Source organism: Oncorhynchus kisutch, linkage group LG14 (genome assembly GCF_002021735.2).
Source record: "Oncorhynchus kisutch isolate 150728-3 linkage group LG14, Okis_V2, whole genome shotgun sequence".
NCBI lineage: Eukaryota > Metazoa > Chordata > Actinopteri > Salmoniformes > Salmonidae > Oncorhynchus > Oncorhynchus kisutch.
In genome coordinates, this window is record NC_034187.2 from 41,246,105 (window position 1) to 41,317,821 (window position 71,717).

The 71,717-nt window shown below is 44.4% G+C and overlaps 4 protein-coding genes and 1 long non-coding RNA gene across 7 annotated transcripts in view; 1 reads left to right on the plus strand and 4 right to left on the minus strand.

Moving 5' to 3' along the window:
• The first annotated feature begins 7,643 nt into the window (after positions 1 to 7,643).
• LOC116353379 (uncharacterized) lies at positions 7,644 to 16,495 on the plus strand. The gene is made up of 2 exons (XR_004202795.1): positions 7,644 to 8,707; positions 15,332 to 16,495. It is a non-coding gene; the product is annotated as an uncharacterized LOC116353379 (long non-coding RNA).
• Positions 16,496 to 16,923: 428 nt separating this feature from the next.
• LOC116353381 (protein transport protein Sec16A-like) lies at positions 16,924 to 31,477 on the minus strand. 2 transcript variants are annotated; one of them, XM_031788414.1, is made up of 4 exons: positions 30,725 to 31,477; positions 30,562 to 30,618; positions 30,358 to 30,457; positions 16,924 to 17,229 (listed from the first exon to the last, which is right to left on the minus strand). In XM_031788414.1, the coding sequence occupies exons 1-4, from the start codon at positions 30,908 to 30,910 to the stop codon at positions 17,057 to 17,059; spliced, it is 516 nt and encodes a 171-aa protein (XP_031644274.1). In that variant the 5' UTR covers positions 30,911 to 31,477; the 3' UTR covers positions 16,924 to 17,056. The 2 variants fall into 2 exon arrangements, with proteins under 2 accessions (XP_031644274.1, XP_031644275.1); XM_031788415.1 differs by lacking the exons at positions 30,358 to 30,457; positions 30,562 to 30,618; positions 30,725 to 31,477 and adding exons at positions 17,326 to 17,425; positions 17,500 to 17,556; positions 17,663 to 18,052.
• Positions 18,477 to 21,371, minus strand: LOC116353380 (uncharacterized protein KIAA0754-like). 2 transcript variants are annotated; one of them, XM_031788412.1, is made up of 4 exons: positions 21,220 to 21,369; positions 20,968 to 21,037; positions 20,690 to 20,801; positions 18,477 to 19,663 (listed from the first exon to the last, which is right to left on the minus strand). In XM_031788412.1, exons 3-4 carry the CDS (start codon positions 20,750 to 20,752, stop codon positions 18,620 to 18,622), a joined length of 1,107 nt encoding a protein of 368 aa, XP_031644272.1. In that variant the 5' UTR covers positions 20,753 to 20,801; positions 20,968 to 21,037; positions 21,220 to 21,369; the 3' UTR covers positions 18,477 to 18,619. The 2 variants fall into 2 exon arrangements, with proteins under 2 accessions (XP_031644272.1, XP_031644273.1); XM_031788413.1 differs by lacking the exon at positions 20,690 to 20,801 and having other exon boundaries at positions 21,220 to 21,371.
• A 28,538-nt stretch (positions 31,478 to 60,015) lies between the features above and the next one.
• Positions 60,016 to 63,573, minus strand: LOC116353451 (uncharacterized protein KIAA0754-like). The gene is made up of 5 exons (XM_031789213.1): positions 63,491 to 63,573; positions 62,993 to 63,105; positions 62,775 to 62,853; positions 62,523 to 62,592; positions 60,016 to 61,218 (listed from the first exon to the last, which is right to left on the minus strand). Exon 5 carries the CDS (start codon positions 61,213 to 61,215, stop codon positions 60,016 to 60,018), a length of 1,200 nt encoding a protein of 399 aa, XP_031645073.1. The 5' UTR covers positions 61,216 to 61,218; positions 62,523 to 62,592; positions 62,775 to 62,853; positions 62,993 to 63,105; positions 63,491 to 63,573.
• Positions 63,574 to 70,430: 6,857 nt separating this feature from the next.
• LOC116353452 (protein transport protein Sec16A-like) overlaps positions 70,431 to 71,717 on the minus strand; it is a 1,356-nt gene continuing 69 nt past the window's right edge. Inside the window, exons 1-4 of the mRNA XM_031789214.1 lie at positions 71,070 to 71,717; positions 70,907 to 70,963; positions 70,703 to 70,802; positions 70,431 to 70,603 (exon numbers count right to left, since the gene is read on the minus strand). The exon at positions 71,070 to 71,717 is cut by the window's right edge and continues 69 nt beyond it. Coding sequence (XP_031645074.1) covers positions 70,431 to 70,603; positions 70,703 to 70,802; positions 70,907 to 70,963; positions 71,070 to 71,255 — 516 coding nt within the window. The 5' untranslated portion in view covers positions 71,256 to 71,717. The remainder of the gene's footprint in view (positions 70,604 to 70,702; positions 70,803 to 70,906; positions 70,964 to 71,069) is intronic.

Consider the following 71,717-nt stretch of genomic DNA (forward strand, 5'->3'; position numbering starts at 1 on the left):
GGTAATCTGTTTGTTGACTTGGCTTTCGAAGACCTTAGGAAGGCAGGGTAGGATAGATATAGGTCTGTAGCAGTTTGGGTCAAGAGTGTCCCCCCCTTTGATGAGGGGGATGACCGCAGCTGCTTTCCAATCTTGGGGAATCTCAGACGACACGAAAGAGAGGTTGAACAGGCTAGTAATAGGGGTGGCAACAATTTTGGCAGATCATTTTAGAAAGAAAGGGTCCAGATCGTCTAGCCCGGCTGATTTGTAGGGTTCCAGATTTTGCCGCTCTTTCAGAACATCAGCTGACTGGATTTGGGAGAAGGAGAAATGGGGAAGGCTTGGGCGAGATGCTGTGGGGGGTGCACTGCTGTTGTCCGGGGTAGGGGTAGCCAGGTGGAAAGCATGGCCAGCCGTAGAAAAATGCTTATTGAAATTCTCAATTATTGTGGATTTATCAGTGGTGATAGTTTTTGTGTAATCTGACCATGCAGTAATATCTAAGTAATATAACCTAACAATTTCACAACAACTACCTTATACACACAAGTGTAAAGGAAGGAATACGAATATGTACATAAAAATATATAAATGAGTGATGGACAAACGGCTTAGGCAAGATGCAGTAGATGTTATAGATTACAGTATATACATATGAGATGAGTAATGTTGGGTATGAAAACATTATATGAAGTGGCATTGTTTAAGTCGCAAGTGATACATTACATCAAGATGCAGTAGATGGTATAGAGTACAGTATATACATATGAGATGAGTAATGTAGGGTATGAGAACATTATATAAAGTGGCATTGTTTTTAATGGCTAGTGCTAAGTTCAACACTCTTTCTGTTCCTAGATGGGCCATTTCAGTTTGTATGTACTTGGAAATCAGTGTTCTATACTGGCTTGGTACCACACCTTGTGTCCTTTTTGCTGTTTTCCTTTGTAATAATCCATCTGGTGAGGGATGGAGCCTGTTCCACTCTTGCAGTAACTGTTTGACTTTGTATGACCCTTGTTGACATTCCGTTGGTTTAGGCTTAGTCCTTTGACTTTTCAGTTCCAAGATTCTCGATACAGCCGTATCCTTTAACTGAGCCTGCATGATATCGTGTGGAGACAGTCGGTCTGTAACTGTTCGCCCCCACCATGACAGCTCATCTTGCACTGATGGCCTTAGTGTGACCGTGGATATCCACGTTACACAGTCATTCTGTTGTATCTGAACATCATTGAGTGTTGCTTTTACTATTCCAAGTGAGTGTTTCTCTGTGCATTCCTCCATGTAATGTTCAGCATGCAAAGGAGAGTGTGACAGAAAGTCTGAGTCAGTGTTTATCTTTCCAGGACGATACTTCAGTGTGAGATTAAAGTCAGACAGCTCTGCCACCCAGCGATGACCAGTGGCATTCAGTCTTGCTGTAGTTAGTACATATGTCAAGGGGTTATTATCACTGTACACTGTCACAGAGGGAGCATAAAAATAGGACATCTCGGAATCGCTCAGTCACTGCCCATTTGGGGGCCAAGAATTCCAGTTTCCCTGAGTGAAGGTGATTGTTTCTCTCTGCTTGAGTCAGGGTGCGGGAGCCATATCCAATGACTCTCAGTTTGCCAATTTGTCATTGGTATAACACCCCTCACAATCCCTCTCCGGAGGCATGAACATGCAGGATAAAAGGGTCCTTGAAATCTGGGTAAGCATGCACAGGTGGATTAGTCAACACACTCACCAAGTGTTCTAATGCTCTCTGGTGAGCATCCTCCCATATAACTTTATGGTGGGGGAGAGCCTGTCCCGACTGCACAGCTACCTTGGTCCTTCGCTTCCCAGAAGCTGGGGTCTCCAACTTCACTGCTAGTAAGTCATAGAGACATTTAGCATGTTGTGAAAAGTTCTGTACAAAACCCCTATAGTACCCTAGAAACCCCAGTAGTTTCCTCGACTCTCTCCCATTTGTTGGTAGCCTGTTTACCAGTTCTTGCACTGCTACAATTTCTTTAACATCCATTCTGTAACCCTCAGCAGAAATTATTTTTCCTAAATAACAGACCTCATTCTTGAATAGGTCACACTTATCAGCCCTGATGTAATTGGTGCGTGTTGGTGGCAGGGAAGTCTGGCGCAGGAGAGTGAACTTGAACAGAGAGGTTTAATAAATGCACAAAAAAAATCGGCACCAAAATATACACAAATAATAATAAAGGGTACAAAACCCGTTGCACACCAGACACATGACTTGCACTAACATACAACAAACAATCACCGACAAAGACATGAGGGGAAAACAGAGGGTTAAATACACAACATGTAATTGATGGGATTGAAACCAGGTGTGATGTAAGACAAGACAAAACCAATGGAAAATTAAAAATGGATCAGCGATGGCTAGAATGTCGGTGACGTCGACCGCCAAACACCGCCCGAACAAGGAGAGGGACCAACATCAGCGGAAGTCGTGACAGTACCCCTCCCAGCTGCGCGTCGACACCGACCTCGGTGACAACCCGGAGGGCGAGGCGTAGGGCGATCCGGATGGAGACGTTGGAACTCTCGCAGCATAGAAGGATCCAACACGTCCTCCACCGGAACCCAGCATCTCTTCTCTGGACCATACCCCTCCCAGTCCACAAGGTACTGAAGGCCCCTCGCCAGATGTCTCCAATCCAGTATGGAATGAACAGAGTACGCTGGGGCCCCCTTGATGTCCAGAGAGGGTGGAGGAACTTCCCGCACCTCAGACTCCTGGAGCAGGCCAGCCACCCCCGGCCTGAGGAGAGACACATGGAACGAGGGGTTAATGCGGTAATCGGGGGGAAGCTGTAACCTATAACATAACTCGTTCACTCTCCTCAGGACTTTAAATGGCCCCACAAACCGCAGACCCAGCATCCGACAGGGCAGGCGGAGGAGCAGGTTTTGAGGCGAGAGCCAGACCCGGTCCCCCAGTGCGAACACCGGGGCCTCACTGCGGTGACGGTCTGCGCCAACTTTTTGGTGCAGCACGGCCTACTGAAGGTGGACATGGGCGGCGTCCTATGTTTCTTCCGCGCTTCGGAACCAGTCATCCACCTCAGGAGCCTCGGTCTGACTCTGATGCCAAGGAGCCAGAACCGGCTGATAGCCCAATACACACTGGAAGGGAGAGAGGTTAGTGGAGGAGAGGCGGAGCGAGTTCTGGGCAAAGGGAGGAGACGACAGGACTTAGAAAAAAGAACCACAACGACCAGGATCGTGGTGTTACCCTGTGAAGGTCGGTTGTGAAATCCACTGACAGGTGCGACCACGACCATTGTGGAACGGGTAAGGGTTGTAAATTACCTCTGGGTAGGTGCCTAGGAGCCTTTCACTGGGTGCACACCGAACAGGAGGAAACATAAACCCTCACATCCTTAGCCAAAGTGGGGCACCAGTACTTCCCACTAAGACCGGCCGATCCCAGGATGAACAAAGGAGGGTGACGTGTGGGCCCAATAGATCAGCCGGTTGCGGACAGCAGACAGAACGTACAGACGCCCAGCTGGACACTAGAGGGGAGCGGGCTCTGCATGTGACGCCCGCTCAATGTCCGCTTCCAGCTCCCACACTACCGGCGCCACCAAGCAAGAGGCGGGGAGTATGGGAGTGGGATCCATGGGCCGCTCCTCTATGTCATACAGCCGGGACAATGCGTCTGCCTTAACGTTCTGAGAGCCTGGTCTGTAGGACAGGGTAAACACAAAACGGGTAAAGAACATGGCCCACCTTGCCTGACGAGGATTCAATCTCCTAGCTGCCCGGATGTACTCCAGGTTGCGGTGGTCAGTCAAGAAGAGGAAAGGGTGTTTAGCCCCCTCAAGCCAATGCCTCCACGCCTTCAAAGCCTTAACCACAGCCAACAGCTCCCGGTCCCCCACATTGTTATTCCGCTCCGCCGGGCTGAGCTTCTTGGAGAAGAAAGCACAGGGGCGGAGCTTCGGTGGCGTGCCCGAGCGCTAAGAGAGCACGGCTCCGATCCCAGCCTCTTACGCTCACAGCCTCTCCACTATGAATACCAAAGAAGGATCCGGATGGGCCAGCACGGGAGCCGAGGTAAACAGAGCTCTCAGCTGCCCAAAAGCCCTGTCTGCCTCAACAGACCACTGCAGACGTACAGGACCCCTCTTCAGGAGTGAGGTAATGGGAGCAGCCACCTGGCCAAAACCCCGGATATATCTCCGGTAGTAATTGGCAAACCCTAAAAATCGCTGCACCTCCTTTACAGTGGTGGGAGTCAGCCAATTACGGACAGCTGCTATGCGGTGACTCTCCTTCTCCACCCCTGATGTGGAAATGCGATACCCTAGGAAGGAGACGGACTGTTGAAAGAACAGGCATTTCTCAGCCTTGACGTACAGGTCATGTTCCAACAGTCGTCCAAGTACCTTGCGCAGCAAGGACACATGCTCGGCGCATGTAGCGGAGTATATCAGAATGTTATCAATACACACCACCACACCCTGCCCGTGCAGGTCCCTGAAAATCTCGTCCACAAAGGATTGGAAGACTGATGGAGCATTCATCAACCCGTACGGCATGTTGAAGTACTCATAATGCTCTGAGGTGGTACTCAACGCCGTCTTCCGCTCATCTCCCTCTCGGATACGAACCAGATTGTATGCACTCCTGAGATCCCGTTTAGTGAAGAAGCGCGCCCCGTGCATTAACTCAATCGCCGTGGCGATAAGAGGTAGCGGGTAACTGTACCTCACTGTGATTTCATTGAGACCTCTATAATCAATGCACGGGTGCAGACCTCCATCCTTCTTCTTCACAATAAAGAAACTCGAGGAGGCGGGTGAAGTGGAGGGCCGAATGTACCCGACGCAGGGATTCGGAGACATATGTCTCCATACCCACCGTCTCCGCTTGCGACAGGGGATACATGTGACTCCTGGGAAGTGCAGTGTCTACCAGGAGATTTATCGCACAATCTCCCCGTCGATGGAGTGGTAATTGATTCACCTTCTTCTTACAGAAGGCTAGAGCCAAATCGGCATATTCTGGGGGAATGCGCACGGTGGACACCTGGTCTGGATTTTCCACCGTGGTAGCGCAAATGGAAACCTCTACACACCTCCCCGAGCACTCTCGCTACCACCCCGTGAGAGCCCTCTATTTCCAGGAAATGGTGGGGTTATGACGAGCCAACCAGGGAAGGCCTAGTACCACGGGAAACGCAGGAGAATGAGAAAGAGACTGATTTTCTCATCGTGAACCCACTGCGTCTCCATGGCCAGGGAGATGGTGGCCTCTCTGATTAGCCCGGACCCTAATGGTCGACTTTCCAGAGCGTGAACCGGAAAAGGTCTATCCATGGGAATAATGGGGATTCCTAAACTATGTGCTAACTCTCTGTCAATAAAATTCCCAGCTGCGCCTGAATCGACGAGCGCCTTATGCTGGGAATGCGGGGAGAACTCAGGGAAACAAACAAGTACAAACAGGTGAACAACAGAGGACTCTGGATGAGTGTGGTGCATACTCACCTGAGGTGTCGCCAGAGTGCCCTGCCTGCTGCCTCGACTCCCAGAGGGACCAACCCGGCACCGACCGGCAGTGTGCCCTCTGCGGCCACAGATGGTACACGTGAATGCCTCTCCCCCAGCCTCCCTACACGCAGCCCCTCCCAACTCCATGGGCACCGGAGCGGGAGCACTGGGAGATGGAACCGATAGAGCCCCCTCAGGATGTCCACAGATGACCAGCAGGTTATCCAACCGGATGGACATATCCGCCAGTTGGTCAAAGGTGGTGGTGGCATCCCTGCAAGCCAACTCCCGTCGGACGTCCTCACGAAAGCTGCATCGATAGTGGTCGATGAGGGCCCTGTCGTTCCATTCGTCTCTGGCGGCCAAGGTCCAGGAACTCCAGCGCGAAATCCTGTGCGCCCCTCATCCCCTGCCTCAGATGGAAAAGTAATTCACCCGCTGCTCTACTTTCGGGCAGATGGTCAAAGACAGCCCGGAAACGGCGGGTAAACTCCTCGAAGTGGTCCAATGCCGCGTCTTCCTCTCCCCACACGGTGTTTGCCCACTCCAGAGCTCTCCCTGAGAGGCAGGAGACGAGGGCGGAGACTCTCTCCCTTCCTGAGGGAGCTGGGTGAATAGTGGCCAGGTAAACTTCCAGTTGCAAAAGGAACCCCTGGCACTGTGCGGCCGTCCCATCATACTCCCTGGGAAGGGAGAGACAAATTCAACTGGAGCTGGATCCGGACAGGACCGGTAGAGATAACCCTGGTTGAGCTGGTCAAGGCGCTAGAGAGACAGGTCCACGGTCTGGAAAAAGCGATCCATCATTGCACCCAGATGATGTAGCATAGCCGCGTGTTCCTGGACGTGTTCCTCGACTCCTCTGACCGGGGTACCTGCTCCTGCTGACTCATGGTAGGTATCGGATACTGTTATGAGTGTGTATCGGAGGCAAAGTCAGGTGCAGGAGAGCAGAGTGTAGTGAACAGGCGCAATTTATTCTGGTTTAGAAAACAGCACAAACTAACAACAAATGTGCCTAAAAACACGGAACATAGACAAAAATAAATGCCCGTAAAAAAATCCACAATATCCAAATACACGTAACACGAAACTATCCTACACAAAGACATGATGGGGAACAGAGGAATAAATACATATGAATTGATTGGGGAATGAAAAACAGGTGTGCAGGGAACACGACAAAACAAATGGATACATGAAAAATGAAGTGGCGATGGCTAGAAAGCCAGTGACGTCGACCGCCCTAACAAGGAGAGGAGCCGACTTCGGCGGAAGTCGTGACAGTGTCCCTCTGCCCTCCAGTTTGACATGCTGCGCTCACTATCCACCACGCAACCCACAGTTAACCACCACGCAACCCACAGTTAACATGGAGGTCTTGTTCAAGGTCAGGAAGTTCACAGAGGACTTAGAGCAGGAGGGTTGAGAGGTCCTGATTGGCAGGGGCTTTACTACTTATTCAGTCTTTCCTATCAAGACCCAACTCCAGTCAAATAGTAGCTACAGTATTACAACAGTATTACAACACTATGATCCTGCATTGGCAAGAATGATGGAGCATTTTAACTTACACACAGTTGTGCAATGGAATTGTGGTATTTTTGCAAATCCCAACACCCCCTGAGACACCCACAAGTGCCTTGCTCAAGAGCACAGCGACATCATTTTGTGTTCTCCTACTTTGTCGGCTCTGGTATTCGAGCCAGCAAACTTTCGGTAACGGACCCAATAACAGGCCCAAACCTTGAGGCTACGTGCCGCCCCTTTTGAATGTAGGATGACTTCCATAGTGGGTCCTGAACCCAGGTCAGCAGCACTACATTGCTGTGTGTCTGTATAGTTGAGGGTATATTGGGTTAGTAAAACATCAATTCAGTTCTGGTCCCCGAGGGGATCTCGATGTTGTTACACGTAGCCATGATCACCAAGCTACCCTGACTTAATAAAACCTGAATTAAAAAAGAACAAGATGTGCTTGTCATTATTTTATTTGAACTTGTATTATAGTATGCCCACATTTCTGTCCACAACTTTTGAATCAGGTAGCAATTAAATGTAAGTGGCAGTCTCTACAGTTCTAGCCAATAGGGGGTACTCTGGTGAAGCCCATTGGAAATAAAGTGAATTGGGAAGAGTAAGAATGAAAGACTAAAAATACTGTAAACGGCTGTTACCTGTGCTGACACGATTAAAAGTGAAATAAACCGTTCTTTTCGCGTTGTCGTTTATATGATAAACTCATTGGAAGGGTAACAAATTTGGAGGCACCGCTGAGATGTATTTTCATGTGAGCACCGGCCCATATTCCTGGAACGGACAACGAGTGAGAGACATTGGGAGAGTAGCTAGCTAGCTAACGTTAGCAGGCTAACCACCTAACGGAGTGTAGTTATCTTGCCATTGCCTGCATTGTCGTTGTTGGTACGTGAATAGGACAATATGAGTCGAGAGTGGGAAACGTTGTTGGATGAAATCGAAGAGTTTATGGACTTTAACTGAGGACAATTTACAGCACTTGTGTGTAGTTGTGGAATAGGAGGTGTAGATGACTGAAGTAAAAGGAAAGATTGATAGAAGATTACTGTGAGAAGGAGTATTTAATGGAATCAGAGGATGAGGGAATGTCTTGGCTGCTTCAACTGAAAGACGAAATCAAAGGAATATCGGACTCTGAGGATACTGTGAAAAGTCTGCCAACAAGTCCCATCCAGTCGGCGCCAACGAGGCAAGTGGACAGCAATATGGAACGCCGTTTGAGTCTTTGGTGTCAAAAAGATACACGTCAAATAACACTATTTGAAGTGTCAAATAACACTCTTTGACACTTCAAATAAGCTTCTTTACCAATCAGGACCAGGTCTCCACGACACATCATAATTTAACACGTTCGTTAATTTTGTACGTAGTTATTACACATGGATTACACTCTCACTCGTATTTCATATGTCACAACGATTCACCGGTACGTATGCTTTGAGTCATAGATTTTGTCACTGTTGATCACATTTACCTAAAGGTCGTTTGGACTCCGCCCAAGTCTCATGTACTGAGGAAAGAGGTTCACTCAACTTCTGTTTTTCCGATGTAAAATTAGCTAGCTTGTTAACAATAGCAGCCCAATTTCTCAAAAACTGTAAATCTACCATCTCTGATTGCACCAGACTGCTGCTCACGGACAGAAGAGATGGACTTCAACGACCAATATCCAGGTAACGTTAACTTAATGTTAGCTAACGTTAGCTATCTAACGTAGGTGTTGAGAGTGAGTGGTGTAACGGCTGCAAAAAAAGTAACTTCATAATATAACACTGACGTTACCAAACCTCCAACGGCGTTAGCTAGCTAACGTTAGATCTGCCTGCCATTGATATTTAACTGTACTCAAGATAGCTAGCCAAAGTTAATTGTTCATAATCTAACGTTATTTTTGGAATCTATAAACCGTTAACTAGTTACTGCTGTACAGTAACGTTAGCTAGTTAGCGATGTTGAAAGAAGATACTTTTTTTTAGCTAGTTTGTAGCTAAAGTACGTTAGTTAAAACTGCATCGCCTGTCAATGAACGGTTGTCTTCATGGGTCGGAGGCTCAGAGTTGGCACAGCTCGTGCCCAATCAAGACTGAAATATGGCACAGTTAGTCAAGAGTCAATGCCTGCAGGCAATTGTTACAGGATTAACACATGATAACGTCAGGGCAGAGATGAGAGTACATCTCCAGAATATTAACACCAGTGATGAACTGTTACTTGAGAAAATGCTAATTGCCCGGGGCAATGAAAGCGAACGCATGCAAAAGGCCAGGATTTCCCGTAAATTCACACCCACACGAGTGAACGCAGTACAGAGTGAGATTAACGGGGATAGCAGAGAGGGATGTGCACAGGGCAGAGCCCTCACAGACCACAGTCCGAAAACAAAATAAGTATAATCCTCTCCTGAGTGAAATTGATGCGAGCCATGAAGCAACCAAAGAACTGACCTGTCAGGTTGCCTCATTAGTACAGTCAGTGCAGGGCCAGGGTGACCGTTCAGTTAGGAATCACTCCAACAGAAAACCAAGTCCAAACAACAGGGAGAAAAGAAAATGCAAAAGTTGTTATGAGACTGGTCAACAGACTGCCATCATTGCTACAAATGTGGCAGTGATAGCCACTGGGCAGTAGGATGTAGGATCAGGGGCAACGCACATCCATCGGGAAACGCCTGGGGGTCATAACCATGGAACCGGGAGTGACCTCAGATACATCTAGTTCCATCCAGTGTTGCAGTGGCTGCAGTGCAAAGGTAGAGAGAATGTCAGAGTTGAAGTTGTGTTCATTGTGTCATAAAGCTGCCTATTGTTCCAAAGTGTGCCAACAGGATCATTGGAAACACCACCAACCTACATGTAAGATTGCCCGCAAGACTGACCACAACTCCCCTTGTCCCATGACACAGAGAGAGTGGGGGCCAACTACCCCAGGACATTGTCATATATCATAGCTCATTCGTGAAAAAGTGTCGAGTGTGGTGTTATATGGAGGGTGTAAAGACACAGGGGCTCAGGTATCCATCATTACTGAGGAATGGAGAAAACTTTATTTATTTGAACCGAACGTGAGAGTGATCTGGGGCCTGGACCTACAAAGTCAGGTCGTGAAAACATCAAAACGGCCATCTTTGAAAAGTTGACATTACAGTAGAGAATACTACCAACATGACATCACCTTACCAAGACAAACAGTGATAGGGACTTTACAGAGATTAGTAGCGTGTCACCTGGTTCCTGTGCCCAGTGGAGAAAAGGTTACTGTAGCACAGGTTCAGGACAGATCCCCACCGGAACCTGGCCCTGACAACGGTCAAATAGAGTGGTGGGACCCACCTGTAGAGGTTCAGCACTTGAGCCAAGACCAACAAGAATTAGTCAAACAGATGCTCAGAGAGGAATCAGCTGTTTTCGCCAAAGATGACAATGACATAGGGTGTATTGAAAATCTCAGAATGGAGATGTGCCACGCCCCTTGTATGCTGAGGTGAAAAGCCACCTTCAGGGGCTGCTGAACCAAAACTTCATCAGGAAGTCAACTTCCTCATACGTATCACCTTTGGTCTGCGTACAGAGAAAATATGGGATTTTAAGACTTTGTGTTGATTACAGAGGATTGGACAAGACGACTGTTCCGGACAGGCATCCCATACCCTGTATACAGGAAATAGTTGATGGTTTGGGAGAAAAACTGTAAACCATGAGTTTAGATCAAGGAAAGGCATACCACCAAGGCTTCGTGGGAGAGGAGTCCAGAAAATACACTGCCTTCAGCACCCCTTGGGCCTTATATGAAAGGAAAATAATTCCCTTTGGCTTATCAAACAGTCCCTCTGCCTTCCAACGAAGCATGGAGGAAAGTTTAGAGGGGATAAGAGGTAGAATCTGTATAGCATATTTGGATGACGTTCTTATTTTTAGTCAGTCATTTAAACAACATGGGGAAGATGTCCGTCAGGTACTAAGGCAGCAAAATAAATGGGGCATTAAACTCAAATCAAATCAAATGTATTTGTCACATACACATGGTTAGCAGATGTAAATGCGAGTGTAGCGAAATGCTTGTGCTTCTAGTTCCGACAATGCAGTAATAACAAACGAGTAATCTAACCTAACAATTCCAAAAAGGGATAAAGAATATGTACATAAAGATATGAATGAGTGATGGTACAGAACGGCATAGGCAAGATGCAGTAGATGGTATCGAGTACAGTATATACATATGAGATGAGTAATGTAGGGTATGTAAACAAAGTGGCATAGTTTAAAGTGGCTAGTGATACATGTATTACATAAAGATGCAGTAGATGATATAGAGTACAGTATATACATATACATATGAGATGAATAATGTAGGGTATGTAAACATTATATTAAGTAGCATTGTTTAAAGTGACTAGTGATATATTTTACATCAATTCCCATCAATTCCCATTATTAAAGTGGCTGGAGTTGAGTCAGTGTGTTGGCAGCAGCCACTCAATGTTAGTGGTGGCTGTTTAACAGTCTGATGGCCTTGAGATAGAAGCTGTTTTTCAGTCTCTCTGTCCCTGCTTTGATGCACCTGTACTGACCTCGCCTTCTGGATGATAGTGGGGTGAACAGACAGTGGCTCGGGTGGTTGTTGTCCTTGATGATCTTTATGGCCTTCCTGTGACATCGGGTGGTATAGGTGTCCTGGAGGGCAGGTAGTTTGCCCCCGGTGATGCGTTGTGCAGACCTCACTACCCTGATACAGCCCGACAGGATGCTCTCGATTGTGCATCTGTAGAAGTTTGTGAGTGATTTTGGTGACAAGCCGAATTTCTTCAGCCTCCTGAGGCGCTGCTGCGCCTTCTTCACCATGCTGTCTGTGTGGGTGGACCAATTCAGTTTGTCTGTGATGTGTACGCCGAGGAACTTAAAACTTACTACCCTCTCCACTACTGTCCCTTCGATGTGGATAGGGGAGTGCTCCCTCTGCTGTTCCTGAAGTCCACAATCATCTCCTTTGTTTTGTTGACGTTGAGTGTGAGGTTACTTTCCTGACACCACACTCCGAGGACCCTCACCTCCTCCCTGTAGGCCGTCTCGTCGTTGTTGGTAATCAAGCCTACCACTGTAGTGTCGTCCGCAAACTTGATGATTGAGTTGGAGGCGTGCATGGCCACGCAGTCATGGGTGAACAGGGAGTAGAGAGCAGGAGAGGGCTCAGAACGCACCCTTGTGGGGCCCCAGTTTTGAGGATCAGCGGGGTGGAGATGTTGTTACCTACCCTCACCACCTGGGGGCGGGCCGTCAGGAAGTCCAGTACCCAGTTGCACAGGGCGGGGTCGAGACCCAGGGTCTCGAGCTTGATGAAAAGATTGGAGGGTACTATGGTGTTATATGCTGAGCTGTAGTCGATGAACAGCATTCTCACATAGGTATTCCTCTTATCCAGATGGGTTAGGGCAGTGTGCAGTGTGGTTGAGATGACATCGTCTGTGGACCTATTTGGGCGGTAAGCAAATTGGAGTGGGTCTAGGGTGTCAGGTAGGGTGGAGGTGATATGGTCCTTGACTAGTCTCTCAAAGCACTTCATGATGACAGAAGTGAGTGCTACGGGGCGGTAGTCGTTTAGCTCAGTTGCCTTAGCTTTCTTGGGAACAGGGACAATGGTGGCCCTCTTGAAGCATGTGGGAACAGCAGACTGGGATAAGGATTGATTGAATATGTCCGTAAACACACCAGCCAGATGGTCTGCACATGTTCTGAGGGCGCGGCTGGGGATGCCGTCTGGGCCTGCAGCCTTGCGAGGGTTAACACGTTTAAATGTTTTACTCACGTCGGCTGCAGTGAAGGAGAGTCCGCATGTTTTGGTTGCGTGCTGTGTCAGTGGCACTGTATTGTCCTCAAAGCGGGCAAAAAAGTTATTTAGTCTGCCTGAGTGCAAGACACTATAGGGTACTATAGGGGTTATGTACAGAACTTTTCACAACATGCTAAATGTCTCTATGACTTACTAGCAGTGAAGTCGGAGACCCCGGCATCCGGGAAGCAAAGGACCAAGGTAGCTATGCAGTCGGGACAGGCTCTGCCCCACCAGAAAGTTATATGGGAGGATGCTCACCAGAGAGCATTAGAACACTTGGTGAGTGTGTTGACTAATCCACCTGTGCATGCTTACCCAGATTTCAAGAACCCTTTTATCCTGCATGTTCATGCCTGCAAAGAGGGATTGGGAGGGGTGTTATACCAACGACAAAGTGGCAAACTGAGAGTCATTGGATATGGCTCCCGCATCCTGACTCAATCAGAGAGAAACTATCACCTTCACTCAGGGAAACGGAATTCTTGGCCCTCAAATGGGCAGTGACTGAGCGATTCCGAGATGACCTATTTTATGCTCCCTCTGTGACAGTGTACAGTGATAATAACCCCTTGACATATGTACTAACTACAGCAAGACTGAATGCCACTGGTCATCGCTGGGTGGCAGAGCTGTCTGACTTTAATCTCACACTGAAGTATCGTCCTGGAAAGGTAAACACTGACGCAGACTTTCTGTCACACTCTCCTTTGCATGCTGAACATTACATGGAAGAATGCACAGAGAAACACTCACTTCGGAATGTCAACAAGAGTCATACAAAGTCAAACAGTTACTGCAAGAGTGGAACAGGCTCCATCCCTCACCAGATGGATTATTACAAAGGAAAACAGCAAAAAGAGGCCTCCCGGGTGGCGCAGTGGTTAAGGGCGCTGTACTGCAGCGCCAGCTGCGCCATCAGAGACTCTCTCTGTCGTAACCGGCCGCGACCGAGAGGTCCGTGGGGTGACGCACAATTGGCCTAGTGTCGTCCGGGTTAGGGAGGGCTTGGCCGGTAGGGATGTCCTTGTCTCATCGCGCACCAGCGACTCCTGTGGCGGGCCGGGCGCAGTGCGCGCTAACCAAGGTTGCCAGGTGCACAGTGTTTCCTCCGACAAATTGGTGCGGCTGGCTTCCGGGTTGGATGCGCGTTGGTTGGGTTGTGTATCGGAAGACGCATGACTTTCAACCTTCGTCTCTCCCGAACCCATACGGGAGTTGTAGCGATGAGACAAGATAGTAGCTACTAAAAAACAATTGGATACCACGAAATTGGGGAGAAAAAGGCGTAAAGAAAACAGCAAAAAGGACACAAGGTGTGGTACCAAGTCAGTATAGAACACTGATTTCCAAGTACTTACACACTGAAATGGCCATCTAGGAACAGAAAGAGTGTTGAACTTAGTACTAGCCATTTAAAACAATGCCACTTTATATAATGTTCTCATACCCTACATTACTCATCTCATATGTATATACTGTACTCTATACCATCTACTGCATCTTGCCATCTTGATGTAATGTATCACTTGCCACTTTAAACAATGCCACTTCATATAATGTTTTCATACCCTACATTACTCATCTCATATGTATATACTGTAATCTATACCATCTACTGCATCTTGCCTAAGCCGTTCGGCCATCACTCATTTATATATTTTTTTGTACATATTCGTATTCATTCCTTTACACTTGTGTGTATAAGGTAGTTGTTGTGAAATTGTTAGGTTAAATTACTTGTTAGATATTACTGCGTGGTCGGAACTAGAAGCACAAGCATTTCGCTACACTTGCATTAACATCTGCTAAACATGTGTATGTGACAAATACATTTGATTTGATTTGACGAGGATGCTTTTATTGGCCGCACATGCAACATGACATTGAACACTTTATCACCAAAGTGTGTAAGTGTATCAAACAAAAGAAACCCAGTGTATTAACTAGGGCCTCAATGCAACATGTACGAGCTACAGCTCCTTTCCAGATGATTTCAATTGACTATGTGCATTTGGAGAAAAGCAGAGGGGGCTACGAGTACATTTGAGTTATTTTAGATAACTTTACAAAATTTGCACAAGCCTACCCCACCAGAAATAAGTCAGGGAAAACTGCAGCAAAAAATGCTTTTCGATGATTTTTTCCCAAAGTTTTGCTTTGTTTCAGAAATCCATCATGATCAGGGAAGAGAGTTTGAAAATCAGTTATTCATAGCCTTGCAGAACTGTATGGGAATAGCCAATTCCAGTACCTCTCCATATCATCCACAGGGGAATCTGAGATTTAACCGTACACTGTTGTCAATGTTGCACACACTAGATGAAGAGAAAATGGCCAACTGGGGAAATGATCTGAACAAGGTCATTCATGCATATAATTGTACCACCAGTGATGCTACTGTGTTCTCACCGTATTTCCTGCTATTTGGAAGGGCTCCACTGCTACCTGTTGACCTTGTCTTTGGGTTACAGATAAAGGAACAGGAGAAATCATACCAGGATTATGCTAAGGAGTGGCAGCCACAGATGGCTGAAGCCTTTGACATCGCCAGTAGAAACATGGAGAAATCAACAGCAAAGGGAAAAGCCTACTACGATCGGAAGAAAATGAGTTGGGTTCTGGTCTCAGGGGATCGTGTACCGGTGAGGAACATGTCAGAACGTGGGGGGCCGGGAAAGCTAAGATCACACTGGGAGGACCAAATACATGTGGTGGTAACCAGGAAATGTGATGACAGCCCTGTCTATGAGTTCAAACCCAAGAGGGGTACAGGCAGGGCCCGGGTTCTGCATCGCATTATGCTCATGTCATGTAATTCCCTACCATTTGAGGAACCTGTTGAAACACCCAGTAGAGGTCTGTGGAGAAGGGAACCACCCCAGCAAAATCAGCAAAATGGGGAGAGCGCTGAGTCAGAGCTCAGATGAGGATTCTTATCCAGTATTCATCAATAGGCCACGTAGGGATGAAGAGAGCAGACAGAGTAGCACACAACTAGTATCAGATAATAGTGAGGAACGGGGTCAGACTGATAGAAACTTCACTGTGAAGGAGTGCCAGCCAGTCCTCAGAGAGAGCCTGGAGAGGACCGGGGTAAATATGGAAACAGCTAAGGGCTCAGAGACTCAGTCATCTCATGATGAAGTGGACACTGATTCATTGGGGTCACCCATGACCTTGCCCCGCCGTTCGGCCCGGCAGAGGAGGCCCAGAGACATTCTAACCTATAACACTTTAGGGCTGCCAAGCTATTATCAGGATACCAACTAGAGATGTTCTGATGTGTATATATTTTCTCGTTTACCTTTACTAATCACAGTGTGATAATGTTTAGTGGGGGTTTCGTCTTTGCACATAAAGGCAGACTGGACATGTCTAGATAGTTATGTGGCTGTTAGGCCAGTTTTCTCCGTTGTTCTCATGACCAGTACTTACATCTTCTGTTTGTTTTGAAGCCAGTGAAATGTTTGGGGGTGTTGTAAGGGGCTTAGTACATATGTATTTCAGCCACTAGGGGGTACTCTGGTGAAGAAATATAGTTTAAGTGAATTGGGAAGAGTAAGAATGAAAAACTAAAGAAAGACTGTAAATGGCTGTTACCTTTGCTGACATGATTAAAAGTGCAGTAAACCGTACTTTTCGCGGTGTAGTTTATATGATAAGCTCATTGGAAGAGTAACGTAAACAGGATGTACATAAATGTGCATAAACACGTGACACAGAAAATAAAAGAATTGACATTTAGGAATTCAAAATGCATCTAAATATATTCCGTTCTGTCTATGGAATACATTAAAAAAGTTTATTTTTCTATTTGATTTGTTTTACATATGTGTATAAAATATGTACAGTAAGCAAATGTAGGAAATCCAAAATGCACATTACAATGTTTTTGTAATGTCTAAAATAAAATATATGTGTATAATATATACTTGTCAGTAAAGTAAAGCAATGCAGAAGCAATAAGCATTGTAAATGATGATAGAACACATGAAAGTAATGTGAACATGAGGACACAAAGTAGAGATTTAATTAAAATATCATCTTTTAATAGATTCACACTCTGGGCAATTGGCCTGTTGGACAAAACAACAAATAGTTAACATTCTTGCTACCTCAGCCAATTGCTATGTTCAAGTAAAATCTCAGTTAATGATGAATGGATACAATTTGGAAGGATTTTCCAGAGTCATACCTCAGTAGGGTAGAGTGTCAGGTGGCACAACCATTGGTGCCATGAGGTCAAAGTGTGAAGGAGGGAGCAAGCCAGAGAGCTGTCTAGTAAGCAGTCCAGGCCCATGGCTTGGAGGCTTTGAGTTGGTCCCATCATTGAAATGCATTGTAGGGTATCTGCTGCCCCATAGACCTGCTGGTAGTGAGAAAGGTGTTAGCAGATCACCAGGGACATCTATAATTGGCTGACACAGTCTTGGTTAAACCACATGTATTCTAAAGCAATATTCACCTGCTTTCATAGAGTAAGGATTCACTCCTTTGGGGACACTGCCAGTGTTCCCCTGATATCCATATGTCCCCATCGGTGGAGGTGGTGGTACACACTTGTTCTGTAAAACACATCAACAAGTTGAAACACAATGGTTGTTCACTGTTTTTAAATTCATTGAATTTAAGTGTGTACCTCAGCCGTGGGCTCAGTTTTGTTAACCCATCTGTGCAGAGTTGGATCCCAGACAATCTGAGGAAGAAGATATGAGCAATGTGTCGCAAGCCACAATTTTTTAAAAACAAAATCCACTCAATTGTCTCTACATAGAATATAGTGTTAGGAACCAGTTCCTAACAGATCTGTCTTTGTCCTCAGGTAGATGAACCTCCTTCTTATTAGCTCTTCCACTCCCAAAGACCCAGCTGAGCCAGCCTCCACTGTTATTGTGAAGAGCAGGGGTCTCGGGCTCAGCCACCGGCCGGGTGCCAGTCTGGAACTGAGGGTTGGCATCGGAGTGTTCCGGCTTGGTGATGGACATCATAGCAGGATGCTCAACATATCCAAGTCGGACATCTGTAATAAGTCTGAGAAGTCAGGCCACTCTGCTCATGTCACCATACAGAACAATTACTAGCTGACAGATAGGAACATCTCGCTCTGATACTCTGTTACAACCCAATCTTAACCTACATGCAGTCACAGGGATTACTGGGAGGTTACTCCAGGACTCTGCGATCGCATTGTTTTGGTTGCAAAATCAACAATTCTTTGCATATTATGTGAGGGCTTACAAATTTGACCAATCGCCAAACTATTTCTGCATAAAATAGTCACATCATCACAATATTATCATCGCATAGAACTGAACCATTACCAGAGTACAAAAAGAGGGCTCGCAATTTCAACCAATCACCACACATTTACTGCATAATATGGTTTAATCAAGACACACGTCAACACCGTCTTTTCCCTTGTCAGCTCATTTTTGCAACAAATTGGACGAAACAATTGCATATTGCTATGCAAAATGTCATAATTGTCGCTGCAAAATCTAGCATATTTATCTGCAAATATCAAAAAAATCCATGCGAATCCTGGAGAGATTTACGGGAGTATGAAAATGTATACACTCACTACTGTAAGTCACTCTGGATAAGAGCATCTGCTAAATGACTAAAATGTAAAAGTAAAATGTAGCTAAACCTGTTTTATGTAGAAAATGCATGAAAGTATTACAGATATACACTCACATGAGCCGTACATTTAACCTATCACAACTTATTCCCACGCTATCACAATGGTCATTTCTTTACTAATTAGGTAAGGTTAAGTGACCTCTTCTCTTGGAATAGAAATCCACAGGTGGAGTACACGCTCCACCATCCCATTTCCACAGTGGTGCCACCATGGGGATGATGGGAGGTGGTTGTGGGTGATTGTTTTCATTCTTCACAGGGACACTGGCTGTGAGGAGGATCTCCTCCCTCTCTGCAGGGACACTAGCCTTTGGGACGATCCACTCCCTGTGCGCAGGGACGCTGGCCTTTGGGAGGATTCCCTTTCTCTGCGCAGTGACACTGGTCATATGGAGGATCAACTCCCTTTGTGCAGGGGTGAGTTGTGATGCTCTGAGGATCTTATTCTTCTGCGCAGTGATAGAAGCTGCTGGAAGGATCCCCTCCCTCTTTGTAGGGATGAGGACTGGTGCTCGGAGGATCCCCTTCCTATGTGCAGGGATGAGGCCTGATGCTCTGAGGATCTCCTCCCTCTGCGCAGTGATGCTAGCTGCTCGGAGAATCCCCTCCCTCTGTGCAGGGACAGTGGCTGTTTGGAGGATCCCCTTCCTCTGTGCAGGGATGAGGCATGATGCTCGGAGGATCTCCTCCCTCTGCGCAGTGATGCTAGCTGCTCGGAGAATCCCCTCCCTCGGTGCAGGGACAATGGCTGTTTGGTGAATCCCCTCCCTCTGTGCAGGGACACTGGCTGTTTGGAGGATCCCCTTCCTCTGAGCAGGGATGAGGCCTGATGCTCGGAGGATCACCCCCCTCTCAGCAGGGACACTAGCCTTTGGGACAATCCCCTCCCTGTGCGCAGGGGCGTTGGCCATTGGGACGATTTCCTCCCTCTGCGCAGTGACACTGGCTGTTTGGAGGATCCCCTCCCTCCGTGCAGGGATGAGGCCTGATGATTGGAGGATCTCCTCCCTCTGTGCATTGATGCTGGCGGCTGAGAGAATCCCCTCCCTCTGTGAAGTGACACTGGCTGTTTGAAGGATACCCTTCCTCTGTGACGGGATGAGGCTTGATGCTCGGACGTTCTCCTCCCTCTGCACAGCAACTTCGGTTACTGTCATGATCTGAAGGTATAATATAGAGCATATTGTCATTCCCTAAAAAATCTACTCAATAGGAAGGTGTTCTTAATGTTTTGGTCACTGAGTGTAGATGAATCCCTAGCATATACTTTCATTTGTATGTGTACTGATACTGCAAATACACAAATTATATTAATGTTATCTACAATATATTATAATACCATAAGCCTCCCTGCTGCAGGGGCATTTCCTACTACAATTTTCAACATATTTTCTTCACTTTTATTTTGTATCATTATCTTCGTTAATTTTCACATTTATCGTGTTTGGAATGGCACTGTTACTACATCATTTGATGTATGTATGTAGGACAATTACCCATAATGCTCACTGACTGAACATTCAAAATGACCATGGCAATTATTGACGCATTCACATGCCATCGGAAACTTGGAACCTCAGAGTTAAAATGAATGTAAGTTATTAGCGTAGAGCTTCCTACTGGTTGATTCTGATACTTCACAAGTGGGAAACTTGAAATCATCATTCCATAATGAGTTAGCGAGTCAGAAATGTCAGAATTTCCTAGTTTCGACTTGAAGGTTCTTCTATGATGTAGGACAGGTCAGTAACCAAATTATTTTACTGTGCCCAGTGCCCACACAGACTTTTATGGTCACACAAGTTGCCACCGGTGGATTCAAAATGAGTAGCCTAACAATTATTTACGGTGGCCCCAGTTACATTTACAACCAAATTGTTTTTCTGCGAGAAATCAATAATAGTTACACAAATAGGGGAACCGTGAGCAATTGGCATGTGAGCAATGAGCAAGATAACCATTGACGGGAAGTTGACAATAGCTTATTATTAGTGTAAATAAATTGTATTTCTATGGTTGCAGTCCTCAAAGATTGGTTTGCGTTGAATTGAATTAATCAGATCCAATGATTTACCGCCCGTAGGGTGGGGTAAAGCTAGTCATTATTATTAGAATCACCATCTCAATCATTATCACCATACCATCATAGACTTATTCTTCTGTATCTGAGACTCATCTGACACTACCTTAGACATGGCAGTCTGCAACTCAATACACTGCCCCTGCATGGTGTTCAGCGTCCCCTGCATGTGGTTAATCGACTGCTTAACATCGTTCAGCAGGATCTGAATCTCAAGCCTGCAGGAAATCAGGTGGTTCAACATACTGAGATGACGAGAGGCTTCAGACCATGCCCATTGGACCATCTTTAGGATTCTTTCCCACTTAACACCAATCTTATTAGGAATGTAACTTTGTGCAGAAGATGTTACTATAGTGTTATTTAGAAGGAAAAAAAGTGTACTTTGTCAGGCGCCAAAAGGATGATGGGATGTCTCCCTGCTCCAGTGAGCTCTGCTGGCAGGTCTTGCTCACTGTTGGGAGGAACGGGAGCCAAATTAGAGGAAAAATATCTATGGTTGTTCAGCAATGAAACATTCATGGCATAATGGGATTTGTCCTTCCTCGTGAAAAGAATAACAGCAGCTGGGGTTTACTTTCTCACTTTTAGATAATGTAATACAATCTTTAAACCCATCAGAAGTGTAGCGCTTACCTCCATGAAAATATTCAGCCCTGTTATTTTGGGCTGCATTGTCCCAATGTTGACCACTAGTTCCAACTTGTGATGAGAGGGTCTTGATGAAATGATCAAGTCAACATTTTGTTAGACATTTCAGAGATAGCATTAACAATTGTACATGAGACAGTGCTTCCAGATATTGAGGTATCTTCCTGCTGAGGTATGTAAAAAAAATATCTGGTGTGTGAATACTCACGTGAAAGGTATCCATGATTCTTGATTAAGCCAATCATGTATGTGATTACCATCCTATGGGTCAGGAGCAGGAATTATTGCTACACAGCTTTCAGCCAACTTTATGTCTTGGGCCTAGATGAATAATTGAAATACAAGAAGTATTGTGAATTTGTGATGCATAATTGCATTGTAATTTGGAATATTCCATCAAAGTTGTTTGTTTTGACAGTCAAAACAACTAACTAACTCTTACGATAAATCACTTGACGTGAGTAACTTGAATTGCCGGAAAAAGCTATTATATATTCTGACCTAGACACTGACTTGTGCAATGCCTAATGCATAATCTATGCATGTTATTCGCTCATCATAGTATATAGCAAAGGGTCTCAGAGTCCAAAAACAGCATTGGCCATTGGACTGCTCAGTCAAAACAACAAACTTTTACGATGAATCACTTGACTGGAGTAACTTGAGTTCGGAACTAAAACATTAAAAGTAGGCTATAGCTTGACTCATATCCTTACCTTGGACAAGCGTATCTAAAAGGCCTATCCAGTCGTGCGTGAAGATACCTTTAGGCTGATAAAAGGTCGGTACGGTTTGAGACAAACTCGGTATTGTGAACCTGTCACACTGATATAAAAGCACGTTTTCATTTATAATTTACACTGTAGAATGACCTGCAGGCCAATCAGAATCGAGTTTTAAACAATACCGTGGGTTCCATGGAACGTCACAAACATATTCGGCCACTTGCGTCACAGATTGCATTCACTGAACATGGGTTTAATAGCTATATTGGCTATATGTACATTATATGCACATCGTATTGTATTGAGATTACATTTACTGCCCCACTGAAACTATTTAGCCTAATCCTATGAGGATCATATGTCAAATGTCAGAATCATGGCACATGAAAACATAATGAAATTGACTGCAGATTATAAAATTCACTGTGACACAATAAACCCACTGGGCATCAATGTTGTTTCCATGTAATTTCAATGAAATTACGTTGAACCAACGTGGAATAAAAATTGAATTGATGTATGTGCCCATTGGGAAGTGATCCATTCGAAATTATTGAATACATACAGTATTATAAAGAAAGACGTAAAAAATTGCATCGGAAAAACCTTTGAAAAAGTCTCATTTTACATAGGCAAAATGTATGTACGCATTACTGTAAATCGTTTTGGATGAAAACGTCTGCTTTCAAATCTGACTCTCACACATATTTACAATCTCGCGATGTTTATTTCTGGCGCTTTCACGTTTGCGGGATTCTGTTTAGTAAATGATGCGTTGGAGAGCCGATCCCACCACCAGGGTTGTGGGTTCGATTCCCGTGGCAACCCATAGGTAAAATGTATGCGCAAATGACTAAGTCGCTTTGGATGAAAGCATCTGCTAAATGGCATATATTATGATTATTTTGTTTTAACAACAGACCTACAATGTGAAAGTCTATTGCTTTTTCAAACTTGTATTTTTATTTTTTACCTTTATTTAACTAGGCAAGTCAGTTAAGAACAAATTCTTATTTTCAATGACGGCCTAGGAACAGTGGGTTAACTGCCTGTTCAGGGGCAGAACGACAGATTTGTACCTTGTCAGCTCGGGGATTTGAATTTGCGCTAGTCCAATGCTCTAACCACTAGGCTCCCCTGCCGCCCCATGAATATTTGTGTTGGAACTTGACATCAGTTGGAACGGCAGCACATGTATCTGTTTATGTTTCCCTTCCAATGAGCTTATCATATAAACTACAACGCGAAAAGTACGGTTTACTTCACTTTTAATCATGTCAGCACAGGTAACAGCCGTTTACAGTCTTTCTTTAGTTTTTCATTCTTACTCTTCCCAATTCACTTAATCTACATTTCCTTATTTCCCATGGGCTTCACCAGAGTACCCCCTAGTGGCTGGAACTGTATTAAGCCCCTTACATTTAATTGCTACCTGATTCGAAAGTAGTAGACAGAAATGTGGGCATACTATAATACAAGTTAAAATAAAATAATGACAACAACATCTTGTTCTTTTTGAATTCAGGTTTTATTAATTCAGGGTAGCTTGGTGATTCTGGCTAAGTGTAACAGCATTGATGTCCCCTCTGGTACCAGAACTGAATTGAGTATTACTAAACCAATATACCCTCAACTATACAGACACACAGCAATGTAGTGCTGCTGACCTGGGTTCAGGACCCACTAGGGGAGTCACCCTACATTCTAAGGGGCGGCAGGTAGCCTCAAGATTAGATCATTGGGCCACTTACCGAAAGGTTGCTGGCTCGAATACCAGGTCAATTCTATGGCAGCCGGGTCACCTGGCGAGCACGGGGTCAGAAGGTGATCGACCATCAATTGACTGGTGGCACAGGATGGCCCTTGCACCTAGAGTACCATCACAAACAACAAAATATCTTAAAATCTCCTAAATTGTAGAGAAAGAGATACACCTTTAGTGTGCTGTACAAGAGTGGACTTCAATAGAGTTACCATACAGTATTAGTAGAAACGTTTTAAATAAATCACAAATGACTGAAATTACAGTATAGACAGAGAGATAGTCCTATGTGTTCATCTTATTATATTTCTACAATGCCAAAACAGTGTGTATTATTTGCAACGAAACTGAACCTGTTTGCAAATAATTAACTCTGAGACGTCAATAGGGATCTGAGCATGGTACTTTCAAGTTAGGCCTACCTTTCCACCCCAGACCGAGTAGGCCTACTGATGCAGAAAAATGTAAGCTTCAACTGCTGGCTAATCTTCTTCCTTGGCTTAACCCAACGAGAGGTCACAAGTGTTTCCCTAAAAGCTGTCTGGGTTTAAATGTATTTTATTGTACAGAATGTGAATAGCTTAATCAATTGATGGTGACAGAATTAGATTATTTCCAAATGAAACAACAATATCCCCATATGCATCAGAGTCACGTCTTTCCCAGTTATTCCTATTTTACATCTTGTAGTATCGCGGACCAAAGTGTTGTTATAGATAACTGTATATAATCACATCTGTTTAATTTTCTTCAAAATCTTAAACTAACAGTGTATTTTTTGTCCTTTTCTTTAAGAAAAGGTAGGCCTATGGCATACCCTCTCATACGAACTAACTTCAAGTCTTAACAGACACTGAGGTGGGCTATTTAAAGAGTGATGGCGGGTGGAGGAATTGACTAACATACCTATGGATATAGCAGCCTATAGCCTAATTTCATCTGTCAAACAGGTAGGCCTACCTCTTATTTCTTAAATAGGAAGATATGGGCTCCAACACATATCCCTAATTAAAATGACGACGTTTAAAATGAATAATGTTTACTCCAATTTGCATACTTTCAGCACCATGAGCTGTCCATTTCCGATTGATTGTGCCGTGGCTGCTGCTTCAAGTTTCAGCACCACAATGTAAGTTACTCCTTGTGAGGTTGATAACTCTGATAAACCTTTTTTGATATCCTCAGAGGACCGTTATTAGCATGTTTTAACCACTCCTTCATTATTACTGAAACACGATTCAAAGTGGTAAATATAAAGATCCAGTCCCCCCAAAAATTGGAGGCCCCTTACACTTCAGTGTTGTGATACAAAAATGCTAGCAAAATGTATAGCGCATAGAATTAAAAATGTATTGTCGGACATTATTAATTCTAATCAGACAGGCTTTTTACATTGACAATATATTGGAGATAATTTTTGAGGCCCATGTTGACAAGATGTTGGGGAATCACTGGAGGGGAATATTGACCAACTGAGCATCTCCGTGTACATCTCAATAAACACAATAGGTGTTTTCTGCCCCTCCCAAAAGATATAATTTGTAGATAATTGGCCCTCTTTCTGGGACTCACCCACAAACAGAACCAAGCCTGACCTGCTGAGGAGTGACGGACTCCATCCTAGCTGGAGGGGTGCTCTCATCTTATCTACCAACATAGACAGGGCTCTAACTCCTCTAGCTCCACAATGAAATAGGGTGCAGGCCAGGCAGCAGGCTGTTAGCCAGCCTGCCAGCATAGTGGAGTCTGCCACTAGCACAGTCAGTGTAGTCAGCTCAGCTATCACCATTGAGACCGTGTCTGTGCCTTGACCTAGGTTGGGCAAAACTAAACATGGCGGTGTTCGCCTTAGCAATCTCACTAGGATAAAGACCACCTCCATTCCTGTCATTATTGAAAGAGATCATGATACCTCACATCTCAAAATAGGGCTACTTAATGTTAGATCCCTTACTTCAAAGGCAATTATAGTCAATGAACTAATCACTGACCATAATCTTGATGTGATTGGCCTGACTGAAACATGGCTTAAGCCTGATGAATTTACTGTGTTAAATGAGGCCTCACCTCCTGGCTACACTAGTGAACATATCCCACGTGCATCCCGCAAAGGCAGAGGTGTTGCTAACATCTACGATAGCAAATTTTAATTTACAAAAAAAAAAAAGACGTTTTCGTCTTTTGAGCTTCTAGTCATGAAATCTATGCAGCCTACTCAATCACTTTTTATAGCTACTGTTTACAGGCCTCCTGGGCCATATACAGTGTTCCTCACCGAGTTCCCTGAATTCCTATCGGACCTTGTAGTCATAGCAGATAATATTCTAATCTTTGGTGACTTTAATATTCACATGGAAAAGTCCACAGACCCAGTCCAAAAGGCTTCCGGAGCCATCATCGACTCAGTGGGTTTTGTCCAACATGTCTCTGGACCCACTCACTGTCACAGTCATACGCTGGACCTAGTTTTGTCCCATGGAATAAGTGTTGTGGATCTTAATGTTTTTCCTCATAATCCTGGACTATCGGACCACTATTTTATTACGTTTGCAATTGCAACAAATAATCTGCTCAGACCCCAACCAAGGAATATCAAAAGTCGTGCTATAAATTCACAGACAACACAAAGATTCCTTGATGTCCTTCCAGATTCCCTCTGTCTACCCAAGGACGCCAGAGGACAAAAATCAGTTAACCACCTAACTGAGGAACTCAATTTAACCTTGCGCAATACCCTAGATGCAGTTGCACCCCTAAAAACTAAAAACATTTCTCATAAGAAGCTAGCTCCCTGGTACACAGAAAATACCCGAGCTCTGAAGCAAGCTTCCAGAAAATTGGAACGGAAATGGCGCCACACCAAACTGGAAGTCTTCCGACTAGCTTGGAAAGACAGTACCGTGCAGTACCGTAGAGCCCTTACTGCTGCTCGATCATCCTATTTTTCTAACTTAATTGAGGAAAATAAGAACAATCCGAAACTGGACCCTATTCCAACTAAACTACTGAAAGAGCTGCTTCCTGTGCTTGGCCCTCCTATGTTGAACATAATAAATGGCTCTCTATCCACCGGATGTGTACCAAACTCACTAAAAGTGGCAGTAATAAAGCCTCTCTTGAAAAAGCCAAACCTTGACCCAGAAAATATAAAAAACTATCGGCCTATATCGAATCTTCCATTCCTCTCAACATTTTTAGAAAAGGCTGTTGCGCAGCAACTTACTGCCTTCCTGAAGACAAACAATGTATACGAAATGCTTCAGTCTGGTTTTAGACCCCATCATAGCACTGAGACGGCACTTGTGAAGGTGGTAAATGACATTTTAATGGCATCGGACCGAGGCTCTGCATCTGTCCTCGTGCTCCTAGACCTTAGTGCTGCTTTTGATACCATCGATCACCACATTCTTTTGGAGAGATTGGAAACCCAAATTGGTCTACACGGACAAGTTCTAGCCTGGTATAGATCTTATCTGTCGGAAAGATATCAGTTTGTCTCTGTGAATGGTTTGTCCTCTGACAAATCAACTGTAAATTTCGGTGTTCCTCAAGGTTCCGTTTTGGGACCACTATTGTTTTCACTATATATTTTACCCCTTGGGGATGTTATTCGAAAACATAATGTTAACTTTCACTGCTATGCGGATGACACACAGCTGTACATTTCAATGAAACATGGTGAAGCCCCAAAATTGCCCTTGCTAGAAGCATGTGTTTCAGACATAAGGAAGTGGATGGCTGCAAACTTTCTACTTTTAAACTCAGACAAAACAGAGATGCTTGTTCTAGGTCCCAAGAAACAAAGAGATCTTCTGTTGAATCTGACAATTAACCTTAATGGTTGTACAGTCGTCTCATATAAAACTGTGAAGGACCTCGGTGTTACTCTGTACCCTGATCTCTCTTTTGAAGAACATATCAAGACCATTTCAAGGACAGCTTTTTTCCATCTACGTAACATTGCAAAAATCAGAAACTTTCTGTCCAAAAATGATGCAGAAATTTTAATCCATGCTTTTGTCACTTCTAGGTTAGACTACTGCAATGCTCTACTTTTCGGCTACCCGGATAAAGCACTAAATAAACTTCAGTTGGTGCTAAATACGGCTGCTAGAATCCTGACTAGAACCAAAAAATTTGATCATATTACTCCAGTGCTAGCCTCTCTACACTGGCTTCCTGTCAAAGCAAGGGCTGATTTCAAGGTTTTACTGCTAACCTACAAAGCATTACATGGGCTTGCTCCTACCTATCTCTCTGATTTGGTCCTGCCGTACATACCTACACGTACGCTACGGTCACAAGACGCAGGCCTCCTAATTGTCCCTAGAATTTCTAAGCAAACAGCTGGAGGCAGGGCTTTCTCCTATAGAGCTCCATTTTTATGGAACGGTCTGCCTACCCATGTCAGAGACGCAAACTCGGTCTCAACCTTTAAGTCTTTACTGAAGACTCATCTCTTCAGTGGGTCATATGATTGAGTGTAGTCTGGCCCAGGAGTGGGAAGGTGAACGGAAAGGTTCTGGAGCAACGAACCGCCCTTGCTGTCTCTGCCTGGCCGGTTCCCCTCTTTCCACTGGGATTCTCTGCCTCTAACCCTATTACAGGGGCTGAGTCAATGGCTTACTGGGGCTCTCTCATGCCGTCCCTGGAAGGGGTGCGTCACCTGAGTGGGTTGATTCACCGATGTGGTCATCCTGTCTGGGTTGGCGCCCCCCCTTGGGTTGTGCCATGGCGGAGATCTTTGTGGGCTATACTCAGCCTTGTCTCAGGATGGTAAGTTGGTGGTTGAAGATATCCCTCTAGTGGTGTGGGGGCTGTGCTTTGGCAAAGTGGGTGGGGTTATATCCTTCCTGTTTGGCCCTGTCCGGGGGTGTCCTCGGATGGGGCCACAGTGTCTCCTGACCCCTCCTGTCTCAGCCTCCAGTATTTATGCTGCAGTAGTTTATGTGTCGGGGGGCTAGGGTCAGTTTGTTATATCTGGAGTACCTCTCCTGTCCTATTCGGTGTCCTGTGTGAATCTAAGTGTGCGTTCTCTAATTCTCTCTTTCTAGAGAGACCTAGAAGACCTGAGCCCTAGGACCATGCCCCAGGACTACCTGACATGATGACTCCTTGCTGTCCCCAGTCCACCTGGCCGTGCTGCTGCTCCAGTTTCAACTGTTCTGCGTTATTATTATTCGACCATGCTGGTCATTTATGAACATTTGAACATCTTGGCCATGTTCTGTTATAATCTCCACCCGGCACAGCCAGAAGAGGACTGGCCACCCCACATATGCTCTCTCTAATTCTCTCTTTCTTTCTCTCTCTCGGAGGACCTGAGCCCTAGGACCATGCCCCAGGACTAACTGACATGATGACTCCTTGCTGTCCCCAGTCCACCTGACCGTGCTGCTGCTCCAGTTTCAACTGTTCTGCCTTATTATTATTCGACCATGCTGGTCATTTATGAACATTTGAACATCTTGGCCATGTTCTGTTATAATCTCCACCCGGCACAGCCAGAAGAGGACTGGCCACCCCACATAGCCTGGTTCCTCTCTAGGTTTCTTCCTAGGTTTTGGCCTTTCTAGGGAGTTTTTCCTAGCCACCGTGCTTCTACACCTGCATTGCTTGCTGTTTGGGGTTTTAGGCTGGGTTTCTGTACAGCACTTTGAGATATCAGCTGATGTACGAAGGGCTATATAAATAAATTTGATTTGATTTGGTTACATTTCAGTCTTCTGTGAAATATTTCAAGTGTCATATTGAGGTGCAAACTCAACAATGAATACATTTAAACTATACCTGACATGTTACTGTTGTCTTCTTTTTTAAGCCACTGACCATCTGTGTGAGGTGTAAACAGGATGGACATAAACACGTGACACAGATAGTAAAAATATTGACATTTAGAAATTCCAAATGCATCTAAATATATTTAGATCTGTCTATGGATTACATTTGAAAAAATGTTTAAAAAAATATATGTGTATAAAATATATTTGTCTGTACAGTGAGTAAATGTAGGAAATCCAAAATGCATTTCTAAAATAAAATATATGTGTATAATATACACTTGTCTGTAACTAAAGCAATGCAGAAGCAATAAGCATTGTAAACGATGATAGAACACATCAAATTACATGAGGACACAAAGGAGAGATTTAATAAAAAAATTATATTTTTATATTTTTTAATGCTGAAGTTTTTTAACACTGAAAAAATCTATGTTTGGCAAATCCACTCTGGTTAATTGGCCTGTTGGACAAAACAAAAAAATAGTTAACATTCTTGCTACCTCAGCCATTTGCTATGTTCAAGTAAAATCTCAGTTAATGATGAATGGATACAATTTGGAAGGATTTTCCAGAGTCATACCTTAGTAAGGTAGAGTGTCAGGTGGCACAACCATTGGTGCCATGAGGTCAAAGTGTGAAGAAGGGAGCAAGCCAGAGAGCTGTCTAGTAAGCAGTCCAGGCCCATGGCTTGGAAGCTTTGAGTTGGTCCCATCATTGAAATGCATTGTAGGGTATCTGCTGCCCCATAGGCCTGCTGGTAGTGGGAAAGGTGTTAGCAGGAGATCACCAGGGACATCTATGATTGGCTGACACAGTTTTGGTTAAACCACATGTATTCTAAAGCAATATTCACCTGCTTTCGTAGAGTAGGGATTCACTCCTTTGGGGACATTGCCAGTGTTCCCCTGATATCCATATGTCCCCATCGGTGGAGGTGGTTGTACACACTTGTTCTGTAAAACACATCAACAATTTTTCCAAATTGTTAGTAATATTATCACAGTTGAAATACAATGGTTGTTCACTGTTTTGAATTTAATTGAATTTAAGTGTGTACCTCAGCCTTGGGCTCAGTTTTGTTAACCCATCTGTGCAGAGTTGGATCCCAGACAATCTGAGGAAGAAGATATGAGCAATGTGAAGCAAGCTACAATTTTTTAAAAACAAAATCCACTCAATTGTCTCTACATAGAATATAGTGTTAGGAACCAGTTCCTAACAGATCTGTCTTTGTCCTCAGGTAGATGAACCTCCTTCTTATTAGCTCTTCCACTCCCAAAGAACCAGCTGAGCCAGCCTCCACTGTTATTGTGAACAGCAGGGGTCTCGGGCTCAGCCACCGGCCGGGTGCCAGTCTGGAACTGAGGGTTGGCATCGGAGTGTTCCGGCTTGGTGATGGACATCATAGCAGGATGCTCAACATACCTAAGTCGGACATCTGTAATAAGTGGGAGAAGTCAGGCCACTCTGCTCATGTCACCATACAGAACAATTATTAGCTGACAGATAGGAACGTCTCGCTCTGATACTCTGTTACAACCCAATCTTAACCTACACGCAGTCGCAGGGATTACTGGGAGGTTACTCCAGGACTCTGCGATCGCATTGTTTGGGTTGCAAAATCAACAATTCCCTGCATATTATGTGAGGGCTTACAAATTTGACCAATCGCCAAACTATTTCTGCATAAAATAGTCACATCATCAGAATATTATCTCAAAGAACTGACCCATTACCACAGTACGAAAAGAGGGCTTGCAATTTCAACCAATCACCGCACATTTACTGCATAATATGGTTTAATCAAGACACACGTCAACACAGTTTTTTCCCTTGTCAGCGCATTTTTGCAACAAATGGACAAAACAATTGCATATTGCTATGCAAAATGTCATAATTGTCACTGCAAAATCTAGCATATTTATCTGCAAATATCAAAAAAAACATGCGAAATCCTGGAGAGATTTACGGGAGTATGAAAATGTATACACTCACTACTGTAAGTCGCTCTGGATAAGAGCTTCTGCTAAATGACTCAAATGTCAAAGTAAAATGTAGCTAAACCTGTTTTATGTAGAAAATGCATGAAAGTATTACAGATATACACTCACATGAGCCGTACATTTAACCTATCACAACTTATTCTCACGCTATCACAATGGTAATTTCTTTACTAATTAGGTAAGGTTAAGTGACCTCTTCTCTTGGAATAGAAATCCACAGGTGGAATACACGCTCCACCATCCCATTTCCACAGTGGTGCCACAATGGGGATAATGGGAGGTGGTTGTGGATGATTGTTTTCATTCTTCACAGGGACACTGGCTGTGAGGAGGATCTCCTCCCTCTCTGCAGGGACACCAGCCTTTGGGACGATCCACTCCCTGTGCGCAGGGACGCTGGCCTTTGGGAAGATTCCCTTTCTCTGCGCAGTGACACTGGTCATCAGGAGGATCAACTCCCTTTGTGCAGGGGTGAGTTGTGATGCTCTGAGGATCTTATTCTTCTGCGCAGTGATAGAAGCTGCTGGAAGAATCCCCTCCCTCTTTGTAGGGGTGAGGCCTGATGCTCGGAGGATCCCCTCCCTATGTGCAGGGATGAGGCCTGATGCTCTGAGGATCTCCTCCCTCTGCGCAGTGATGCTAGCTGCTCGGAGAATCCCCTACCTCTGTGCAGGGACACTGGCTGTTTGGAGGATCCCCTCCCTCCGTGCAGGGATGAGGCCTGATGCTCGGAGGATCTCCTCCCTCTCAGCAGGGACACTAGCCCTTGGGACAATCCCCTCCCTGTGCACAGGGACGCTGGCCATTGGGACGATTTCCTCCCTCTGCGCAGTGACACTGGCTGTTTGTAGGATACCCTTCCTCTGTGACGGGATGAGGCCTGATGATCGGAGGATCTCCTCCCTCTGTGCATTGATGCTGGCGGCTGAGAGAATCCCCTCCCTCTGTGAAGGGACACTGGCTGTTTGGAGGATACCCTTCCTCTGTGACGGGATGAGGCCTGATGCTAGGACGATCTCCTCCCTCTGCACAGCAACTTCGGCTGGTGTGATGATCTGAAGGTATAATATAGAGCATATTGTCATTCCCTAAAAAATAATCTCAATAGGAAGGTGTTCTTAATGTTTTGTTCACTCAGGGTAGATTAATCCCTAGCATATACTTTCATTTGTATGTGTACTGATACTGCAAATACACAAATTATATTAATGTTATCTACAATATAATATAATACCATAAGCCTCCCTGCTGCAGGGGCATTTCCTACTACAATTTTAAACAGATTTTCTTCACTTTTGCAATATTTTGTATCTTTGTTAATTTTCACATGTATTGTGTTTGGAATGGCACTGTTACTACAGTATTTGATGTAAGTATGTAGGACAATTACCCATAATGCTCACTGACTGAACATTCAAAATGACCATGGCAATTATTGACGCATTCACATGCCATCAGAAACTTGGAACCTCCGAGTTAAAATGAATGTAAGTTATTAGCGTAGATCTTCCTACTGGTTGATTCTGATACTTCACAAGTGGGAAACTTGAAATCATCATTCCATAACGAGTTAGCGAGTCAGAAATGTCAGAATTTCCTAGTTCCAACTTGAAGGGCCTTCTATGATGTAGGACAGATCAGTAACCAAATTATTTTACTGTGCCCAGTGCCCACACAGACTTTTATGGTCACACAAGTTGCCACCGGTGGATTCAAAATGAGTAGCCTAACAATTATTCATGTGGCCCCAGTTAAATTTACAACCAAGATAACCATAGACGGGAAGTTGACAATAGCTTATTATTAGTGTAAATAAATTGTATTTCTATGGTTGCAGTCCTCAAATATTGAATTGCATTGAATTGAATTAATCAGATCCAATGATTTACAGCCTGTAGGGTGGGGTAAAGCTAGTCATCATTATTATAATCACCATCTCAATCATTATCACCATACCATCATAGACTTATTCTTCTGTATCTGAGACTCATCTGACACTACCTTAGATATGGCAGTCTGCAACTCAATACACTGCCCCTGCATGGTGTTCAGCGTCCCCTGCATGTGGTTAATCGACTGCTTAACATCGTTCAGCAGGATCTGAATCTCAAGCCTGCAGGAAATCAGGTGGTTCAACATACTGAGATGACGAGAGGCTTCAGACCATGCCCATTGGACCATCTTTAGGATTCTTTCCCACTTAACACCAATCTTATTAGGAAAGGAATGTAACTTTGTGCAGAAGATGTTACTATAGTGTTATTTAGAAGAAAAAAAAGTGTACTTTGTCAGGCGCCAAAAGGATGATGGGATGTCTCCCTGCTCCAGTGAGCTCTGCTGGCAGGTCTTGCTCACTGTTGGGAGGAACGGGAGCCAAATTAGAGGAAAAATATCTATGGTTGTTCAGCAATGAAACATTCATGGCATAATGGGATTTGTCCTTCCCCGTGAAAAGAATAACAGCAGCTGGGGTTTACTTTCTCACTTTTAGATAATGTAATACAATCTTTAAACCCATCAGAAGTGTAGTGCTTACCTCCATGAAAATATTCAGCCCTGTTATTTTGGGCTGCATTGTCCCAATGTTGACCACTAGTTCCAACTTGTGATTAGAGGGTCTTGATGAAATGATCAAGTCAACATTTTGTTAGACATTTCAGAGATAGCATTAACAATTGTACATGAGACAGTGCTTCCAGATATTGAGGTATCTTCCTTCTGAGGTATGTAAAAAAAATCTGGTGTGTGAGTACTCACATGAAAGGTATCCATGATTCTTGATTAAGCCAATCATGTATGTGATTACCATCCTATGGGTCAGGAGCAGGAATTATTGCTACACAGCTTTCAGGCAACTTTATGTCTTGGGCCTAGATGATTAATTGAAATACAAGAAGTATTGTGAATTTGTGATGCATAATTGCATTGTAATTTGGAATATTCCATCAAAGTTGTTTGTTTTGACAGTCAAAACAACTAACTAACTAAACAATACCGTGGGTTCCATGGAACGTCAAACATATTCGGCCTCTTGCGTCACAGATTACATTCACTGAACATGGGTTTAATAGCTATATTGGCTATATGTACATTATATGCACATCGTATTGTATTGAGATTACATTTACTGCCCCACTGAAACTATCTAGCCTAATCCTATGAGGATCATATGTCAAATGTCAGAATCATGGCACATGAAAACATAATGAAAACACACTCCAAGGTGGCATAGCAGTTCAGACGTCTTTTGTCCTCGTCTTGTCGTGTCCTGTATATATATATATATTTACAACTTTTTTCACATACATTTTATTTTTATTTTCCATCAACTCATCTTCAAAACACTCTCCTGCAACCCGCCTCACCTATTTATATTTATAAAAAAGTATTATTTACCTCAAATCTGTAATCCTCCAAGAAGCTAGCCAGAAACTCCAAGAAGCTAGCCTGAAACTAGCCAGAAGCTAGCCCAGAAGCTAATCAGAAGCTAGTTCAGAAGCTAGTTAGCTCCTTTACTGGCAAATCGTTAGTATTCAGCTAACCACGGTTTGTGGTCATCAGCTATCCTTTAGCTCGAAAATCTATCGCCAGTTCTCTACGGCGCAGCGCGGCTCGGAACGGAACATACCGGACCAATTTTTCTCTCCATGTCCCTGGATTTCGACTGCTCTCTGGACATTCATACCCGGATCTCACAGCTAGCTAGCTGCTATCCGTGTGACTGTCGGCCTTCATCGATTCCGGAGTAAACATAAATTATTCCGGAGCTAGCCAGCGCCGTCAATCACTCCCGAGTTCCATCAATCACTCCTGGGCTGCAGTCACCTATCCGGACCCGTTTTACTGCCTACGCGGAGCCCCACCGGGCCTTCACAACTGGACTGCTGACGTTATCTACCCGAAGGAGATCCGGCTGGCTCCTCCGTCGCGACGTTACCTGAACGCCCATCTGCGGCCTGCTAACCGTTAGCTGTCTTACCGGCTGCTATCTGAATAGACAATCGGACAATTTATTTATTTGTATTATTATTTATTTTTCTTCTTGGGCCTCTATAACTATATCTATTGTTTTTATTTTTGTTGTTGTTGTTGTGTGATTTGGATTAATCCCCTCTACCACACGGAACCCCACTAATCTACTGACGGAACGCAAGAGGTGGCTAATAACAGACCTCCATCCTATGCTAGCTTGCTACCGATGGCCTGGCTAGCTGTCTAAATCACCAACCAACCTCTCAACTCACTGGACCCTTTTGATCACTCGACTAAGCATGCCTCTCCTTAATGTCAATATGTCTTGTCCATTGCTGTTCTGGTTAGTGTTTATTGGCTTATTTCACTGTAGAGCCTCTAGTCCTGCTCACTATACCTTATCCAACCTATTAGTTCCACCACCCACACATGCAATGACATCTCCTGGTTTCAATGATGTTTCTAGAGACAATATCTCTCTCTTCATCAATCAATACATAGGTTTACCTCCACTGTATTCACATCCTACCATACATTTGTCTGTACATTATACCTTGATGCTATTTTATCGCCCCCAGAAACCTCCTTTTACTCTATGTTCCAGACGTTCTAGACGACCAATTCTCATAGCTTTTAGCCGTACCCTTATTCTACTCCTCCTATGTTCCTCTGGCGATGTAGAGGTGAATCCAGGCCCTGCAGTGCCTAGCTCCACTCCTATTCCCCAGGCGCTCTCTTTTGACGACTTCTGTAACCGTAATAGCCTTGGTTTCATGCATGTTAACATTAGAAGCCTCCTCCCTAAGTTTGTTCTATTCACTGCTTTAGCACACTCTGCCAACCCGGATGTTCTAGCTGTGTCTGAATCCTGGCTTAGGAAGACCACCAAAAATTCAGAAATTTTATTTCCAAACTACAACATTTTCAGACAAGATAGAACTGCCAAAGGGGGCGGTGTTGCAATCTACTGCAAAGATAAATAAAGACAAATTATCAATGAACCTACCAGGTACCTCCCCAAAGCCTTAAACACGGGCACCCTCATAGATATCATCCTAACCAACTTCCCCTCTAAATACACCTCTGCTGTCTTCAACCAAGATCTCAGCGATCACTGCCTCATTGCCTGCATCCGTAATGGGTCAGCGGTCAAACGACCTCCACTCATCACTGTAAAACGCTCCCTGAAACACTTCTGCGAGCAGGCCTTTCTAATCGACCTGGCCGGGGTATCCTGGAAGGATATTGATCTCATCCCGTCAGTAGAGGATGCCTGGACAGAAACTAAAACAAGAGGCTCCTACGCTGAGGTCTGTCCAACGCTGGTCCGACCAAGCTGACTCCACACTCCAAGACTGCTTCCATCACGTGGACTGGGAGATGTTTCGTATTGCGTCAGATAACAACATTGACGAATACGCTGATTCGGTGTGCGAGTTCATTTGAACGTGCGTTGAAGATGTCGTTCCCATAGCAACGATTAAAACATTCCCTAACCAGAAACCGTGGATTGATGGCAGCATTCGTGTGAAACTGAAAGCGCGAACCACTGCTTTTAATCAGGGCAAGGTGTCTGGTAACATGACCGAATACAAACAGTGCAGCTATTCCCTCCGCAAGGCTATCAAACAAGCTAAGCGCCAGTACAGAGACAAAGTAGAATCTCAATTCAACGGCTCAGACACAAGAGGCATGTGGCAGGGTCTACAGTCAATCACGGACTACAGGAAGAAATCCAGCCCAGTCACGGACCAGGATGTCTTGCTCCCAGGCAGACTAAATAACTTTTTTGCCCGCTTTGAGGACAATACTGTGCCACTGACACGGCCTGCAACGAAAACATGCGGTCTCTCCTTCACTGCAGGTGAGTAAGACATTTAAACGTGTTAACCCTCGCAAGGCTGCAGGCCCAGACGGCATCCCCAGCCGCGCCCTCAGAGCATGCGCAGACCAGCTGGCCGGTGTGTTCACGGACATATTCAATCAATCCCTATACCAGTCTGCTGTTCCCACATGCTTCAAGAGGGCCACCATTGTTCCTGTTCCCAAGAAAGCTAAGGTAACTGAGCTAAACGACTACCGCCCCGTAGCACTCACATCCGTCATCATGAAGTGCTTTGAGAGACTAGTCAAGGACCATATCACCTCCACCCTACCTGACACCCTAGACCCACTCCAATTTGCTTACCGCCCAAATAGGTCCACAGACGATGCAATCTCAACCACACTGCACACTGCCCTAACCCATCTGGACAAGAGGAATACCTATGTGAGAATGCTGTTCATCGACTACAGCTCGGCATTCAACACCATAGTACCCTCCAAGCTCGTCATCAAGCTCGAGACCCTGGGTCTCGACCCCGCCCTGTGCAACTGGGTACTGGACTTCCTGACGGGCCGCCCCCAGGTGGTGAGGGTAGGCAACAACATCTCCACCCCTCTGATCCTCAACACTGGGGCCCCACAAGGGTGCGTTCTGAGCCCTCTCCTGTACTCCCTGTTTACCCACGACTGCGTGGCCACGCACGCCTCCAACGCCTCCAACAGTGGTAGGCTTGATTACCAACAACGACGAGACGGCCTACAGGGAGGAGGTGAGGGCCCTCGGAGTGTGGTGTCAGGAAAATAACCTCACACTCAACGTCAACAAAACTAAGGAGATGATTGTGGACTTCAGGAAACAGCAGAGGGAACACCCCCCTATCCACATCGATGGAACAGTAGTGGAGAGGGTAGCAAGTTTTAAGTTCCTTGGCATACACATCACAGACAAACTGAATTGGTCCACTCACACAGACAGCATCGTGAAGAAGGCGCAGCAGCGCCTCTTCAACCTCAGGAGGCTGAAGAAATTCGGCTTGTCACCAAAAGCACTCACAAACTTCTACAGATGCACAATCGAGAGCATCCTGGCGGGGTGTATCACCGCCTGGTATGGCAACTGCACCGCCCTCAACCGTAAGGCTATCCAGAGGGTAGTGAGGTCTGCACAACGCATCACCGGGGGCAAACTACCTGCCCTCCAGGACACCTACACCACCCGATGCTACAGGAAGGCCATAAAGATCATCAAGGACATCAACCACCCGAGCCACTGCCTGTTCACCCCGCTGTCATCCAGAAGGCGAGGTCAGTACAGGTGCATCAAAGCTGGGACCGAGAGACTGAAAAACAGCTTCTATCTCAAGGCCATCAGACTGTTAAACAGCCACCACTAACATTGAGTGGCTGCTGCCAACACACTGTCAATGACACTGACTCAACTCCAGCCACTTTAATAATGGGAATTGATGGGAAATTATGTAAATATATCACTAGCCACTTTAAACAATGCTACCTTATATAATGTTACTTACCCTACATTATTCATCTCATATGCATATGTATATACTGTACTCTATATCATCGACTGCATCCTTATGTAATACATGTATCACTAGCCACTTTAACTATGCCACTTTGTTTACATACTCATCTCATATGTTATACTGTACTCGATATCATCTACTGTATCTTGCCTATGCTGCTTTGTACCATCACTCATTCATATATCCTTATGTACATATCCCTTATCCCCTTACACTGTGTATAAGACAGTAGTTTTTTTGGAATTGTTAGTTAGATTACTTGTTCGTTATTACTGCATTGTCGGAACTAGAAGCACAAGCATTTCGCTACACTCGCATTAACATCTGCTAACCATGTGTATGTGACAAATAAAATTTGATTTGATTTGATTTGATATTTTTTTTAAATGCCTTCCTAACCATCTTAAATAAACATGCCCCATTCAAGAAATTTAGAACCAGGAACAGATATAGCCCTTGGTTCTCCCCAGACCTGACGGCCCTTAACCAACACAAAAACATCCTATGGCGTTCTGCATTAGCATCGAACAGCCCCCGTGATATGCAGCTGTTCAGGGAAGCTAGAAACCATTATACACAGGCAGTTAGAAAAGCCAAGGCTAGCTTTTTCAAGCAGAAATTTGCTTCCTGCAACACTAACTCAAAAAAGTTCTGGGACACTGTAAAGTCCATGGAGAATAAGAACACCTCCTCCCAGCTGCCCACTGCACTGAAGATAGGAAACACTGTCACCACTGATAAATCCACCATAATTGAGAATTTCAAAAAGCATTTTTCTACGGCTGGCCATGCATTCCACCTGGCTACTCCTACCCCGGACAACAGCACTGCACCCCCAACAGCAACTCGCCCAAGCCTTCCCCATTTCTCCTTCTCCCAAATCCATTCAGCTGATGTTCTGAAAGAGCTGCAAAATCTGGACCCCTACAAATCAGCCGGGCTAGACAATCTGGACCCTTTCTTTCTAAAATTATCTGCCGAAATTGTTGCCACCCCTATTACTAGCCTGTTCAACCTCTCTTTCGTGTCGTCTGAGATTCCCAAAGATTGGAAAGCAGCTGCGGTCATCCCCCTCTTCAAAGGGGGGGACACTCTTGACCCAAACTGCTACAGACCTATATCTATCCTACCGTGCCTTTCTAAGGTCTTCGAAAGCCAAGTCAACAAACAGATTACCGACCATTTTGAATCTCACCATACCTTCTCTGCTATGCAATCTGGTTTCAGAGCTGGTCATGGGTGCACCTCAGCCACGCTCAAGGTCCTAAACGATATCTTAACCGCCATCGATAAGAAACATTACTGTGCAGCCGTATTCATTGATCTGGCCAAGGCTTTCGACTCTGTCAATCACCACATCCTCATCGGCAGACTCGACAGCCTTGGTTTCTCAAATGATTGCCTCGCCTGGTTCACCAACTACTTCTCTGATAGAGTTCAGTGTGTCAAATCGGAGGGTCTGCTGTCCGGACCTCTGGCAGTCTCTATGGGGGTGCCACAGGGTTCAATTCTTGGACCGACTCTCTTCTCTGTATACATCAATGAGGTCGCTCTTGCTGCTGGTGAGTCCCTGATCCACCTCTACGCAGACGACACCATTCTGTATACTTCCGGCCCTTCTTTGGACACTGTGTTAACAACCCTCCAGGCAAGCTTCAATGCCATACAACTCTCCTTCCGTGGCCTCCAATTGCTCTTAAATACAAGTAAAACTAAATGCATGCTCTTCAACCGATCGCTACCTGCACCTACCCGCCTGTCCAACATCACTACTCTGGACGGCTCTGACTTAGAATACGTGGACAACTACAAATACTTAGGTGTCTGGTTAGACTGTAAACTCTCCTTCCATACCCATATCAAACATCTCCAATCCAAAGTTAAATCTAGAATTGGCTTCCTATTTCGCAACAAAGCATCCTTCACACATGCTGCCAAACATACCCTTGTAAAACTGACCATCCTACCAATCCTCGACTTTGGCGATGTCATTTACAAAATAGCCTCCAATACCCTACTCAACAAATTGGATGCAGTCTATCACAGTGCAATCCGTTTTATCACCAAAGCCCCATATGCTACCCACCATTGCGACCTGTACGCTCTCGTTGGCTGGCCCTTGCTTCATACTCGTCGCCAAACCCACTGGCTCCATGTCATCTACAAGACCCTGCTAGGTAAAGTCCCCCCTTATCTCAGCTCGCTGGTCACCATAGCATCTCCCACCTGTAGCACACGCTCCAGCAGGTATATCTCTCTAGTCACCCCCAAAACCAATTCTTTCTTTGGCCGCCTCTCCTTCCAGTTCTCTGCTGCCAATGACTGGAACGAACTACAAAAATCTCTGAAACTGGAAACACTTATCTCCCTCACTAGCTTTAAGCACCAACTGTCAGAGCAGCTCACAGGTTACTGCACCTGTACATAGCCCACCTATAATTTAGCCCAAACAACTACCTCTTTCCCAACTGTATTTAATTTTTATTTATTTATTTATTTTGCTCCTTTGCACCCCATTATTTTTATTTCTACTTTGCACATTCTTCCATTGCAAAACTACCATTCCAGTGTTTTACTTTGCCACCATGGCCTTTTTTGCCTTTACCTCCCTTCTCACCTCATTTGCTCACATTGTATATAGACTTGTTTATACTGTATTATTGACTGTATGTTTGTTTTACTCCATGTGTAACTCTGTGTCGTTGTATCTGTCGAACTGCTTTGCTTTATCTTGGCCAGGTCGCAATTGTAAATGAGAACTTGTTCTCAACTTGCCTACCTGGTTAAATAAAGGTAAAATAAATAAAAAATAAATAAAAAATAAATAAAAATGAAATTGACTGCAGATTATAAAATTCACTGTGACACAATAAACCTACTGGGCATCAATGTTGTTTCCATGTAATTACAATGAAATTACGTTGAACCAACGTGGAATAAAAATTGAATTGATGTATGTGCCCATTGGGAAGTGATCAATTTGAAATGATTGAATACATACAGTATTACAAAGATAGAGGTAAAAAAAAATTGCTTCGAAAAACGTTTGAAAAAGTCTAATTTCCCTGGGCCACCCATACGTAAAATGTATGTACGCATTTGGATGAAAGAGCATGCTTCCAAATCTCTGTCTCTCACACATATTTACAATCTCACGATGTTTATTTCTGTGGCTTTCACATTTGCGGGATTTTGTTTAGTAAATGATGCGCTGGAGAGCTCCATGAAATCAGCGACATTAACGGTTCCAAATCGAGCAAAAAGCTTCAAATTAAAAGTCCATCGTTTACTTGAACACATCACAAATTGTAGTATATTTCCCTGTTTCAAGATGCGTTATGTTTCGTTTCTCTGATCTGTGAAAAGTAATTTAGGTTTTTAATATTCTTTATTAAATAATATCTGGAATAATAGTTTAATTTCCATTCCAATAGATGGCACTATCCCCTATGGTACTCCCTGTCAGGGGTCTGAGGATTCTGAAACAAAATAGTTTAGGCTCTTGAAACGCATCGGTGCGTTGGTAGATGTGCTGTACTTTGTTATAAACACTTATTACACTGCTATAGACATTTATTATGAATGTCATTCACTGTTATAAACATATATTACATTATAAATGATGAACCTGTCACACCCTGACCATAGTTTGTTTTGTATGTTTCTATGTTTTTGTTGGTCAGGGTGTGATCTGAGTGGGCATTCTATGTTGTGTGTCTAGTTTGTCTGTTTCTGTGTTGGGCCTGATATGGTTCTCAATCAGAGGCAGGTGTTAGTCATTGTCTCTGATTGGGAACCATATTTAGGTAGCCTGTTTGGTGTTGGGTTTTGTGGGTGATTGTTCCTGTCTTTGTGTTAGGGCTGTTTCGGTTTTTCACGTTTCTTATTTTGTATTGTCCAAGTTATCATCTTTATTAAAGATGTATAAAAATAACCATGCTGCATTTTGGTCCTCCTCTCCTTCCCAGGAAGAATCCCGTAACAGATCCTATGTAGAGAATGCTGATCCCCCTCCAGGGTTGTGGGTTCGATTCCCGGGGGAACCAATACGTAAAATGTATGTGCAAATCACTTTGGATGAAAGCATCTGCTAAATGGCATATATTATGATTACATTGTTTAAACAACAGGCCTTCAATGTGAAAGTCTATTGCTTTTTCAAATGAATATTTGTGTTGGAACTTGACATCAGTTGGAAAGGCAGCACATGTATCTGTTTGTTTCCCTTCCAATGAGCTTATCATATGAACTACAACGCGAAAAGTACGGTTTACTTCACTTTTAATCACATCAGCACAGGTAACAACCATTTAAGTCTTTCTTTAGTTTTTCATTCTTACTCTTCCCAATTCACATAAACGATATGTCTTTATTTCCCATGGGCTTCACCAGAGTACCCCCTAGTGGCTGGAATACAAGTGTATTAAGCCTCTTACAACACCCCACTGCATTAACTAAGTGTTGTTCCAAACATTTCACTGGCCTCAAAACAAACAGAAGATGTAAGTACTAGTCATGAGAACAACAGAGAAAACCTCCCTAACAGCCATATAACTATCCAGACTGTCCAGTCTGCCTTTATGGGCAAAGACGAAACCCCCACTAAACATTATCACACTGTGATTAGTAAAGGTAAATGAGAAAATATATACACATCAGAACATCTCTAGTTGGTATCCTGATAAGAGCTTGGCAGCCCTAAAGTGTTATAGGTTAGAATGTCTCTGGGCCTCCTCTTTTTTCTTTTTATTTTATTTTTTATTTCACCTTTATTTAACCATGTAGGGAAGTTGAGAACAAGTTCTCATTTACAATTGCGACCTGGCCAAGATAAAGCAAAGCAGTTCGACACATACAACGACACAGAGTTACACATGGAGTAAAACAAACATACAGTCAATAATACAGTAGAAACAAGTCTATATACAATGTGAGCAAATGAGGTGAGATAAGGGAGGTAAAGGCAAAAAAGGCCATGGTGGCAAAGTAAATACAGTATAGCAAGTAAAACACTGGAATTGTAGATTTGCAGTGGAAGAATGTGCAAAGTAGAAATAATGGGGTGCAAAGGAAATAAATAAATAAATAAAATAGAATAAATACAGTAGGGAAAGAGGTAGTTGTTTGGGCTAAATTATAGGTGGGCTATGTACAGGTGCAGTAATCTGTGAGCTGCTCTGACAGCTGGTGCTTAAAACTAGTGAGGGAGATGTTTCCAGTTTCAGAGATTTTTGTAGTTCGTTCCAGTCATTGGCAGCAGAGAACTGGAAGGAGAGACGGCCAAAGAAAGAATTGGTTCTGGGGGTGACCAGAGAGATATACCTGCTGGAGCGAGTGCTACATGTGGGTGATGCTATGGTGACCAGCGAGCTGAGATAAGGGGGGACTTTACCTAGCAGGATCTTGTAGATGACATGGAGTGGGTTTGGCGAAGAGTATGAAGCAAGGGCCAGCCAACGAGAGCGTACAGGTCGCAATGGTGGGTAGTATATGGGGCTTTGGTGACAAAACGGATGGCACTGTGATAGACTGCATCCAATTTGTTGAGTAAGGTATTGGAGGCTATTTTGTAAATGACATCGCTGAAGTCAAGGATAGGTAGGATGGTCAGTTTTAAAAGGGTATGTTTGGCATGAGTGAAGGATGCTTTGTTGTGAAATAGGAAGCCAATTCTAGATTTAACTTTGGATTGGAGATGTTTGATGTGGGTCTGGAAGGAGAGTTTACAGTCTAATCAGACACCTAGGTATTTGTAGTTGTCCACGTATTCTAAGTCAGAGCCGTCAAGAGTAGTGATGTTGGACAGGCGGGCAGGTGCAGGCAGCGATCGGTTGAAGAGCATGCATTTAGTTTTACTTGTATTTAAGAGCAGTTGGAGGCCACTGTTCTGCAAGGTTCTGAATAACTGATTTTCAAACTCTCTTCCCTGATCATGATGGATTTTTGACACAAAGCCAAACTTTGGGAAAAAATAATTGAAAAGCCTTTTTGCTGCAGTTTTTCCTGACTTATTTCTGGTGGGATAGGCTTGTGCAAATGTTGTAAAGTCATCTAAAATAACTCAAATGTACTCGTAGCCCCCTCTGCTTTCCTCCAAATGCACATAGTCAATTGAAATCATCTGGAAAGGAGCTGTAGCTCGTACATGTTGCATTGAGGCCCTAGTTATTACACTGGGTTTCTTTTGTTTGATACACTTACACACTTTGGTGATAAAGTGTTCAATGTCATGTTGCATGTGCGGCCAATAAAAGCATCCTCGTCAAATCAAATCAAATCAAATGTATTTGTCACATACACATGTTTAGCAGATGTTAATGTAAGTGTAACGAAATGCTTGTTACTTCTAGTTCTGACCAGTAATATCTAAGTAATATAACCTAACAATTTCACAACAACTACCTTATACACACAAGTGTAAAGGAAGGAATACGAATATGTACATAAAAATATATAAATGAGTGATGGACAAACAGCTTAGGCAAGATGCAGTAGATGGTATAGATTACAGTATATACATATGAGATGAGTAATGTTGGGTATGAAAACATTATATGAAGTGGCATTGTTTTAGTGGCAAGTGATACATTACATCAAGATGCAGTAGATGGTATAGAGTACAGTATATACATATGAGATGAGTAATGTAGGGTATGAGAACATTATATAAAGTGGCATTGTTTTTAATGGCTAGTGCTAAGTTCAACACTCTTTCTGTTCCTAGATGGGCCATTTCAGTGTGTAAGTACTTGGAAATCAGTGTTCTATACTGGCTTGGTACCACACCTTGTGTCCTTTTCAGTGTGAGATTAAAGTCAGACAGCTCTGCCACCCAGCGATGACCAGTGGCATTCAGTCTTGCTGTAGTTAGTACATATGTCAAGGGGTTATTATCACTGTATACTGTCACAGAGGGAGCATAAAATAGGACATCTCGGAATCGCTCAGTCACTGCCCATTTGGGGGCCAAGAATTCCAGTTTCCCTGAGTGAAGGTGATTGTTTCTCTCTGCTTGAGTCAGGGTGCGGGAGCCATTTCCAATGACTCTCAGTTTGCCAATTTGTCATTGGTATAACACCCCTCACAATCCCTCTTCGGAGGCATGAACATGCAGGATAAAAGGGTCCTTGAAATCTGGGTAAGCATGCACAGGTGGATTAGTCAACACACTCACCAAGTGTTCTAATGCTCTCTGGTGAGCATCCTCCCATATAACTTTCTGGTGGGGGAGAGCCTGTCCCGACTGCACAGCTACCTTGGTCCTTGGCTTCCCAGAAGCTGGGGTCTCCAACTTCACTGCTAGTAAGTCATAGAGACATTTAGCATGTTGTGAAAAGTTCTGTACAAAACCCCTATAGTACCCTAGAAACCCCAGTAGTTTCCTCGACTCTCTCCCATTTGTTGGTAGCCTGTTTACCAGTTCTTGCACTGCTACAATTTCTTTAACATCCATTCTGTAACCCTCAGCAGAAATTATTTTTCCTAAATAACAGACCTCATTCTTGAATAGGTCACACTTATCAGCCCTGATGTAATGGGTGCGTGTTGGTGGCAGGGAAGTCAGGCGCAGGAGAGTGAACTTGGTATAAACAGAGAGGTTTAATAAATGCAAAAAAAACTCAGAACCAAAATATACACAAATAATAAGAAAGGGTACAAAACCCGTTGCACACCAGACACATGACTTGCACTAACATACAACAAACAATCACCGACAAAGACATGAGGGGAAAACAGAGGGTTAAATACACAACATGTAATTGATGGGATTGAAACCAGGTGTGATGTAAGACAAGACAAAACCAATGGAAAATAAAAAATGGATCAGCAATGGCTAGAAGGTCGGTGACGTCGACCGCCGAACACCGCCCGAACAAGGAGAGGGACCAACATCAGCGGAAGTCGTGACAGTACCCCTCCCAGCTCGACACCGACCTCGGTGACAACCCGGAGGGCGAGGCGCAGGGCGATCCGGATGGAGACGTTGGAACTCTCGCAGCATAGAAGGATCCAACACATCCTCCACCGGAACCCAGCATCTCTTCTCCGGACCATACCCCTCCCAGTCCACAAGGTACTGAAGGCCCCTCGCCCGACGTCTCCAATCCAGTATGGAATGAACAGAGTACGCTGGGGCCCCCTCGATGTCCAGAGAGGGTGGAGGAACTTCCCGCACCTCAGACTCCTGGAGCAGGCTAGCCACCACCGGCCTGAGGAGAGACACATCAAGTGGGGCACCAGTACTTCCCACTAAGACAGCGCACCGTCCGGCCGATCCCAGGATGAACAAAGGAGGGTGACGTGTGGGCCCAATAGATCAGCCGGTTGCGGACAGCAGACAGAACGTACAGACGCCCAGCTGGACACTAGAGGGGAGCGGGCTCTGCACGTGACGCCCGCTCAATGTCCGCTTCCAGCTCCCACACTACCGGCGCCACCAAGCAAGAGGCGGGGAGTATGGGAATGGGATCCATGGGCCGCTCCTCTATGTCATACAGCCGGGACAATGCGTCTGCCTTAACGTTCTGAGAGCCTGGTCTGTAGGACAGGGTAAACACAAAACGGGTAAAGAACATGGCCCACCTTGCCTGACGAGGATTCAATCTCCTAGCTGCCCGGATGTACTCCAGGTTGCGGTGGTCAGTCAAGATGAGGAAAGGGTGTTTAGCCCCCTCAAGCCAATGCCTCCACGCCTTCAAAGCCTTAACCACAGCCAACAGCTCCCGGTCCCCCACATTGTTATTCCGCTCCGCCGGGCTGAGCTTCTTGGAGAAGAAAGCACAGGGGCGGAGCTTCGGTGGCGTGCCCAAGCGCTGAGAGAGCACGGCTCCGATCCCAGCCTCTTACGCTCCCAGCCTCTCCACTATGAATACCAAATGGGTATCCGGATGGGCCAGCACGGGAGCCGAGGTAAACAGAGCTCTCAGCTGCCCCAAAGCCCTGTCTGCCTCAACAGACCACTGCAGACGTACAGGACCCCTCTTCAGGAGTGAGGTATTGGGAGCAGCCACCTGGCCAAAACCCCGGATATATCTCCGGTAGTAATTGGCAAACCCTAAAAATCGCTGCACCTCCTTTACAGTGGTGGGAGTCAGCCATTTACGGACAGCTGCTATGCGGTGACTCTCCTTCTCCACCCCTGATGTGGAAATGCGATACCCTAGGAAGGAGACGGACTGTTGAAAGAACAGGCATTTCTCAGCCTTGACGTACAGGTCATGTTCCAAAAGTCGTCCAAGTACCTTGCGCAGCAAGGACACATGCTTGGCGCATGTAGCGGAGTATATCAGAATGTTATCAATACACACCACCACACCCTGCCCGTGCAGGTCCCTGAAAATCTCATCTACAAAGGATTGGAAGACTGATGGAGCATTCATCAACCCGTACGGCATGTTGAAGTACTCATAATGTTCTGAGGTGGTACTCAACGCCGTCTTCCGCTCATCTCCCTCTCGGATACGAACCAGATTGTACGCACTCCTGAGATCCCGTTTAGTGAAGAAGCGCGCCCCGTGCATTAACTCAATCGCCGTGGCGATAAGAGGTAGCGGGTAACTGTACCTCACTGTGATTTGATTGAGACCTATATAATCAATGCACGGGTGCAGACCTCCATCCTTCTTCTTCGCAATAAAGAAACTCGAGGAGGCGGGTGAAGTGGAGGGCCGAATGTACCCGACGCAGGGATTCGGAGACATATGTCTCCATACCCACCGTCTCCGCTTGCGACAGGGGATACATGTGACTCCTGGGAAGTGCAGTGTCTACCAGGAGATTTATCGCACAATCTCCCCGTCGATGGAGTGGTAATTGATTCACCTTCTTCTTACAGAAGGCTAGAGCCAAATCGGCATATTCTGGGGGAATGCGCACGGTGGACACCTGGTCTGGGCTTTCCACCGTGGTAGCGCAAACGGAAACCCCTACACGCCTCTCCGAGCACTCTCGCTACCACCCCGTGAGAGCCCTCTATTTCCAGGAAATGGTGGGGTTATGACGAGCCAACCAGGGAAGGCCTAGTGCCACGGGAAACGCAGGAGAGTCAATGAGAAAGAGACTGATTTTCTCATCGTGAACCCACTGCGTCTCCATGGCCAGGGAGATGGTGGCCCCTCTGATTAGCCCGGACCCTAATGGTCGACTTTCCAGAGCGTGAACCGGAAAAGGTCTATCCATGGGAATAATGGGGATTCCTAAACTACGTGCTAACTCTCTGTCAATAAAATTCCCAGCTGCGCCTGAATCGACGAGCGCCTTATGCTGGGAATGCGGGGAGAACTCAGGGAAACAAACAAGTACAAACAGGTGAACAACAGAGGACTCTGGATGAGTGTGGTGCATACTCACCTGAGGTGTCGCCAGAGTGCCCTGCCTGCTGCCTCGACTCCCAGAGGGACCAACCCGGCACCGACAGGCAGTGTGCCCTCTGCGGCCACAGATGGTGCACGTGAATGCCTCTCCCCCAGCCTCCCTACACGCAGCCCCTCCCAACTCCATGGGCACCGGAGCGGATGTGCTGGGAGATGGAACCGATAGAGCCCCCTCAGGATATTTTTGCATATCCCAACTCCCCCTGAGACACCCACAAGTGCCTTGCTCAAGAGCACAGCGACATCATTTTGTGTTCTCCTACTTTGTCGGCTCTGGTATTCGAGCCAGCAAACTTTCGGTAACGGACCCAATAACAGGCCCAAACCTTGAGGCTACGTGCCGCCCCTTTTGAATGTAGGATTACTCCCATAGTGGGTCCTGAACCCAGGTCAGCAGCACTACATTGCTGTGTGTCTGTATAGTTGAGGGTATATTGGGTTAGTAAAACATCAATTCAGTTCTGGTCCCCGAGGGGATCTCGATGTTGTTACACGTAGCCATGATCACCAAGCTACCCTGACTTAATAAAGTATTTTAAAGTAATAAAGTATTTTATTTGAACTTGTATTATAGTATGCCCACATTTCTGTCCACAACTTTTGAATCAGGTAGCAATTAAATGTAAGTGGCAGTCTCTACAGTTCTAGCCAATAGGGGGTACTCTGGTGAAAGTCCATTGGAAATAAAGTGAATTGGTAAGAGTAAGAATGAAAGACAAAAAATACTGTAAACGGCTGTTACCTGTGCTGACAGGATTAAAAGTGAAATAAACCGTACTTTTCGCGTTATCGTTTATATGATAAACTCATTGGAAGGGTAACAAATTTGGAGGCACCGCTGAGATGTATTTTCATGTGAGCACCGGCCCATATTCCTGGAGCGGACAACGAGTGAGAGACATTGGGAGAGTAGCTAGCTAGCTAAAGTTAGCAGGCTAACCACCTAACGGAGTGTAGTTATCTTGCCCATGCCTGCATTGTCGTTGTTGGTACGTGAATAGGACAATATGAGTCGAGAGTGGGAAACGTTGTTGGATGAAATCAAAAAGAGTTTATGGACTTTAACTGAGGACAATTTACAGCACTTGTGTGTAGTTGTGGAATAGGAGGTGTAGATGACTGAAGTAAAAGGAAAGATTGATAGAAGATTACTGTGAGAAGGAGTATTTAATGGAATCAGAGGATGAGGGAATGTCTTGGCTGCTTCAACTGAAAGACGAAATCAAAGGAATATCGGACTCTGAGGATACTGTGAAAAGTCTGCCAACAAGTCCCATCCAGTCGGCGCCAACGAGGCAAGTGGGACAGCAATATGGAACGCCGTTTGAGTCTTTGGTGTCAAAAAGATACACGTCAAATAACACTATTTGAAGTGTCAAATAACACTCTTTGACACTTCAAATAAGCTTCTTTACCAATCAGGACCAGGTCTCCACGACACATCATAATTTAACACGTTCGTTAATTTTGTACGTAGTTATTACACATGGATTACACTCTCACTCGTATTTCATATGTCACAACGATTCACCGGTACGTATGCTTTGAGTCATAGATTTTGTCACTGTTGATCACATTTACCTAAAGGTCGTTTGGACTCCGCCCAAGTCTCGTGTACTGAGGAAAGAGGTTCACTCAACTTCTGTTCTTCCGATGTAAAATTAGCTAGCTTGTTAACAATAGCAGCCCAATTTCTCAAAAACTGTAAATCTACCATCTCTGATTGCACCAGACTGCTGCTCACGGACAGAAGAGATGGACTTCAACGACCAATATTCAGGTAACGTTAACTTAATGTTAGCTAACGTTAGCTATCTAACGTAGGTGTTGAGAGTGAGTGGTGTAACGGCTGCAAAAAAAGTAACTACATAATATAACACTGACGTTACCAAACCTCCAAAGGCGTTAGCTAGCTAACGTTAGATCTGCCTGCCATTGATATTTAACTGTACTCAAGATAGCTAGCCAAAGTTAATTGTTCATAATCTAACGTTAATTTTGGAATCTATAAAACGTTAACTAGTTACTGCTGTACAGTAACGTTAGCTAGCTAGCGATGTTGAAAGAAGATACTTTTTTTAGCTAGTTTGTAGCTAAAGTACGTTAGTTAAAACTGCATCGCCTGTCAATGAACGGTTGTCTTCATGGGTCGGAGGCTCACTTTTCAGCGAGCCCAAATCCCCTGCGCAAAATATGTTATACCACAGCTTGTGCCCAATCAAGACTGAAATATGGGACAGTTAGTCAGGAGTCAATGCCTGCAGGCCATTGTTACAGGATTAACACATGATAATGTCAGGGCAGAGATGAGAGTACATCTCCAGAATATTAACACCAGTGATGAACTGTTACTTGAGAAAATGCTAATTGCCCGGGGCAATGAAAGCGAACGCATGCAAAATGCCAGGATTTCCCGTAAATTCACACCCACACGAGTGAACGCAGTACAGAGTGAGATTAACGGGGATAGCAGAGAGGGATGTGCACAGGGCAGAGCCCTCACAGACCACAGTCCGAAAACAAAATAAGTATAATCCTCTCCTGAGTGAAATTGATGCGAGCCATGAAGCAACCAAAGAACTGACCTGTCAGGTTGCCTCATTAGTACAGTCAGTGCAGGGCCAGGGTGACCGTTCAGTTAGGAATCACTCCAACAGAAAACCAAGTCCAAACAACAGGGAGAAAATAAAATGCAAAAGTTGTTATGAGACTGGTCAACAGACTGTCATCATTGCTCAAGTGCTGAACCTCTACAGGTGGGTCCCACCACTCTATTTGACCGTTGTCAGGGCCAGGTCCCGGTGGGGATCTGTCCTGAACCTGTGCTACAGTAACCTTTTCTCCACTGGGCACATGAACCAGGTGACACGCTACTAATCTCTGTAAAGTCCCTATCACTGTTTGTCTTGGTAAGGTGATGTCATGTTGGTAGTATTCTCTACTGTAATGTCAACTTTTCAAAGATGGCCGTTTTGATGTTTTCACGACCTGACTTTGTAGGTCCAGGCCCCAGATCACTCTCACGTCCGGTTCAAATAAATAAAGTTTTCTCCATTCCTCAGTAATGATGGATACCTGAGCCCCTGTGTCTTTACACCCTCCATATAACACCACACTCGACACTTTTTCACGAATGAGCTATGCTATATGACAATGTCCTGGGGTAGTTGGCTGTTTAACAGTCTGATGGCCTTGAGATAGAAGCTGTTTTTCAGTCTCTCGGTCCCTGCTTTGATGCACCTGTACTGACCTAGCCTTCTGGATGATAGTGGGGTGAACAGACAGTGGCTCGGGTGGTTGTTGTCCTTGATCTTTATGGCCTTCCTGTGACATCAGGTGGTATAGGTGTTCTGGAGGGCAGGTAGTTTGCCCCCGGTGATGCGTTGTGCAGACCTCACTACCCTGATACAGCCCGACAGGATGCTCTCGATTGTGCATCTGTAGAAGTTTGTGAGTGATTTTGGTGACAAGCCAAATTTCTTCAGCCTCCTGAGGCGCTGCTGCGCCTTCTTCACGATGCTGTCTGTGTGGGTGGACCAATTCAGTTTGTCTGTGATGTGTACGCTGAGGAACTTAAAACTTACTACCCTCTCCACTACTGTCCCATCGATGTGGATAGGGGAGTGCTCCCTCTGCTGTTCCTGAAGTCCACAATCATCTACTTTGTTTTGTTGACGTTGAGTGTGAGGTTACTTTCCTGACACCACACTCCGAGGACCCTCACCTCCTCCCTGTAGGCCGTCTCGTCGTTGTTGGTAATCAAGCCTACCACTGTAGTGTCGTCCGCAAACTTGATGATTGAGTTGGAGGCGTGCATGGCCACGCAGTCATGGGTGAACAGGGAGTAGAGAGCAGGAGAGGGCTCAGAACGCACCCTTGTGGGGCCCCAGTTTTGAGGATCAGCGGGGTGGAGATGTTATTACCTACCCTCACCACCTGGGGGCGGCCCGTCAGGAAGTCCACTACCCAGTTGCACAGGGCGGGGTCGAGACCCAGGGTCTCGAGCTTGATGAAAAGATTGGAGGGTACTATGGTGTTATATGCTGAGCTGTAGTCGATGAACAGCATTCTCACATAGGTATTCCTCTTATCCAGATGGGTTAGGGCAGTGTGCAGTGTGGTTGAGATGACATCGTCTGTGGACCTATTTGGGCGGTAAGCAAATTGGAGTGGGTCTAGGGTGTCAGGTAGGGTGGAGGTGATATGGTCCTTGACTAGTCTCTCAAAGCACTTCATGATGACAGAAGTGAGTGCTACGGGGCGGTAGTCATTTAGCTCAGTTGCCTTAGCTTTCTTGGGAACAGGGACAATGGTGGCCCTCTTGAAGCATGTGGGAACAGCAGACTGGGATAAGGATTGATTGAATATGTCCGTAAACACACCAGCCAGATGGTCTGCACATGTTCTGAGGGCGCGGCTGGGGATGCCGTCTGGGCCTGCAGCATTGCGAGGGTTAACACGTTTAAATGTTTTACTCACGTCGGCTGCAGTGAAGGAGAGTCCGCATGTTTTGGTTGCGGGCTGTGTCAGTGGCACTGTATTGTCCTCAAAGCGGGCAAAAAAGTTATTTAGTCTGCCTGAGTGCAAGACATCCTGGTCCGTGACGGGGCTGGTTTTATTTTTGTAATCCGTGATTGACTGTAGACCCTGCCACATACTTCTTCTGTCTGAGACGTTGAATTCAGGGCTGATAAGTGTGACCTATTCAAGAATGAGGTCCGTTATTTAGGAAAAATCATTTCTGCTGAGGGTTACAGAATGGATGTTAAAGAAATTGTAGCAGTGCAAGAACTGGTAAACAGGCCACCAACAAACGGGAGAGAGTTGAGGAAACTACTGGGGTTTCTAGGGTACTATAGGGGTTATGTACAGAACTTTTCACAACATGCTAAATGTCTCTATGACTTACTAGCAGTGAAGTCGGAGACCCCGGCATCCGGGAAGCGAAGGACCAAGGTAGCTATGCATTCGGGACAGGCTCTGCCCCCCCAGAAAGTTATATGGGAGGATGCTCACCAGAGAGCATTAGAACACTTGGTGAGTGTGTTGACTAATCAACCTGTGCATGCTTACCCAGATTTCAAGAACCCTTTTATCCTGCATGTTCATGCCTCCAAAGAGGGATTGGGAGGGGTGTTATACCAACGACAAAGTGGCAAACTGAGAGTCATTGGATATGGCTCCCGCATCCTGACTCAAGCAGAGAGAAACTATCACCTTCACTCAGGGAAACGGAATTCTTGGCCCTCAAATGGGCAGTGACTGAGCGATTCCGAGATGACCTATTTTATGCTCCCTCTGTGACAGTGTACAGTGATAATAACCCCTTGACATATGTACTAACTACAGCAAGACTGAATGCCACCGGTCATCGCTGGGTGGCAGAGCTGTCTGACTTTAATCTCACACTGAAGTATCGTCCTGGAAAGGTAAACACTGACGCAGACTTTCTGTCACACTCTCCTTTGCATGCTGAACATTACATGGAAGAATGCACAGAGAAACACTCACTTGGAATAGTAAAAGCAACACTCAATGATGTTCAGATACAACAGAATGACTGTGTAACGTGGATATCCACGGTCACACTAAGGCCATCAGTGCAAGATGAGCTGTCATGGTGGGGGCGAACAGTTACAGATCGACTGTCTCCACACGATATCATGCAGGCTCAGTTAAAGGATGCGGCTGTCTCGAGAATCTTGGAACTGAAGAGTCAAAGGACTAAGCCTAAACCAACGGAATGTCAACAAGAGTCATACAAAGTCAAACAGTTACTGCAAGAGTGGAACAGGCTCCATCCCTCACCAGATGGATTATTACAAAGGAAAACAGCAAAAAGAGGCCTCCCGGGTGGCGCAGTGGTTAAGGGCGCTGTACTGCAGCGCCAGCTGTGCCATTAGAGACTCTGGGTTTGCGCCCAGGCTCTGTCGTAACCGGCCGCGACCGAGAGGTCCGTGGGGTGACGCACAATTGGCCTAGTGTCGTCCGGGTTAGGGAGGGCTTGGCCGGTAGGGATGTCCTTGTCTCATCGCGCACCAGCGACTCCTGTGGCGGGCCAGGCGCAGTGCGCGCTAACCAAGGTTGCCAGGTGCACAGTGTTTCCTCCGACAAATTGGTGCGGCTGGCTTCCGGGTTGGATGCGCGTTGGTTGGGTTGTGTATCGGAGGACGCATGACTTTCAACCTTCGTCTCTCCCGAACCCATACGGGAGTTGTAGCGATGAGACAAGATTGTAGCTACTAAAAAACAATTGGATACCACAAAATTGGGGAGAAAAAGGCGTAAAGAAAACAGCAAAATGGACACAAGGTGTGGTACCAAGTCAGTATAGAACACTGATTTCCAAGTACTTACACACTGAAATGGCCATCTAGGAACAGAAAGAGTGTTGAACTTAGCACTAGCCATTTAAAACAATGCCACTTTATATAATGTTCTCATACCCTACATTACTCATCTCATATGTATATACTGTACTCTATACCATCTACTGCATCTTGCCATCTTGATGTAATGTATCACTTGCCACTTTAAACAATGCCACTTCATATAATGTTTTCATACCCTACATTACTCATCTCATATGTATATACTGTAATCTATACCATCTACTGCATCTTGCCTAAGCCGTTCGGCCATCACTCATTTATATATTTTTTTGTACATATTCGTATTCATTCCTTTACACTTGTGTGTATAAGGTAGTTGTTGTGAAATTGTTAGGTTAAATTACTTGTTAAATATTACTGCGTGGTCGGAACTAGAAGCACAAGCATTTCGCTACACTTGCATTAACATCTGCTAAACATGTGTATGTGACAAATACATTTGATTTGATTTGACGAGGATGCTTTTATTGGCCGCACATGCAACATGACATTGAACACTTTATCACCAAAGTGTGTAAGTGTATCAAACAAAAGAAACCCAGTGTAATAACTAGGGCCTCAATGCAACATGTACGAGCTACAGCTCCTTTCCAGATGATTTCAATTGACTATGTGCATTTGGAGAAAAGCAGAGGGGGCTACGAGTACATTTGAGTTATTTTAGATGACTTTACAAAATTTGCACAAGCCTACCCCACCAGAAATAAGTCAGGGAAAACTGCAGCAAAAAGGCTTTTAGATTATTTTTTCCCAAAGTTTTGCTTTGTTTCAGAAATCCATCATGATCAGGGAAGAGAGTTTGAAAATCAGTTATTCATAGCCTTGCAGAACTGTATGGGAATAGCCAATTCCAGTACCTCTCCATATCATCCACAGGGGAATCTGAGATTTAACCGTACACTGTTGTCAATGTTGCACACACTAGATGAAGAGAAAATGGCCAACTGGGGAAATTATCTGATCAAGGTCATTCATTCATTGCATATAATTGTACCACCAGTGATGCTACTGTGTTCTCACCGTATTTCCTGCTATTTGGAAGGGCTCCACTGCTACCTGTTGACCTTGTCTTTGGGTTACAGATAAAGGAACAGGAGAAATCATACCAGGATTATGCTAAGAAGTGGCAGCAACAGATGGCTGAAGCCTTTGACATCGCCAGTAGAAACATGGAGAAATCAACAGCAAAGGGAAAAGCCTACTACGATCGGAAGAAAATGAGTTGGGTTCTGGTCTCAGGGGATCGTGTACCGGTGAGGAAAATGTCAGAACGTGGGGGGCCGGGAAAGCTAAGATCACACTGGGAGGACCAAATACATGTGGTGGTAACCAGGAAATGTGATGACAGCCCTGTCTATGAGGTCAAACCCAAGAGGGGTACAGGCAGGGCCCGGGTTCTGCATCGCATTATGCTCATGTCATGTAATTCCCTACCATTTGAGGAACCTGTTGAAACACCCAGTAGAGGTCTGTGGAGAAGGGAACCACCCCAGCAAAATCAGCAAAATGGGGAGAGCGCTGAGTCTGAGAGCTCAGATGAGGATTCTTATCCAGTATTCATCAATAGGCCACGTAGGGATGAAGAGAGCAGACAGAGTAGCACACAACTAGTATCAGATAATAGTGAGGAACGGGGTCAGACTGATAGAAACTTCACTGTGAAGGAGTGCCAGCCAGTCCTCAGAGAGAGCCTGGAGAGGACCGGGGTAAATATGGAAACAGCTAAGGGCTCAGAGACTCAGTCATCTCATGATGAAGTGGACACTGATTCATTGGGGTCACCCATGACCTTGCCCCGCCATTCGGCCCGGCAGAGGAGGCCCAGAGACATTCTAACCTATAACACTTTAGGGCTGCCAAGCTCTTATCAGGATACCAACTAGAGATGTTCTGATGTGTATATATTTTCTCGTTTACCTTTACTAATCACAGTGTGATAATGTTTAGTGGGGGTTTCGTCTTTGCACATAAAGGCAGACTGGACATGTCTAGATAGTTATGTGGCTGTTAGGCCAGTTTTCTCCGTTGTTCTCATGACCAGTACTTACATCTTCTGTTTGTTTTGAAGCCAGTGAAATGTTTGGGGGTGTTGTAAGGGGCTTAGTACATATGTATTTCAGCCACTAGGGGGTACTCTGGTGAAGAAATATAGTTTAAGTGAATTGGGAAGAGTAAGAATGAAAAACTAAAGAAAGACTGTAAATGGCTGTTACCTTTGCTGACATGATTAAAAGTGCAGTAAACCGTACTTTTCGCGGTGTAGTTTATATGATAAGCTCATTGGAAGAGTAACGTAAACAGGATGTACATAAATGGGCATAAACACGTGACACAGAAAATAAAAAAATTGAGATTTAAGAATTGAAAATGCATCTAAATATATTCCATTCTGTCTATGGAATACATTTTTTAAAAAGTTTATTTTTCTATTAGATTTTTTTTACATATGTGTCTAAAATATGTACAGTAAGCAAATGTAGGAAATCCAAAATGCACAAAAATGTGTTTTTGTAATGTCTAAAATAAAATATATGTGTATAATATATACTTGTCAGTAAAGTAAAGCAATGCAGAAGCAATAAGCATTGTAAATGATGATAGAACACATGAAAGTAATGTGAACATGAGGACACAAAGTAGAGATTTAATTAAAAGATCATCTTTTAATAGATTCACACTCTGGGCAATTGGCCTGTTGGACAAAACAACAAATTGTTAACATTCTTGCTACTTCAGCCAATTGCTATGTTCAAGTAAAATCTCAGTTAATGATGAATGGATACAATTTGGAAGGATTTTCCAGAGTCATACCTCAGTAGGGTAGAGTGTCAGGTGGCACAACCATTGGTGCCATGAGGTCAAAGTGTGAAGGAGGGAGCAAGCCAGAGAGCTGTCTAGTAAGCAGTCCAGGCCCATGGCTTGGAGGCTTTGAGTTGGTCCCATCATTGAAATGCATTGTAGGGTATCTGCTGCCCCAGAGACCTGCTGGTAGTGAGAAAGGTGTTAGCAGATCACCAGGGACATCTATAATTGGCTGACACAGTCTTGGTTAAACCACATGTATTCTAAAGCAATATTCACCTGCTTTCATAGAGTAAGGATTCACTCCTTTGGGGACACTGCCAGTGTTCCCCTGATATCCATATGTCCCCATCGGTGGAGGTGGTTGTACACACTTGTTCTGTAAAACACATCAACAATTTTTCCAAATTGTTAGTAATATTATCACAGTTGAAACACAATGGTTGTTCACTGTTTTTAAATTCATTGAATTTAAGTGTGTACCTCAGCCGTGGGCTCAGTTTTGTTAACCCATCTGTGCAGAGTTGGATCCCAGACAATCTGAGGAAGAAGATATTAGCAATGTGAAGCAGGCCACAATTTTTTTTAAACAAAATCCACTCAATTGTCTCTACATAGAATATAGTGTTAGGAACCAGTTCCTAACAGATCTGTCTTTGTCCTCAGGTAGATGAACCTCCTTCTTATTAGCTCTTCCACTCCCAAAGACCCAGCTGAGCCAGCCTCCACTGTTATTGTGAACAGCAGGGGTCTCGGGCTCAGCCACCGGCCGGGTGCCAGTCTGGAACTGAGGGTTGGCATCGGAGTGTTCCGGCTTGGTGATGGACATCATAGCAGGATGCTCAACATATCTAAGTCGGACATCTGTAATAAGTGGGAGAAGTCAGGCCACTCTGCTCATGTCACCATACAGAACAATTACTAGCTGACAGATAGGAACATCTCGCTCTGATACTCTTACAACCCAATCTTAACCTACATGCAGTCACAGGGATTACTGGGAGGTTACTCCAGGACTCTGCGATCGCATTGTTTTGGTTGCAAAATCAACAATTCTTTGCATATTATGTGAGGGCTTACAAATTTGACCAATCGCCAAACTATTTCTGCATAAAATAGTCACATCATCACAATATTATCATCGCATAGAACTGAACCATTACCAGAGTACAAAAAGAGGGCTCGCAATTTCAACCAATCACCGCACATTTACTGCATAATATGGTTTAATCAAGACACACGTCAACACCGTCTTTTCCCTTGTCAGCTCATTTTTGCAACAAATTGGACAAAACAATTGCATATTGCTATGCAAAATGTCATAATTGTCGCTGCAAAATCTAGCATATTTATCTGCAAATATCAAAAAAATCCATGCGAATTCTGGAGAGATTTACGGGAGTATGAAAATGTATACACTCACTACTGTAAGTCACTCTGGATAAAAGCATCTGCTAAATGACTAAAATGTAAAAGTAAAATGTAGCTAAACCTGTTTTATGTAGAAAATGCATGAAAGTATTACAGATATACACTCACATGAGCCGTACATTTAACCTATCACAACTTATTCTCACGCTATCACAATGGTAATTTCTTTACTAATTAGGTAAGGTTAAGTGACCTCTTCTCTTGGAATAGAAATCCACAGGTGGAGTACACACTCCACCATCCCATTTCCACAGTGGTGCCACCATGGGGATGATGGGAGGTGGTTGTGGGTGATTGTTTTCATTCTTCACAGGGACACTGGCTGTGAGGAGGATCTCCTCCCTCTCTGCAGGGACACCAGCCTTTGGGACGATCCACTCCCTGTGCGCAGGGACGCTGGCCTTTGGGAGGATTCCCTTTCTCTGCGCAGTGACACTGGTCATATGGAGGATCAACTCCCTTTGTGCAGGGGTGAGTTGTGATGCTCTGAGGATCTTATTCTTCTGCGCAGTGATAGAAGCTGCTGGAAGAATCCCCTCCCTCTTTGTAGGGATGAGGACTGGTGCTCGGAGGATCCCCTTCCTATGTGCAGGGACGAGGCCTGATGCTCTGAGGATCTCCTCCCTCTGCGCAGTGATGCTAGCTGCTCGGAGAATCCCCTCCCTCTGTGCAGGGACAGTGGATGTTTGGAGGATCCCCTTCCTCTGTGCAGGGATGAGGCTTGATGCTCGGAGGATCTCCTCCCTCTCAGCAGGGACACTAGCCTTTGGGACAATCCCCTCCCTGTGCGCAGGGGCGTTGGCCATTGGGACGATTTCCTCCCTCTGCGCAGTGACACTGGCTGTTTGGAGGATCCCCTCCCTCTGTGCAGGGATGAGGCCTGACGCTCTGAGGATCTCCTCCCTCTGCGCAGTGATGCTAGCTGCTCGGAGAATCCCCTCCCTCGGTGCAGGGACAATGGCTGTTTGGTGAATCCCCTCCCTCTGTGCAGGGACACTGGCTGTTTGGAGGATCCCCTTCCTCTGTGCAGGGATGAGGCCTGATGCTCGGAGGATCTCCTCCCTCTCAGCAGGGACACTAGCCTTTGGGACAATCCCCTCCCTGTGCGCAGGGGCGTTGGCCATTGGGACGATTTCCTCCCTCTGCGCAGTGACACTGGCTGTTTGGAGGATCCCCTCCCTCCGTGCAGGGATGAGGCCTGATGATTGGAGGATCTCCTCCCTCTGTGCATTGATGCTGGCGGCTGAGAGAATCCCCTCCCTCTGTGAAGGGACACTGGCTGTTTGGAGGATACCCTTCCTCTGTGACGGGATGAGGCTTGATGCTCGGACGTTCTCCTCCCTCTGCACAGCAACTTCGGTTACTGTCATGATCTGAAGGTATAATATAGAGCATATTGTCATTCCCTAAAAAATCTACTCAATAGGAAGGTGTTCTTAATGTTTTGGTCACTGATTGTAGATCAATCCCTAGCATATACTTTCATTTGTATGTGTACTGATACTGCAAATACACAAATTATATTAATGTTATCTACAATATATTATAATACCATAAGCCTCCCTGCTGCAGGGGCATTTCCTACTACAATTTTCAACATATTTTCTTCACTTTTATTTTGTATCATTATCTTCGTTAATTTTCACATTTATCGTGTTTGGAATGGCACTGTTACTACATCATTTGATGTATGTATGTAGGACAATTACCCATAATGCTCACTGACTGAACATTCAAAATGACCATGGCAATTATTGACGCATTCACATGCCATCGGAAACTTGGAACCTCAGAGTTAAAATGAATGTAAGTTATTAGCGTAGAGCTTCCTACTGGTTGATTCTGATACTTCACAAGTGGGAAACTTGAAATCATCATTCCATAATGAGTTAGCGAGTCAGAAATGTCAGAATTTCCTAGTTTCGACTTGAAGGTTCTTCTATGATGTAGGACAGGTCAGTAACCAAATTATTTTACTGTGCCCAGTGCCCACACAGACTTTTATGGTCACACAAGTTGCCACCGGTGGATTCAAAATGAGTAGCCTAACAATTATTTACGGTGGCCCCAGTTACATTTACAACCAAATTGTTTTTCTGCGAGAAATCAATAATAGTTACACAAATAGGGTAACCGTGAGCAATTGGCATGTGAGCAATGAGCAAGATAACCATTGACGGTAAGTTGACAATAGCTTATTATTAGTGTAAATAAATTGTATTTCTATGGTTGCAGTCCTCAAAGATTGGATTGCGTTGAATTGAATTAATCAGATCCAATGATTTACCGCCCGTAGGGTGGGGTAAAGCTAGTCATTATTATTAGAATCACCATCTCAATCATTATCACCATACCATCATAGACTTATTCTTCTGTATCTGAGACTCATCTGACACTACCTTAGATATGGCAGTCTGCAACTCAATACACTGCCCCTGCATGGTGTTCAGCGTCCCCTGCATGTGGTTAATCGACTGCTTAACATCGTTCAGCAGGATCTGAATCTCAAGCCTGCAGGAAATCAGGTGGTTCAACATACTGAGATGACGAGAGGCTTCAGACCATGCCCATTGGACCATCTTTAGGATTCTTTCCCACTTAACACCAATCTTATTAGGAATGTAACTTTGTGCAGAAGATGTTACTATAGTGTTATTTAGAAGGAAAAAAAGTGTACTTTGTCAGGCGCCAAAAGGATGATGGGATGTCTCCCTGCTCCAGTGAGCTCTGCTGGCAGGTCTTGCTCACTGTTGGGAGGAACGGGAGCCAAATTAGAGGAAAAATATCTATGGTTGTTCAGCAATGAAACATTCATGGCATAATGGGATTTGTCCTTCCCCGTGAAAAGAATAACAGCAGCTGGGGTTTACTTTCTCACTTTTAGATAATGTAATACAATCTTTAAACCCATCAGAAGTGTAGTGCTTACCTCCATGAAAATATTCAGCCCTGTTATTTTGGGCTGCATTGTCCCAATGTTGACCACTAGTTCCAACTTGTGATGAGTTCTAGATGAAATGATCAAGTCAACATTTTGTTAGACATTTCAGAGATAGCATTAACAATTGTACATGAGACAGTGCTTCCAGATATTGAGGTATCTTCCTTCTGAGGTATGTAAAAAAAATCTGGTGTGTGAGTACTCACATGAAAGGTATCCATGATTCTTGATTAAGCCAATCATGTATGTGATTACCATCCTATGGGTCAGGAGCAGGAATTATTGCTACACAGCTTTCAGGCAACTTTATGTCTTGGGCCTAGATGAATAATTGAAATACAAGTATTGTGAATTTGTGATGCATAATTGCATTGTAATATTCCATCAAAGTTGTTTGTTTTGACAGTCAAAACAACTAACTAACTCTTACGATAAATCACTTGACGTGAGTAACTTGAATTGCCGGAAATAGCTATTATATATTCTGACCTAGACACTGACTTGTGCAATGCCTAATGCATAATCTATGCATGTTATTGCATCATCATAGTATATAGCAAAGGGTCTCAGAGTCCAAAAACAGCATTGGCCATTGGACTGCTCAGTCAAAACAACAAACTTTTACGATTAATCACTTGACTGGAGTAACTTGAGTTCGGAACTAAAACATTAAAAGTAGGCTATAGCTTGACTCATATCCTTACCTTGGACAAGCGTATCTAAAAGGCCTATCCAGTCGTGCGTGAAGATACCTTTAGGCTGATAAAAGGTCGGTACGGTTTGAGACAAACTCGGTATTGTGAACCTGTCACTGATATAAAAGCACGTTTTCATTTATAATTTACACTGTAGAATGACCTGCAGGCCAATCAGAATCGAGTTTTAAACAATACTGTGGGTTCCATGGAACGTCACAAACATATTCGGCCACTTGCGTCACAGATTGCATTCACTGAACATGGGTTTAATAGCTATATTGGCTATATGTACATTATATGCACATCTTATTGTATTGAGATTACATTTACTGCCCCACTGAAACTATTTAGCCTAATCCTATGAGGATCATATGTCAAATGTCAGAATCATGGCACATGAAAACATAATGAAATTGACTGCAGATTATAAAATTCACTGTGACACAATAAACCCACTGGGCATCAATGTTGTTTCCATGTAATTTCAATGAAATTACGGGTTCAGGACCCACTAGGGGAGTCACCCTACATTCTAAGGGGCGGCAGGTAGCCTCAAGATTAGATCATTGGGCCACTTACCGAAAGGTTGCTGGCTCGAATACCAGGTCAATTCTATGGCAGCCGGGTCACCTGGCGAGCACGGGGTCAGAAGGTGATCGACCATCAATTGACTGGTGGCACAGGATGGCCCTTGCACCTAGAGTACCATCACAAACAACAAAATATCTTAAAATCTCCTAAATTGTAGAGAAAGAGATACACCTTTAGTGTGCTGTACAAGAGTGGACTTCAATAGAGTTACCATACAGTATTAGTAGAAACGTTTTAAATAAATCACAAATGACTGAAATTACAGTATAGACAGAGAGATAGTCCTATGTGTTCATCTTATTATATTTCTACAATGCCAAAACAGTGTGTATTATTTGCAACGAAACTGAACCTGTTTGCAAATAATTAACTCTGAGACGTCAATAGGGATCTGAGCATGGTACTTTCAAGTTAGGCCTACCTTTCCACCCCAGACCGAGTAGGCCTACTGATGCAGAAAAATGTAAGCTTCAACTGCTGGCTAATCTTCTTCCTTGGCTTAACCCAACGAGAGGTCACAAGTGTTTCCCTAAAAGCTGTCTGGGTTTAAATGTATTTTATTGTACAGAATGTGAATAGCTTAATCAATTGATGGTGACAGAATTACATTATTTCCAAATGAAACAACAATATCCCCATATGCATCAGAGTCACCAGTCTTTCCCAGTTATTCCTATTTTACATCTTGTAGTATCGCGGACCAAAGTGTTGTTATAGATAACTGTATATAATCACATCTGTTTAATTTTCTTCAAAATCTTAAACTAACAGTGTATTTTTTGTCCTTTTCTTTAAGAAAAGGTAGGCCTATGGCATACCCTCTCATACGAACTAACTTCAAGTCTTAACAGACACTGAGGTGGGCTATTTAAAGAGTGATGGCGGGTGGAGGAATTGACTAACATACCTATGGATATAGCAGCCTATAGCCTAATTTCATCTGTCAAACAGGTAGGCCTACCTCTTATTTCTTAAATAGGAAGATATGGGCTCCAACACATATCCTTAATTAAAATGACGACGTTTAAAATGAATAATGTTTACTCCAATTTGCATACTTTCAGCACCATGAGCTGTCCATTTCCGATTGATTGTGCCGTGGCTGCTGCTTCAAGTTTCAGCACCACAATGTAAGTTACTCCTTGTGAGGTTGATAACTCTGATAAACCTTTTTTGATATCCTCAGAGGACCGTTATTAGCATGTTTTAACCACTCCTTCATTATTACTGAAACACGATTCAAAGTGGTAAATATAAAGATCCAGTCCCCCCAAAAATTGGAGGCCCCTTACACTTCAGTGTTGTGATACAAAAATGCTAGCAAAATGTATAGCGCATAGAATTAAAAATGTATTGTCGGACATTATTAATTCTAATCAGACAGGCTTTTTACATTGACAATATATTGGAGATAATTTTTGAGGCCCATGTTGACAAGATGTTGGGGAATCACTGGAGGGGAATATTGACCAACTGAGCATCTCCGTGTACATCTCAATAAACACAATAGGTGTTTTCTGCCCCTCCCAAAAGATATAATTTGTAGATAATTGGCCCTCTTTCTGGGACTCACCCACAAACAGAACCAAGCCTGACCTGCTGAGGAGTGACGGACTCCATCCTAGCTGGAGGGGTGCTCTCATCTTATCTACCAACATAGACAGGGCTCTAACTCCTCTAGCTCCACAATGAAATAGGGTGCAGGCCAGGCAGCAGGCTGTTAGCCAGCCTGCCAGCATAGTGGAGTCTGCCACTAGCACAGTCAGTGTAGTCAGCTCAGCTATCACCATTGAGACCGTGTCTGTGCCTTGACCTAGGTTGGGCAAAACTAAACATGGCGGTGTTCGCCTTAGCAATCTCACTAGGATAAAGACCACCTCCATTCCTGTCATTATTGAAAGAGATCATGATACCTCACATCTCAAAATAGGGCTACTTAATGTTAGATCCCTTACTTCAAAGGCAATTATAGTCAATGAACTAATCACTGACCATAATCTTGATGTGATTGGCCTGACTGAAACATGGCTTAAGCCTGATGAATTTACTGTGTTAAATGAGGCCTCACCTCCTGGCTACACTAGTGAACATATCCCACGTGCATCCCGCAAAGGCAGAGGTGTTGCTAACATCTACGATAGCAAATTTTAATTTACAAAAAAAAAATGACGTTTTCGTCTTTTGAGCTTCTAGTCATGAAATCTATGCAGCCTACTCAATCACTTTTTATAGCTACTGTTTACAGGCCTCCTGGGCCATATACAGTGTTCCTCACCGAGTTCCCTGAATTCCTATCGGACCTTGTAGTCATAGCAGATAATATTCTAATCTTTGGTGACTTTAATATTCACATGGAAAAGTCCACAGACCCAGTCCAAAAGGCTTCCGGAGCCATCATCGACTCAGTGGGTTTTGTCCAACATGTCTCTGGACCCACTCACTGTCACAGTCATACGCTGGACCTAGTTTTGTCCCATGGAATAAGTGTTGTGGATCTTAATGTTTTTCCTCATAATCCTGGACTATCGGACCACTATTTTATTACGTTTGCAATTGCAACAAATAATCTGCTCAGACCCCAACCAAGGAATATCAAAAGTCGTGCTATAAATTCACAGACAACACAAAGATTCCTTGATGTCCTTCCAGATTCCCTCTGTCTACCCAAGGACGCCAGAGGACAAAAATCAGTTAACCACCTAACTGAGGAACTCAATTTAACCTTGCGCAATACCCTAGATGCAGTTGCACCCCTAAAAACTAAAAACATTTCTCATAAGAAGCTAGCTCCCTGGTACACAGAAAATACCCGAGCTCTGAAGCAAGCTTCCAGAAAATTGGAACGGAAATGGCGCCACACCAAACTGGAAGTCTTCCGACTAGCTTGGAAAGACAGTACCGTGCAGTACCGTAGAGCCCTTACTGCTGCTCGATCATCCTATTTTTCTAACTTAATTGAGGAAAATAAGAACAATCCGAAACTGGACCCTATTCCAACTAAACTACTGAAAGAGCTGCTTCCTGTGCTTGGCCCTCCTATGTTGAACATAATAAATGGCTCTCTATCCACCGGATGTGTACCAAACTCACTAAAAGTGGCAGTAATAAAGCCTCTCTTGAAAAAGCCAAACCTTGACCCAGAAAATATAAAAAACTATCGGCCTATATCGAATCTTCCATTCCTCTCAACATTTTTAGAAAAGGCTGTTGCGCAGCAACTTACTGCCTTCCTGAAGACAAACAATGTATACGAAATGCTTCAGTCTGGTTTTAGACCCCATCATAGCACTGAGACGGCACTTGTGAAGGTGGTAAATGACATTTTAATGGCATCGGACCGAGGCTCTGCATCTGTCCTCGTGCTCCTAGACCTTAGTGCTGCTTTTGATACCATCGATCACCACATTCTTTTGGAGAGATTGGAAACCCAAATTGGTCTACACGGACAAGTTCTAGCCTGGTATAGATCTTATCTGTCGGAAAGATATCAGTTTGTCTCTGTGAATGGTTTGTCCTCTGACAAATCAACTGTAAATGTCGGTGTTCCTCAAGGTTCCGTTTTGGGACCACTATTGTTTTCACTATATATTTTACCCCTTGGGGATGTTATTCGAAAACATAATGTTAACTTTCACTGCTATGCGGATGACACACAGCTGTACATTTCAATGAAACATGGTGAAGCCCCAAAATTGCCCTTGCTAGAAGCATGTGTTTCAGACATAAGGAAGTGGATGGCTGCAAACTTTCTACTTTTAAACTCGGACAAAACAGAGATGCTTGTTCTAGGTCCCAAGAAACAAAGAGATCTTCTGTTGAATCTGACAATTAACCTTAATGGTTGTACAGTCGTCTCATATAAAACTGTGAAGGACCTCGGTGTTACTCTGTACCCTGATCTCTCTTTTGAAGAACATATCAAGACCATTTCAAGGACAGCTTTTTTCCATCTACGTAACATTGCAAAAATCAGAAACTTTCTGTCCAAAAATGATGCAGAAATTTTAATCCATGCTTTTGTCACTTCTAGGTTAGACTACTGCAATGCTCTACTTTTCGGCTACCCGGATAAAGCACTAAATAAACTTCAGTTGGTGCTAAATACGGCTGCTAGAATCCTGACTAGAACCAAAAAATTTGATCATATTACTCCAGTGCTAGCCTCTCTACACTGGCTTCCTGTCAAAGCAAGGGCTGATTTCAAGGTTTTACTGCTAACCTACAAAGCATTACATGGGCTTGCTCCTACCTATCTCTCTGATTTGGTCCTGCCGTACATACCTACACGTACGCTACGGTCACAAGACGCAGGCCTCCTAATTGTCCCTAGAATTTCTAAGCAAACAGCTGGAGGCAGGGCTTTCTCCTATAGAGCTCCATTTTTATGGAACGGTCTGCCTACCCATGTCAGAGACGCAAACTCGGTCTCAACCTTTAAGTCTTTACTGAAGACTCATCTCTTCAGTGGGTCATATGATTGAGTGTAGTCTGGCCCAGGAGTGGGAAGGTGAACGGAAAGGTTCTGGAGCAACGAACCGCCCTTGCTGTCTCTGCCTGGCCGGTTCCCCTCTTTCCACTGGGATTCTCTGCCTCTAACCCTATTACAGGGGCTGAGTCAATGGCTTACTGGGGCTCTCTCATGCCGTCCCTGGAAGGGGTGCGTCACCTGAGTGGGTTGATTCACCGATGTGGTCATCCTGTCTGGGTTGGCGCCCCCCCTTGGGTTGTGCCATGGCGGAGATCTTTGTGGGCTATACTCAGCCTTGTCTCAGGATGGTAAGTTGGTGGTTGAAGATATCCCTCTAGTGGTGTGGGGGCTGTGCTTTGGCAAAGTGGGTGGGGTTATATCCTTCCTGTTTGGCCCTGTCCGGGGGTGTCCTCGGATGGGGCCACAGTGTCTCCTGACCCCTCCTGTCTCAGCCTCCAGTATTTATGCTGCAGTAGTTTATGTGTCGGGGGGCTAGGGTCAGTTTGTTATATCTGGAGTACCTCTCCTGTCCTATTCGGTGTCCTGTGTGAATCTAAGTGTGCGTTCTCTAATTCTCTCTTTCTCGGAAGACCTGAGCCCTAGGACCATGCCCCAGGACTACCTGACATGATGACTCCTTGCTGTCCCCAGTCCACCTGGCCGTGCTGCTGCTCCAGTTTCAACTGTTCTGCGTTATTATTATTCGACCATGCTGGTCATTTATGAACATTTGAACATCTTGGCCATGTTCTGTTATAATCTCCACCCGGCACAGCCAGAAGAGGACTGGCCACCCCACATATGCTCTCTCTAATTCTCTCTTTCTTTCTCTCTCTCGGAGGACCTGAGCCCTAGGACCATGCCCCAGGACTAACTGACATGATGACTCCTTGCTGTCCCCAGTCCACCTGACCGTGCTGCTGCTCCAGTTTCAACTGTTCTGCCTTATTATTATTCGACCATGCTGGTCATTTATGAACATTTGAACATCTTGGCCATGTTCTGTTATAATCTCCACCCGGCACAGCCAGAAGAGGACTGGCCACCCCACATAGCCTGGTTCCTCTCTAGGTTTCTTCCTAGGTTTTGGCCTTTCTAGGGAGTTTTTCCTAGCCACCGTGCTTCTACACCTGCATTGCTTGCTGTTTGGGGTTTTAGGCTGGGTTTCTGTACAGCACTTTGAGATATCAGCTGATGTACGAAGGGCTATATAAATAAATTTGATTTGATTTGGTTACATTTCAGTCTTCTGTGAAATATTTCAAGTGTCATATTGAGGTGCAAACTCAACAATGAATACATTTAAACTATATCTGACATGTTACTGTTGTCTTCTTTTTTAAGCCACTGACCATCTGTGTGAGGTGTAAACAGGATGGACATAAACACGTGACACAGATAGTAAAAATATTGACATTTAGAAATTCCAAATGCATCTAAATATATTTAGATCTGTCTATGGATTACATTTTTAAAAATGTTTAAAAAAATATATGTGTATAAAATATATTTGTCTGTACAGTGAGTAAATGTAGGAAATCCAAAATGCATTTCTAAAATAAAATATATGTGTATAATATACACTTGTCTGTAACTAAAGCAATGCAGAAGCAATAAGCATTGTAAACGATGATAGAACACATCAAATTACATGAGGACACAAAGGAGAGATTTAATAAAAAAATTATATTTTTATATTTTTTAATGCTGAAGTTTTTTAACACTGAAAAAATCTATGTTTGGCAAATCCACTCTGGTTAATTGGCCTGTTGGACAAAACAAAAAAATAGTTAACATTCTTGCTACCTCAGCCATTTGCTATGTTCAAGTAAAATCTCAGTTAATGATGAATGGATACAATTTGGAAGGATTTTCCAGAGTCATACCTTAGTAAGGTAGAGTGTCAGGTGGCACAACCATTGGTGCCATGAGGTCAAAGTGTGAAGAAGGGAGCAAGCCAGAGAGCTGTCTAGTAAGCAGTCCAGGCCCATGGCTTGGAAGCTTTGAGTTGGTCCCATCATTGAAATGCATTGTAGGGTATCTGCTGCCCCATAGGCCTGCTGGTAGTGGGAAAGGTGTTAGCAGGAGATCACCAGGGACATCTATGATTGGCTGACACAGTTTTGGTTAAACCACATGTATTCTAAAGCAATATTCACCTGCTTTCGTAGAGTAGGGATTCACTCCTTTGGGGACATTGCCAGTGTTCCCCTGATATCCATATGTCCCCATCGGTGGAGGTGGTTGTACACACTTGTTCTGTAAAACACATCAACAATTTTTCCAAATTGTTAGTAATATTATCACAGTTGAAATACAATGGTTGTTCACTGTTTTGAATTTAATTGAATTTAAGTGTGTACCTCAGCCTTGGGCTCAGTTTTGTTAACCCATCTGTGCAGAGTTGGATCCCAGACAATCTGAGGAAGAAGATATGAGCAATGTGAAGCAAGCCACAATTTTTTAAAAACAAAATCCACTCAATTGTCTCTACATAGAATATAGTGTTGAGAACCAGTTCCTAACAGATCTGTCTTTGTCCTCAGGTAGATGAACCTCCTTCTTATTAGCTCTTCCACTCCCAAAGAACCAGCTGAGCCAGCCTCCACTGTTATTGTGAACAGCAGGGGTCTCGGGCTCAGCCACCGGCCGGGTGCCAGTCTGGAACTGAGGGTTGGCATCGGAGTGTTCCGGCTTGGTGATGGACATCATAGCAGGATGCTCAACATACCTAAGTCGGACATCTGTAATAAGTGGGAGAAGTCAGGCCACTCTGCTCATGTCACCATACAGAACAATTATTAGCTGACAGATAGGAACGTCTCGCTCTGATACTCTGTTACAACCCAATCTTAACCTACACGCAGTCGCAGGGATTACTGGGAGGTTACTCCAGGACTCTGCGATCGCATTGTTTGGGTTGCAAAATCAACAATTCCCTGCATATTATGTGAGGGCTTACAAATTTGACCAATCGCCAAACTATTTCTGCATAAAATAGTCACATCATCAGAATATTATCTCAAAGAACTGACCCATTACCACAGTACGAAAAGAGGGCTTGCAATTTCAACCAATCACCGCACATTTACTGCATAATATGGTTTAATCAAGACACACGTCAACACAGTTTTTTCCCTTGTCAGCGCATTTTTGCAACAAATGGACAAAACA

Bases quoted from the DNA above. Each gene is read 5' to 3' on its own strand.
- LOC116353381 (XM_031788414.1), bottom strand. From the start codon at position 30,910: ATGATGTCCATCACCAAGCCGGAACACTCCGATGCCAACCCTCAGTTC. The intron at 30,458-30,561 runs GTACACACTTAA...TGTGTTTTACAG, and splicing joins AAACTGAGCCCAAGGCTGAG to AACAAGTGTGTACAACCACC. The intron at 17,230-30,357 runs GTGAATATTGCT...TCTCACTACCAG, and splicing joins TCCCTACTCTACGAAAGCAG to CAGGTCTATGGGGCAGCAGA.
- LOC116353380 (XM_031788412.1), bottom strand. From the start codon at position 20,752: ATGCAGGGGACGCTGAACACCATGCAGGGGCAGTGTATTGAGTTGCAG. The intron at 19,664-20,689 runs GTAGTGTCAGAT...TTATACCTTCAG, and splicing joins TGCAGACTGCCATGTCTAAG to ATCATGACAGTAACCGAAGT.
- LOC116353451 (XM_031789213.1), bottom strand. From the start codon at position 61,215: ATGACAGTAACCGAAGTTGCTGTGCAGAGGGAGGAGAACGTCCGAGCA.